Source organism: Chelonoidis abingdonii, chromosome 4 (assembly GCF_003597395.2).
Source record: "Chelonoidis abingdonii isolate Lonesome George chromosome 4, CheloAbing_2.0, whole genome shotgun sequence".
Taxonomy (NCBI): domain Eukaryota; kingdom Metazoa; phylum Chordata; order Testudines; family Testudinidae; genus Chelonoidis; species Chelonoidis abingdonii.
This window is the reverse complement of record NC_133772.1, coordinates 4,656,375-4,716,697: the sequence shown is the minus strand read 5'-3', so window position 1 is coordinate 4,716,697 and position 60,323 is coordinate 4,656,375. Positions and strand designations below refer to the sequence as shown.

Below are 60,323 nucleotides of genomic sequence, written 5' to 3'. Positions count from 1 at the left end.
GGAGCCCTTCCCTCCCCCAGCCTTTCTGAGGCCTTTCCTGGGCCATTGGGACAGACCCAGACCTTCCTCTCCCCTCTGGGGAAGGGTTTGGGGGGATTCGCTTCCTGCCCATCAAGTTTTCTTCTCAGTGACAAATGAGATAATCAAAACATTGGTTTAAAAGTTGGGAAGGATCTCTGTATAAACAGCCCTCATCCCCTGTACCAGAGGCGGTTGCATCTCAGATTCAGGTGCAAGATTCTATAGAAACAGCTCCCACACCCCACTCCGAGGTGACTACATCTTAGCAGCAGGTGTGGGATCCTGTAAAAACAGCCCTCACATTCCACCCCCGAAACAGCTGTATCTCAACACCAGATGAGGGATCTATGCAAAACAATACAAACAGAAACACCATCAAGCAGTGCTTAGACCCTCACAAGCTGAATTAGGGCCCTACCAAATTCCTGGCCATGAAAAACACATCATGGAATGTGAAATCTGTTTTTTTGTGTGTTTTTACCATATACTGTGCAGATTTCACAGGGGAGACCAGCGTTTCTCAAATTGGGGGCTTGACCCGCAGGGCGTTGCAGGAAGGTTGCAAGGTTATTTTTTGCGGGGTGGGATCATGGTATTGCCACCCCTATTTCTGTGCTACCTTCAGAGTTGGGTGGCCGGAGAGCGGCAACTGTTGACCAGCTGCCCAACTCTGAAGGCAGCAGCAGCAGCGCAGAAGTAAGGGTAGCAGTACCACAACCCAGCCCTACAATAACCTTCTGATCCCTCTCCCCCCCCCCCCCACATACACACAACTCCTTTTTGGGCCAGGATCCCTACAACACCATGAAATTTCAGATTTAAATATCTGAAATAATGAAATTTACTATTTTTAAAATCCTTTGACTGTGAAATTGACCAAAACGGAGGTGAATGTGGTAGGGATCTATTCATAATTTCTCCTCTTGTATCTGGATAGCACAGGTGTAAGAACGCTGTTACATACTCTAGGCCCATTTAATGTCTTAACTACAGTGGGTTATTGTGTATATTCATCACCTTTCCTGGATCTCTTTTGTCACTACTTGCATGTCTCACATGGTTGTGTGGTAGTTTTGAGGAGTCCTCTGCCTAGATAGGAATTGAATGAGTGGGTCAGGACTCTTGGGTTTTAACTTCTATCTGCAGGTCTGGGGGGAGAGGAAGTGAGGTCTAGCGGGTTCGCAGTGGGAGTCAAGACTCCTGAGTTCTACCCCTGTCCCTAGCTTTCCGGGGAAGGGAGTGGGGTCCAGTGAGTTAGTGTGGGGGCTGGGAGTCAGGACTCCTGGGTTCTATCCCTAGCTCTGGGGGGAAGGGAGTGGGGTCTAGGGGGATCAGGGATCCTGGGTCCTGGTCCCAGCTAGGACAAAAGCGCGAGCTGACCACTGTAGAAAGGCGCGGGGAGGGGGGAAATCGGAAGTGACTCTAACCAGCGGTGTCTCTGCAAGGCCCGGAGAACAACGGATTAAACCCACCGCCCTCCTGAACCTTCCGCTTCCCAGGGAGCTGCCAGCCGCGGGGCTGGAGCAGCGCAGGGACCTTCCTGTCCAGCCGCCCCGGAGCCGGGGTCCTGGTCCGGGTGTGCGCAGGGTTGAGTCCTCGGCTCGGGAAACAGGGGCAGGAAATCGCTGCCTGGAGGGGACCAGAGCGGAGCCCAGCCCGGTTCTCCCCCGCGATCTCGCTACCCCGCAGGGTCCCCTGCCTGGATCCAGCCTTCCCCTGCCCCAGCGGAGAGCGGGGCCGGCGGGCCAAAGCCTCGGCGCCGGGCCCCGGGGGGAGATTTCGCCCAGCAGGATTCCCCGTCCCGGCCGTGATCCACCGCATGGAGCCCGGGGCAGAGCCGAGGGTCCCGGATCTCCAGGGCTCCCCGGGAAGGGAGATCCCTAGAGGCGTCCACACAGGTGAGGAGCGCGACGGTGGCTGGGAGTGAAGGAAACCGGTGGGATCCCAGCCAAGCCAGCAGGAGCCCCCCAGTTCTGTCTCCACTCGCTCTGTATCGTCCCTAGCTGGTGCCAAGGAGTGTCCCTTCTCCCCAGGGGACAAGGGCACCATCTCTTCATAGCATTTGTCTTCCAGGCCCCAGGGGAGTCCTCTTGGCTTCTGGAGATCTAGCCAGCTGCAGGCTCCTTCATTTAGCCTTGGCCAGGTCATGATCCGGCCACTCGCCACCAATATTGGTCTTCCTCAAGCGCTCGACCTGGCTGTGAAGCAGGGAGGATGCTGGCTAAGCCCCTTGAGCGCTGCTAGTTCACTGACACCTTCCCACCATCCCTAGAAGGCCAGACAGTGTCTTCCACGATGCACTGGGAAAGAATCACAGAGCAAGCTCAGCTGAGTGCAGCACCAAGCATTGTGCCTGTTCTCCAGAGGCCCTGGCATTGCAACCCACTTGCCTGGGGGAAGGCAGCACCAGAGGACGCGGTGACTTGGGCAGGGCTTGGCAGGGGGGGCTGCTCACACCAGAGCAGATGCACCCTCACTCATCCTCCACTTCTCTGCCTCTGTAACTAGACTTGGTGATCTTGGTCTGGATCAGGGCACTGGATAAGCTGGGTCAGGGGAGCATTCGGAAAGGCTTGTGGCAGGTTGATTAGTATCATGGATTGGAAAACCAGAAGGGACCATCCACAGATCCGTAGATGATCGGCCAAAAGTAACCATGATGGTTGTCCAGCCTGCCCTTCCTGCGCAGCCCAGGCTGGAGAGCATCATCATGGGACTCTCACAGAGGAAGGCTCGTTTTCCATTTTACAGATGGAAAAACGGAGGTACAGAGAGGGAAATGGATTTGCCCAAGGCATCCCAGTGGCAAAGCCAGGAATAGAACCCAGGACTCCCGGTGTTCTGTCCAGTAGGCCGCATTGTCTCCCTAAAGAAAGACAACCCCGTTTCCATGTAATGGAAAATCCATCTCATCCCTTGGTAAGGCTGTTCCACTGATTAAATTCCCTCCCTGTTATGAATCAATATCTTATTTCCAGTTTGAATCAGTCCATCTTCAATTCCCAGCTGTTGGGTCTCGTTCACCCTTTGTCCAGTAGATTAAAAAGCTCTCATGTATCAAGGAGAGAGCTGTATCCTGGGAAGGAGTGACTCTGAAAAGGACTAGGGAGGGGCTAATGATAGACAGATCATCTTCACTTGGTTCTCAGATTGATGCTGTAGTGAAGAGGGCTAAAATGGTCCTTGGATGTATGAGCAGGGTAATGGGGAGGTGATATTAGCTCTGTATACAGCACTGGTGATGCCATTACTGTAGATTGTCCAGTTCTGGGGTCCACACTTCAAGAAGGATGTTGATAAATTGGAGAGGGGTCAGAGAAGAGCCACAGGAATGACTGAAGGATTGGACGAGCTGCCTTAGGATGACAGACTCCAGGAGCTCTATCTATTTAGCTTCATAAAGAGAAGTTTAAGGGGTGATTTGAGCACAGTCTGTGACTATATATGTGGGGAACAAAATGTTAGTAGTAGGCTCTTCAGTCTAGCAGACAAAGGTCTAACAGGACCCAAAGGCTAGAATTTGAAGCTAGACAAATTCAGACTGGAAACAAGGTGAAAATTTGTGACGGTGAGGGCAATTTACCATTGTGACAACTGACAAGGATCACAGTGGATTCTCTACCATGGGCAATTTGAAAAATCAAGATTGGATGATTTGTTTGTTTTCAGGGTTTTTTTTTAGAAGATGTGCTCTGGTTCAAACAGGAATTACCAGGAGGGACATTCTCTGGCCTGTGTTGCACAGGAAGTCAGACTAGATGGTCCCTCCTGGCCTTAGAATCGATGATGATATCGTCTTCCAGTGACCGTGATTAAGTCACTTTTCTTTCATAGGCTAAATCAACTGAGTTTTGTGTGCTATAAGGCAGGTTATCCAGAGCGGACACATCGTTCTTGTTGCTCTTCTCTGAGCCCTCTCCAATTTGTTAACACCTTTTCTGAAGTTGTGGACACCAGAACTAGACCCGGGATTTGGATGAATGGATACCATAAACTGCCATGTGAGAAGGGAGGATTCACAGATTAGATTAGGAGGAGTAGACACAACATGGAGAGGTTAGGGTAGACAGATGAGGTGGCTTTCTCTCTTCCCCAGTCCTTCACAACCAGATTAAACTTTTCAGACATATCAATGGGTGAATGACAAACCCCTTTGCTCCCCCCTCTCTCCCTCTCACAGAACTGGACTTTCTCTTTCTCCCAGCAGGTGCCAGGAAGGAGGAGGAGAATCCCCAGCAGGAGCCACACAGGCCATCGCAGAGCCCCGAGCAGGGAGAGGCCAACAGGGTGGGATGGCAGGGAGGAGACCTCCAAGGGATGGAAAATGGCTTTGGGCTTCTCAATAGCATGTCTGTCCCCCAGAGACTGACCATCTGTGGGCAATGTGGGAAGAGCTTTAGCCAGTATTCAGACCTTATTAAGCACCAGCGGATCCACACGGGGGAGAGACCGTACAGCTGCTCTCAGTGTGGGAAGAGCTTCAGCCAGAGCTCTCACCTCGCCAAGCATCAGCGGATCCACACCGGTGAGAGGCCCTACAAATGCCCTGACTGCGGGAAGGGCTTCAACGACAGCTCCTACCTCCTGCAGCACCGCCGCACCCACACGGGAGAGCGGCCTTACGAATGCCCGGACTGTGAGAAAAGCTTCGGAGACAAGTCAGGCCTTACCCGCCACCAGAAGGTGCATCACGGCGAAAGACCCTACAAATGCCCTGACTGCGGGAAGAGCTTCAGCGACAGCTCCTACCTCATCCAGCATCAGCGCATCCACACGGGCGAGCGGCCCTACAAATGCACCGAGTGCGGAAAGAGCTTCAGCCGGAACTCACACCTGGTTCAGCACCAGCGGGTCCACACGGGGGAACGCCCCTACAAATGTGCTGATTGCGGGATAAGCTTCAGCCACAGCTCCACCCTGATTGGGCACCAGAGGACCCACCGCGGCGATAAGCCCTACAAATGCCCCCAGTGCAGGAAGAGCTTCCGGCACAAGTCAACCCTGGTGAAGCATCAGCGGACCCACACTGGGGAGCGGCCCTACAGGTGCGCCAAGTGTGGGAAGAGCTTCAGCTGGGGCTCGGCTTTCATCAAGCACCAGCGCACCCACACGGGGGAGCGGCCCTACCAATGCACCCAGTGTGGGAAGGGCTTTGGGGACAGCTCGGCCCTGATCCAGCACCAGCGCACCCACACCGGGGAGCGGCCCTACAAGTGCTCCGAGTGTGGGAAGGGCTTTGGTGACAGCTCCACCCTGAATCAGCACCAGCGCACCCATTCAGCTGAGAAACCCTACAAATGCCCAGAGTGTGGGAGGAGCTTCATCCTCAGCTCCCACCTTGTCCGGCACCAGAGGGTCCATGTGACCTAGAGTCCCCATGTGAGGACAGTTCTGTTCACATCTCTTTACAGACCTTAGAAACCAGGCCTCCTTAGAGACCATAGACCAGGCCTCTTTAGGGACTAGGCCTCCATAGAGACCAAGGATCTTGGAGACCTGGGACCAGGCCTCTTTAGGGACTAGGCCTCCTTAGAAACCAAGGACCTTAGAGACCAGAGACCAGGCCTCTTTAGGGACCAAGGGCCTTGGAGACCTGGGACCAGGCCCTTTAGAGAGATGGAAGCAAGCTCTTTAGGAAACACATCAACCCAGAGACCTGACATAGTTTTTCCCCTGGGGCAAGGCACAGCCCATTGCGATATGGATGCATATGGATGTATGGACGGAAGTGGGGACAGGAATGACTGAGGGGCCGGTGGGTGGAAATTAGGTGAAGTGGGGAAGGAAGTGAACATGGAGGTCCCTTCTGCCCCAGTCAAGATGGGGCTATTAGAAATGCTTAGAGGCCAATTGACAGGGTTCTCAGCCTGGGATCACTGCCCCACAAAGGGGGTCATGGTGACCATACCCCTTCCTTGTTTCTAAGAGGGCGGGTTCCCGGCTATATGGCAGTGGTATCCTGGTAAGGAAAAGGTGAGAATCCCCATAATAGTGAGAGAGTGATCTCTGAAGGACTTGAGGGCTTTTGTCTGTGCCCGCTCCTGGGTGAGGTGGGGGTGGGGCAACCTGTTCCTTCATTCTCCTGGAACTCCACAGCTCTGGGCCTCACTCTCTGCTGCTTCCCCTCTCCCAGGGGCTGGGGGTGGGGAGGGTTAGGGACCCATGGGGAGGGGTGAATGAGGCTGCTGGAAACTGGAGGGGGCTGCTCCTAGAGGCCAGACTGACATATGCTCCCAGGGCTGGGCGGTGGGTGAGGGAGTGCCTAATCTCCTTCTCCCTGGTGGTGTCTCCAGTGCCTGGCTCCTCTTTTCATGGTGCACAGAGTCCAGTGGCACCTGGAGAACATCCATTCCTGTGCTTGGTGCAGCTGACATCCAGCCAGCCCCACCCGTGGCTCTCGGTTCCCAGCAGGCACCTGGATCCCACCCTCCTGCTGCCTTTGGTGATGATCCAGTCTCCTGTGGTGTTAGTCAATTGTATCTGTAGGAAATAAACTTCCCCACTGGGATCTGCCTCCTCCCGTCTCCGTGGTGAGGGCCCTGTCCCAGGGCTCAACATGGCCCTGGATGTGTTGTTCTCACCTGCAGGGAAGCTCAGAAGCTGCTTGGGCTCCCAGTTATCACGATTTGCCGCTCTGATCCTGACATAAACCCCTGCAGAACGCCGTCTTGCCTTGCTCAGTATCGTCTTCATGGTAGGTGTGGCTCCTAGCTTCCTCCTGTTCTGCCTGATCCTTTGCAGGAGCCCTCGCCTCCCCAGCCTTTCTCTGAGGGCTCAGAGAATCATAGCGATGTAGGGCTGGAAGGGGCCTCGAGAGGTCACCAGGTCCAGCCTCCCGCGCAGAGGTAGGACTGAGTAACGCTAGACCATCCCTGAAAGGTGTTTGTGCAACCTGTTATTAAAAACTTGCAATATTGCAGATTCCACCACCTCCCTAGGAAACCTCTAACCTATCCTACATCTCCCTTGCTGCAGATTAAGCCCATTACTTCTGGTCCTGCCTTCAGTGGACATAGCAAAGAACTGATCACTGTCCTCTTTGTAACAGCCTTGAAGACCATTATCAGGTCCCCCTTCAGCCTTCTTTTCTCAAGACTAAACATGCCTGTTTTAACCTTTCCTCATCAGTTCTCTAAACCTTTCATTATTTTTGTTCCTCTCCTCTGGACTCTCCAGTTTGTCCACATCTTTCCTAAAGAACTGGGCACACTTCTCCAGATGAGGCCTGTGCTGAATGCCATTGGATCCCGGGGGCAGAACCAGCACCTGAGAAATGATCATAGTAGGGAGCCCTTACCCTCTACTCCCACTCAACTCTCATTTCCAACTGCCACAGAACCCTCCTGGCTTCAACCTTCACCTGAACCTTTTTTTCCCCCACGAAAAGTGCAGATTTTTGCAACATTTCACAAATTCATATTGGTTTCACCACATTGTTGATTTAGGACAAAACAATCTGAAAAATTCAAATGTATAGTTTTGATATTTTCTAACTGAAACATTTTGATTTTTTTTGGTTCAAACCAACTTTTGGATTTCCAAATTTCCTTCAATTTCATTAAACTCCAATTCAAAAAGTATTTGCAGCGACACCAAGCAGCGTTTTCAAGGCAGAGCAGGATGTTTTAGCCAACTGGAACACAGTGTTGGAAGTTGTTAGGTTAGCATCTACATATACAAAGCTTCTTAAAAATCCCTGGGCACTATCAGGGCCTTGCATAAGGTCAGCGGGGAAAATTTGGAGTCATTTGGACAAGGGGTTGCTGAGCCAGAGCACCCAGAATAAAGCACCCGTTGGTAACATTTCTGTTATCACATTTTTTTTTCCTTTTGCTACACACCTGTGGCTCAAATTCTTGTTGCGATCACCTCACACTGATCTCACCTGATCAGGTTTGATCTCTGCTAGTTTCTAGCACCCACTCTGCCTTTGGGGGAGCATGGGCTGTGCTTTGGTGTGCCAAAGTGGCATGCGCCTAGGAAGATTTGCTGGTGTACCGTGAGACTGGGATGAAGGAACCTATGAGCGACAGCGCTAACAGAGTTGCTCAATAGCTTAAGGGTGACTCCAAGCACCTCCCGTGTCATGAGTTCAAGTTGAGCTGTTGGCAAATTCCCCAGCATAGATGAATGCTCTCCAGTCGTGGCAAAGGAGCCCTAACCTCAGAGCTTTTTGCTTAAGAACCAATAGTTCAAAGTGCTTGGAAACCTACGTGCCTACTCAGATCATCTTGAAAATTGCTACCCGTCCTCAGTACCGGCAATACAGAAAATGGTACTAGTTTAGGGTCATTTGGGCAAGGGCTTCCTCTGACAGGCCACCTCAATCAGTGTCTGACTCTAACAATCAAAGTGCTCTAAAAGCCACGTGCAATAGAGTCTAGAAGGGGACAATTGTGAGTCATTTGGTTAAGGAGCTCCCCACATACAGCCCCATCAAAAAGAGCTGCTTTGAACATCTGCAGATTTTTATAATGTGTTTGGGCCAGAGCTAAGGCCAGGGCCGGCTATAGGTTTTTTACCACCCCAAGCAAACAAATGTTTGGCTGCCTCCTACCCCAGCCCTGGGCTCCCCTCTCACACTGCTGCTGCCCCAGCCCTGGGCTCTCCCCCTCCACCCACACCCCACTGCTGCCCCAGCTCTGGCATCCCCCACCAAACCCCTGCCACCCCGCCCTGCCCCCCGCCCCGGGCCAACTGCATTCTCCTGCCGCCCCAGCCTGGGTCACTGTACTCGCTCCCAGGGCAGGTTCATCCAGCAGGAATTTTGGATGTTCACAGAAGCACACGACAGGATGGTTCCCATATGGTTAACAGAATTGCAAGTAAAGTGGAACAATTTTCAGTTGTGTGGATGAGATATCTGATGCATATTATAAAGACTGCTCTACATAAATTTGAAGGAAAAGCTGAGGTGCCAGGTTATTATTCTTTTGTTCCACCTTTGTTTTTATGGGGAATTTTGCCAATGCAATATCACTGTCTTCCTTTTAAAGCAAAATAGAAACTTTAAAAACAACAAACAACAAATGGCAATGGCTGTTGAAAACTAGCAATTCCAGTCTAATAACCTACGGCAAGCATTTCTGCTCATTTATTCCTACTTCTCTACAGCAGTTACAGTGGTCAGTAATGTTGATCTGGAAGAAAGAATTAACGGCTGCCCAAATTGGCTGAGCCCTCCTGAATTGAGGGGTTCAGTCGGAAGGCAGGTGAATAGATTTGCCTTTTAATATTAGCTAAATCTGGAAAAGGAAAAGTCAGTTTCTAGCTTCATGCTCAGAAGTGGAATCTCCTGGTGCCTGGTCTCGTATCTAAGCTGCCCAGGTCAAGAGCCCCTCCCTACTTTTTCATTTTAGATTCTGGTGGCGGTCCACAATACCTTCCCTTGTTAGGGCTTCAGGTAGAGAGGGGCACTGTCCATGAGTCCACCCAATTCTTCTTTTGGGGGCTGCAGGTGAGGTCACACGTATCCTATCCAGTTCTGGATGTCTTCTGAAGGGATATCTGGGCAATGCTCTTCTACTCCTTGGGCAACTGTGCTCCCCTCTTTGCACTGCCACACCTCTGAGTCAGCTCTCCATGCACAGTAAGCTGCAGCATGAGTGTTCCAGCTACCTCCCCCCTCCCTTTCTGTTGATCGCTTGCCAGGGGCCAAGGGAATGCTGGGAAAGGTAGTTCTTTCCCTGCTCCAGGGCTGGCTCTATAGGCAGGGAGCTAACCAAGGAACTACAGCTCCCAGGGCCTCCTGTTGGTTCTCAACTCCCATGCTGGATCCCTGCTGCCCCTGCAAATGTGCTGCCCCAAGCACCTGCTTGCTTTGCTGGTGCCTAGAGCTGGCCCTGCTCAGACAACGTATAATGGGTGGGTTGCCAATTTTGGCTGGATGCACACCTGGAGCTTTCATCATGTGACATAATCTTTCATTAAAGATTCACCTTTAATTCCTAAAGACTCCAGAAATAAAGCTTTAAGGCTAGATCCACAAAGGGATTTAGGTGCCTAACTGTGCTTGGGGTGACCAGATGTCCCGATTTTATAGGGAGAGTCCTGATATTTGGGGCTTTGTCTTATATAGGCGCCTATTTACCTGCCCCCCAAACCCATCCTGATTTTTCACCCTTGCTATCTGGTCACCCTAGCTGCACGTTAGGCACCTAATCCAACATTCAGATCCTCAAAATCCCTGTTCAGATGCTGCCTAATCCTGTGAGCACTGAAAGCCTCTAGGTTTGTGAATTTCCATTGATAAAGGCCTTTTAGCACCTAAAGATTTGACAATGGGAAACCACACTGCCACCTAAAGGTCTGCTGCCCAGGGGCCTGTCTCACACCTAAACCCTGTCTAGGTGTTCCGCACCTATTGGGCCTGAGCCAGTCCCTGACCTCAAACATTCTATATGAATCACAATTTCTAAGCTTTAGCCCTGTGGTTAGATCCCAAGATGTAGAAGGCCCAGGTTCAAATCTCCCCTCTGCCTGATGGGAAGTGAACCTACCTCTGCAGTTAGTGCCTGGACGACAAGATGTCTGGGAGCAAGACTTTCTCACTGTCTCCTATTGCATCTGTTCCATGGGGCACAAATAGTTGAGTAGAACCAGCTAACCCTCCTAACAACTGGGCTACAGTGTCATTCTTGCTCTGCGCCTGGCCCAGTGAATATTTGGGTCCTGGCTTAGGCACCCCCTCGGTATTTGCACTCAGGTGGCTTATGCAGCACTCAACATGCTGGCATTTGTGGATCCCATTCCCTGGCACCTCTCTCTGCCCCCATATTGTATAGTGAGCCTGGGCCCTTGACTCAGGGCTGTGGATTGAAAGGTGATGCATGGGGTGGCCACCTGTGAGTCTTTCTCACCCTAGGTACTGGCCACCTTCACTACCACCGAGCTTTATTTTACTGTGTATTGGGACACTAGGTGGGGAGGGCTCTGAGTTACTACAGCAAATTCTTTCCCAGGTCTCTGGCTGGTGGGTTACACCCACATGCTCACGGTCTAACCGATTGCCATATTTGGGGTCAGGAAGGAATTTTCCTTCCGCTCCGATTGGCAGAGATGCTGGCGGGAGGTGGGTGGTGTTCTCCTTCTTCTCCAGCATGGGGCACAGGTCAGTTGCAGGCTTAAACTAGTATAAATGGTGAATTCCCTGTAACTTGGAAGTCTTTAAACTCTGATTCGAGGACTTCAGTCACTCAGACGGCAGTTAGGGGCCTGTTACAACAGTGAGTGGGTGAGGGTCTGTGGCCTGCGACATGCAGGAGGCCACACCAGATGATCCCTTCTGGCCTTAAAGTCTGTGAGGTGCTACTTACATATTTAGCAGTCCCAGACAGCTTCCCCTCTTCCTTCTTGGTGAAAGGGAGCAGTGCTAGCAGCAGCAGACAGCACAACCAACCCACTCACCCATTTTCAGGGCCTCCTTCCTCTCCATCTGTCTGCTCCCAGCTGCTGAAGTTGCTTCTCCCCTTCCCCACCATCTAATTAGCCCGTCAGCTTGTGGCTCCATTTGTTAATTGCTCCTCCATTTAGATCCCAGTTAACCCAGACTGGTGGGGATTTGAGTGACAGGGCACCAAGGCAGCTCCTTTGCTGGAGGTTTTCAAAAGGAGGCTGGAGAGGCCTCCGGCTTGGATAGGTGACACAGCAAATCCTGCAGCTTGGCTGGGGTTACACTAGATGGCGCTTGGATCCCTTCTAGCCCTATGGTTCTATGTTCCTCCGAACCCCTCACAGATACCTTAAGAGCTGGGCCTTGCAATGCTGAGGCTCAGGCCCCTTGGTGGAGGCAGCCGTTTGGACCTCCGCTGTTGTTTCCTCACCTGAGGGATTAAGGCAGCAAGTGCTGCCCCTAAAAGCCAAGGGCAACGAGGCCAAATCTTCCGCGCGGGTGAATCCGTGCCACAGGCGTTCACTCTCACCCTGCCTTTTGCGTCGTGTTTGGGGTTCCTTTTGGAAACACGAGGGGTATGCGCACTGTGGATGGGCATGCTAGGTTCATGGCACATGCATAGAGCACTGAGACTGCAGAACGGGAACGCCTGCTGGGATGGATGGAGCAGGACGCACCTCTCCCAGCTGTTGTTGCAGGCTGTGGTCTTCTCCCTGGGGTGTTCTCATTGCCCTGAGATGAATGGGCCACTTCACACCTCTCCCGTGCTGCAGAGGCACGTGTGTATCTGGGACAGGCATTTGGCATCTCCAGTCTCCTGCCCCCAGCTGAGCCACGCCCTGCACAGCCCCACCAGCTCCCCATGGCCCCTCCAATCTTATCAAGGCATGGGGCAGCACGGAGGAGGGGGTTGAATGGTGAAGTGTGCCCAGGGTTCCCCTTGCACACATAGATGCCCCCAATCCCGCTCCCTCACTGCTAACAGCACTTCCTCAATAACAAACAAGGGAAATCCCAACCGGAAAATTAATGTGTTACCATTGCCTGGGCTGAAATGCAAACTCTGAAAAGCAAGGAATAGCTTTCTGGGCAGCAATCTTTACTGGACGTGCCAGGGGCCCATAGGCCTGGATGCATTTTTAAAAAGTCATTATAAATGACTCGGTTACAGGCCCTTCCCCAACCTGCGTGGCCTACACCAGCCTCAACAAACAGCAAAGTTTCATGGATGTTTGAGGCCATTAGCTCATTTAATCTCACCTCCCGTGGAGCACAGGCCGTTACTATTTAAGTCCAAAGACTTTCGTTAGACCAAAGCATTTCAGCCCTGTTGTGAGCAATAGGCAGAGAACACGAGAAACCAATGAGCTGCCAATGCCTGAGGTCCCTGCATTGGCAGGGAATTAATTAGGTGAGGCCATATTCAGAGTCGTTATCAATGGTTTGCTGTCAAACTGGGAGGGTGCCCCTAGTGGGGTCCTGTAGGAGTCAGTCCTGGGTCCAGTACTAGTCAATATTTTCATTAATGACTTGGATAATGGAGTGGAGAGTATGATAATAAAATGTGCAGATGACACCAAGCTGGGAGGGGTTGCAAGCACTTTGGAGGACAGGCTCAGAATTCAGAATGACCATGGCAAACTGGAGAATTGGGCTGAAATCAAGAAGATGAAATTCAATACAGAGAAGTGCAAAGTTCTTCATTTAGGATGGAAAAATCAAAAGCACAACTAGAAAAGGGGAACAACTGGCTCGGTGGCAGTGCTGCTGAAAAGGATGTGAAGGTCACAGTGGGTCACAAATGAGTATGAGCTGACAACATGATGCCTCTGCAAAAAAGGCTAATATCATTCTGGGGTGTATTTGCAGGAATGTTGTAAGACAGACATGGAAGGTAATTATCCTGCTCTACTCAGCATTGACGAGATCTCAGCTGGAGCATTGTGTCCAGCTCTGGGCACCGCACTTTAGGAAAGATGTGGCCAAATTGGAGAGAGAAAAGGTTTAGAGAACCTGACCTAGGAGGAAAAGTTAAAAAACCTGGCATGTTACTCTTGAGAAAAGAAGACAGAGGGGGCACCTGATAAGAGTCTTCAGATATATTAAGGGCTGTTATAAGGAGGACAGTGATCGACTGTTTTTCATGTCAACTGAAGGTAGGACAAGAAGTGATGTGCTCAATCTGCAGTAAGGGAACTTAGGTTAGTTATAAGGAAAAACTTCCTAACTCTCAGGGTAGCAAAGCTCTGGAACAGGTTTACCCACGGAGGTTGTGGAATCCCCATTACTGGAGGTTTTCAAGAGTAGGTCTTGGTACCGCATCAGCGCAGGGGGCTGGTCTTGATGACCTCTTGAGGTCCCTTTTAGCCCTACAACTCTATAATTCCATGCCCAGATGTTCAACGGCTGGCAACCCACACCCCACACTGCATGGGAAATTGACAACCCCCCTACGGCCCTAGCCAATCTGACCTGGGGGGAAAATTCCTTCCTGACCTCTAATCTGTCATCCCTGAGCATGTGAGCAAGACCCACCAGCCAGCCAGCTAGAAAGAAGATTTTGTGGACCACTCTAGAACATTGGTTCACCCTGTCTGGGGTCCAGTGTTCGGCTGGGGCAGATCTGTGCTGCTTCAGGCTCACGCTGTTCTCTTCCCAAGGGACTGACTGACCCAGGATTTCTCTGGGGCAAGGTATTGTGTACAAACCCTGAAACCCGTCTGGCCCAAGCTCTTAGCCAATAGCCAAAGCCTTGCAAAACTGGTCCTCTTTGGATGACACCTCGCTCAGACAAGGCAGGTCTATTCCTGGTGTGATGGTGTTTATTTACAAAGAATGCCCACAGTACCCTGTTTCCCGATACACCGCAGAAAACAATCAGCAGGCAGGTTCCCTGCAGCACAGTCCCTACCTTTGCCCCCCCCAGTGGGCTCTGTGACCAAGAAGCTCTGTCTCTCTGCTTCCTCTGAGTCATGCTCCCATCTCCTTCTCTTGGCTTGCTGACTCCAACCCACGCTGATCTCCTAATGCTCGGGTTTGCAACCAGCTCAGCTCTGACCCACCACGTCTCCAGGCAGTCACTTCCTGTCTCGGTGGCTCCCTCTACTCCATATGGGAGCCAGTGGCACTAAGGAGGTCTGTGATTGTCATCAGATGGCAGCCGCCAGTGCCTAGCAACATCACACCCCCTACCTGCACAATTTGTGGGTCGGCCAATTGTTATATTGAGCCATAGAATATCGTTCTGCATCTAAGAACAAATAGATACATTTACATACTATTTCAAGGTGCTTGGAAAAATACACACACACTTCAGATAATTTTGAAAACTTCAACATCAAAGGACCAGGGGTAGGTGGAGTCGAGCTGCTGTTCACATTCTAACAGGTATGACTCAGCTCTACATGTGTGTGATCCATCGATCTCATCCTGCGTTCCTTCTCTCTACTGGTATGATCCACCTCTAGCCCCCTAGAACCGATCCCTAGCTCTTTTCCCCAGTACAAGCCAGCCAGCAAACAGCCAGAAAGGCCATGTCTAGAGCCAGGAAGATGCACCACTTTGCCCAGGAGGGTGCCTATGGGCCGAGCTGACTGCACCCCCAGCCCACAGTGTGGCTGGCACGATGCCGCCGCAGGCTGCCGTTGGTGGTGTAGCTGCGCCCACAGTCATGGCATTGGTAGGGCCGCTCCCCAGTGTGGCTTCGGTAGTGCAGGTAGAGCTCCGAGCTGCAGGGGAAGGCGTCCCCGCAGTGGCTGCAGCGGTAGGGCCGCTCTCCGGTGTGAGTGGCCTGGTGGTGGGTGAGGTGGGAGGTCTGCCGGAAGCGGCGCCCACAGTCGGGGCAAGGGTAGGGCCGCTCTCCGGTATGGATCCGCTGGTGCGTCTTGAGCAGGAAGCTGCGGGAGAATCCTTTCCCGCAGTCGGGGCAGTGATGGGGGTTGCCCCCTGCATGGCTGCGCCGGTGATGCAGGAAGAGGGCACGGAGCCGGAAGCCCTCCCCACACTGGGGGCACCGGTAGGGGGGTTCCTCGCCCGGATCCCTGTGGGCCCTCTGGTGAGCAGTGCAGCGGGAGCGGATGGCAAAGCTCTTCCCACAGTCAGGGCATTCATAGGGTCTCTCCCCGGTGTGGGTGCGCTGGTGGGTGACCAGAGCCGAGCGTTGGCTGAACCCCCTTCCACACTGGTTGCAGTTGTAGGGGCGCTCCCCGGTGTGCGTGCGCTGGTGGGTGAGGAGGGAGGTGCTGAGGGCGAAGGCCTTGCCACAGTCGGGGCACCGGTAGGGTCTCTCGCCCGTGTGGGTGTGGCGGTGCCGGATGAGGCTGGAGTGCTGGGAGAAGCCCAGGCCGCACTGGGCGCAGCTGTAGGGCCGCTCCCCGGTGTGGATGCGCCGGTGGGTGACCAGATACGAGTACTGGCGGAAGCTCTTCCCGCAGTCGGGGCAGATGGTCAGTGTGTCGCCCATGGGGGCTCCCTGCACGTGTCCCCCCCCAGGCAGCTCCGCTCTGCAGGCCCTGCTCCCGGGGGGCTCCCCGCCTGCGCCCTGGGAGCTGATGGGGCGCGAAATGCAGCCGGGCCCCTTCCCTGCGCCCGGCCAAGGAAGGGAGACCCCGAGGGGCAGGAGCGAATCCCCAAGCCTGCCCCGCGGGGGAGAGGAGGGACCGGGGCTGCCCCGAAGGCGCAGCGGGCTGGGTGGTGGGATCCCGCCTGGATCAGCTGCACAGACCCCCGGGCTGCCCCGGAGCTGGGGGGCGGAGTCTCTCCGGTCCCAGTTTGGCTCCGATCCCTCCCCCGGCCCTGCGGCCGCTGCCTCCGGGCAGCGATCTGCTGCCTCGGCTGCTGCACTGCCCCACCGGGCTCCCCGCTCCCTGCCAGGCTGGGGCCGCAGCCAGGGCCGGGCCCTGCGCACACGCGGGCCGGGCGCGGCGGGGCTGGGTCAGGAAGGTCCTTGCCCTATTGCAGCCAGGCCCCGGGTGCTCTGGGGTGGGGAAGCCCTGGGCTTAACCCTTCCCTGCCCAGCACGCTCCCTCCTAGCCCGGTCGCCTTCCCTACAGCGTGAGGGGCGTTTGAAACTCCCCGACCCCCCGCGCAAAATACCGGGAGATCCCTGGGGCTTTGGAGTCCCCGCTGGCCGGTGCAATGCTACACACAGCTGCCCTTCCACTTGGCTACAGCCAGCGATGTGCGGTTTGGGGTGTTTTTGGTGCTACCCTGTTTGCTGCCTCCGCCTTTCTCCATTATCTAGTCCGGGGGTAGCCGGGTGTGCCAGGCATGGGTGGGCTTGCCACAATGTTGCTACCTCTCCTCTTTCCCCTTCTCTTGGTCCTGGGGTGGGGGGGAGCCCTTTGTGATAGCTAGAGGTCACACTGTGCGCCCCCCTGTGAAATCTCTGTTTTAAATGGAGACACACGAAAAGAAAGGGATTTGTTTATTTTGCAAAAGCATCCTACAGCGTCCAGCGCTGGGCGATTGCCTCTAAAACCCCTCAGTGAATAGAGGAAGGGGTGGTGATATTTCAGTATCAGTCTCCTCCCTTTGGACATTAGAAAGTTTCTGTAGTAAACAAACATTTAATGTGCACAGAGCGCTGCAACTAGCCTAAAGCATTGGGAACAGTATGTGCCCTACTTATGAATACCTTTTAACCACAAGCGACTAGGCGGAAAATCGACCATTGTCCCTGATCCATTATCCCCTCCCTTGGCACTGCTACACAGAGGGATCCAGTTTTCAAAACAAACTTTGCACTTCTCTGCTTTGGCACAAGCATATGAGGACGTGGCTCCTTGATCTTATTGAAGAGATGTTTGCTCAGGCCTTTTCCTCACTGCTAAAACCGAAGTGTCTTGTCTTCGCTGTGCGGTTAGCTCAGAAAAGCTCCTGAACCATTGTTACCCCCAATGGCAGGTTACTGCATGGGCAAATGGGGCCCATGCCTGGGGGTCCCCAGAAAAATCTCCCTTCCCTCCCACTGCAGCCTCAGGGCTAGAGGAGCTCTCAGTCCCCACCACAACCCCAGGGCTGGCATGGGAGCAGAGCTTCTCCAGTCTTAGTGCCATAGTGGGGGCGGACGCCAGTAAGGAGAGAGCGGGGGCAGGGCTGTGGGGAAGGGCAGAACCAGAGTGGACCCATGGGCAGAACGCAGGCTGGAGAAGGTGCAGAATGGGGTGGGCCTGTGGGCAGGGCCCCAGGCGTGGGGCAGGGCCATGGTTTCAGCGCCAGACCCCCCTCCCTTGCTCCGGCCCAGGGCCCCCGGAGATCTTGATCTGCCTCTGGTTACCCCAAGTTAAAAACACAAGAAAACTATAATCCCCTTTTGTAGCAGTGAGGAGGCCTTAGGGCTAGATTCCCTCAGGGACTTAGGCCCTGAACACTCAGTGTCACCCTGCCTCGCTTTTGGGCACTGAGAAATTCCCAGGGACACCCTGCGTGTCACTGATCCCGAGCGAGGTTCCCCGGGCTCCCTATGCAATGCATGGGGAGAGAGGCGCCTCAGAGCAGGATCCACAAAAGCCAGCATGCTGGCAGGGAGCTGCCTAAACCAGCCAATGGAAGATGCCGAACAGAGGGGCGTGTGCTAAGCCCCATCCACTCACCCAGTTCAGTGCCTAAATCCCCACAGCAGGTAGGCACCATGATCTGCTGGGAAATGGGAACCCCTCTCCTGGGGTCAGGGGGCTTAAGTGCCTCAGCTGTTTCTTGTGAGACTGATCTAAGCACAAACAGCTAGAAGAGGAAGGATTGGTGCCCACTTTGTAACTTTTAGCCCAGGAGTGAGAGCATTCAGCAGGGCTGTGGAAACCCCTGTTCAAATCCTTTCTCCCCTTCTGCCCAAGGGAGAAAATTGAACCTGGGTATTGCCACCATTACTTCTCCACTGCTACTGGCAGCAGTGCTGTCTTCAGGCCTAGGTGCCTGGCCAGCAGCTGCCACTCTCTAGCTGCCCATCTCTGAAGGCAGCGCAGAAACAAGGGTGGCAATTCCACAACCCCCCCACCTGACCCTCTTTTGGATCAGGACCCCTACGGTTACAAGACTGTAAAATTTAAGATTTCAATATCTCAAACCATGAAATTCAAGATGTTTTAAATGCTGTGACCCTGTGAAATTTACCAAAATGAACAGTGAATTTGGTAAGGCCCTAAAGATAAGCATTGACACCCCTCATCTTCCCAGGTTTGTGATTCGCTGTGGGACATTGGCAGCCAGATGCCTAGGATAAGGCAACAATGTCCATGCTCAAGGCAGAAATATAGGCATCTAAGGAACTTTTATCCTGAAAATGTAGCTGCTGAGTTTGTTTAGGTGCCTAAAGTGTTTGGCAGAAGTTTTGGGAATTGCAAATGGAGCCTAAACCTTTGAAAATCTCACCCTAAGTCTCTATAAAGAGGAACAAAGAAGACCCAGGAATTATAGACCAGTCAGCCTCACTTCGATAGCTGGAAAGAGATGGGAACATGTTATTAAACAATGAGTTTGTAAGCACCTGGAGGATAACCGGGTTATAAAGAATAGCCAGCTTGGGTTTGTCAAGAACGAATCACGTAAACCAACTCATTTTCTTTATTTGACAGGGTTACTGGCCTAGTGGTTAGCAGGGAAGGAGTAGATATGATATACCTTAATTTTAGCAAGGCTTTTTAAACAGTCCCACATGACATTCTCATAAACAAACTAAAGAAATGTGATCTAGATGAAATGTGGTTGAAGGACCATACTTAAAGAATAGCTACCAATGGTTCACTGTCAAACTGGGAGGGTGGATCTAGAAGGGTCCCCTCAGAGGTCAGTCCTGGGTCTGGTACTAGTAAATATTTTCATTAATGACTTCTTGGGTAATGGAGTGGAGAGTAGGCTTATAAAATGTGTAGCTGGCACCAAGCAGGGAGGGGTTGCAAGCACGTTGGCGGACAGAATTAGAATTCAAAATGACCTTGACAAGTTGGAGAAGACCCCTAAATGTATGTATTTATTTAAATGTCATGCTTTTCAGGTGTAAAACTCAGGATTTTTGAAAGATTGACACCTCCAATCTATCTCGGGATTGTATACCTATATTCAGTAAAAATTACAGTAGAAATTTGCCTCTGAGAAGGATTTCATATAAGATAGAATAGTGCCCTTAGAACCAGATTTTTAAAAGGTATTTTGGTGACTAGTGGGATTTTCAAAAGCATCTAGGTATTTTCAACCCTTAAAAATCTGGCCTGTGATGACTATTTGGGATTGAAGTTTGACACACACGTGATGTGAAAAAGGATGACAGTGCTGGTTAGAGAAGCAAAGTAACAGTTGCAATGGGCAATCCCCGTTGGTGGATCAAAGGAAACTGAAGAGGTTTTGACATCAAACCAGGAAATTGGTCAACCTAAAAGTCGCATGATCCCAAAGAGTAAACTTGGGTATAAACAACATCAACAACAAAAAAATCAACCGCTCCCCCACCAATTTAGAATTAAAATCTAATGTTGCAGGAGAAACAGGAAGGGCTATACTAGAAACACAGAAATGTAACTGCTGAAACTACTAACAACGATTAATATTTTGAATGATTATTGCTATTAAAATATCAGTCACATAGCACAATCCAGCTACACAGTGTTAATGCAGATCAAGGAACGTGATCATTCCCCTCTATTCGGCATTGGTGAGGCCTCATCTGGAGTACTGTGTCCAGTTTTGGGCCCCACACTACAAGAAGAGTGGAAAAATTGAGAGTCTAGCGGGAGGGTAAAAAAATGATTAGGGGCTGGAGCACATGACTATGAGGAGAGGCTGAGGGACACTGGGATTGTTTTAGCGCAGAAGAGAGAATGAGGGGGATTTGATAGCTGCTTTCAACTACCTGAAAGGGGGTCCCAAAGAGGATGGATCTAGACTGTTCTCAGTGGTACCAGATGACAGAAAAGGAGCCAATGATCTCAAGTTGCAGGGGGGGAGGTTTAGGTTGGATATTAGGAAAAAACTTTTCACTAGGAGGGTGGTGAAGCACTGGAATGGGTTATCTAGGGAGGTGATGGAAACTCCTTCCTTAGAGGTTTTTAAGGTCAGGCTTGACAAAGCCCTGGCTGGGATGATTTAGTTGGTGTTGGTCCTGCTTTGAGCAGGAGGTTGGACTAGATACCTCCTGAGGTCTCTTCCAACCCTGATATTCTACAATTCTATGGAGGTAAACGAAATGCTAAGCGCAATCCAAACAACATTTTAAAAAGTAAATAGTTTCCAGGCATGAAACTTCATTTCCAGTGGATTCCAAGGAAAGGCCAGTTCAGTCCAGGCAATGAGAAGAGCAGCAAACTTGTCTTATGTAGCACCTAAAGGCTCCAACCCCACTGTGCTAAGCCTTGTGCAGAAACAGTGAGAGACCATCCCCAACAGGATGAGCTTATGGTCTACACAGGGGGAGGGGAAACTGACTTTGGCAAGGTCACACAGTGTGTCAATGGCAGAGCCAGGAATACAATCCAGAAGTCCCAAGTTTACCTCCATGGCCTGCACAATCTCAGGGGGGTGTGTGTGTGTGCGGGGGGGAATGATGACTCTCCAGACACAACCGTAATACCCCTAGTAACAAGTCATAGGGATGCGATCTCTGTTGCCATGACGATGCATTCATGAATGAATAGGAAATTGAGCCTTAAACTTACCTCTCATCATGCACACATGGAGGAGCAGCTAGGAGCCAGGACTCTGGGCTAGAGCAGGGGGGCTGGCAGTCAGCTGTGCATGTGTCAGAGCCCCACCAGCTCCTGATCCCCAAGGGGCAGCGGCGCCTCACCCAGCAAGATCAGAGTCTGGTAATTCTCCTGCATGACGTCCCTGTAAAGCTGCCTCTGCCCTTCGTCCAGGAGCCCCCACTCCTCCTGGGAGAAATGAAGGGCCAATCCATGCCCCCCGCAGCACCTGGAACCCCAAGGGACCCTGCAACGTTGCTCCAGTCCCCAGCAGGGACTAACTAGAGTGGGAATGGAGGGGGCTGGGGTCCTGTCCCATAGATGCCAACTTTCCCCCCCGTGCCGTTGAGTGCTCGCGCCTCTCCGCCCCTGGCTCCACCCTCATCCTTTCCCCACCCCCATTCCAACCCCTTCCCCAAAGTCCCTGCCCCAACTCCGCCCCCTCCCTGCCCCTATTGAACCCCTTCCCCAAATCCCCACCCTAGCCCCGCTGCATTTTCCCTCCTCCCCTCTCCCTCCCAGCTGCGCGAATCAGCTGTTTTACAGCACAAGCACTGAGAGGGAGGGGGGAGAAGCAGGACGTGGCGGTGCACCAGGGGAGGAGGCAGAGGTGAAGGTGAACTTACAGTCTGTTCAACAGATACATAGAATCTAGGGCTGGGGCTGGGGCAAGGGATTGGGGCGTGGGCTTACCTCGGGTGGCTCCCGATCAGCGGCACAGTGGGGGTGCTAAGGCAGGCTTCCTGCCTGTCCTGGCATCGCGAACTGTACTGCACCCGGGGAGCAGCCAGCAGCAAGTCCGGCTCCTAGGTGGAGGCGCGCAAGGGGCTCCATGCAGCTCTCACCCACAGGCACCACCCCACACAGCTCTCATTGGCCAGGAACCGGCCAATGGGAATGAAGAGCCAGTGCTCGGGGTGGGGGCAGCACGCGGAGTCCTGTGGCCTCCCTGCCTAGGAGCTGGACCTGCTGCTGGCCGCTTCTAGGGCGCAGTGTGGTGTCGGAACAGGTAGGGACCTTAGCCAGGCAGCACCATCAACAGGACTTTTAACAGCCCAGGTCGCCGGTGCTGACAAGAGCCGCCGCAACCCAGTGCCTGACATTCCGCAACCCAGTACCGGGTTACGACCCACAGTTTGAAAACCACTGATCTAGTCTGACCTCCTGTATGGCACAGGCCAGAGAACTCCCTCAAAATAATTCCTAGAGCAGAGCTCATAGGAAAGCCTCCACTCCTGATTTAAAAATTGCCAGAGATGGAGAATTCACCATGACCCATGGTATACTGTTCCACTGGTTAATTGCTCTGTTAAAAATGTATGCCTTATTGCCACCTTTTATGCTTAAGGGACTCGGTGATCCAACCCCCATTACAATTAATAGAGGGGGCATCTGAACCCTGTGGTTCTCTCTGAACCCCCCCCCAAACTCGGATCAAAAAGGCACTATCAGTCTGGCTGGAAATCAAGGAATTCAGTCTAAGCGGTTGTTGAAATAAATGAGGCCCCTAAAAACGTTGAACTCGCCTTAGCTGTACCTCTGCGCAGGAGGGAACATGTATGGAAGGAGCCACTTGTGTGGGCTTTAAGGGGTGTTTTAGGGGATGAACCTTGGCTAATACACACCCCAGGGCTGGGACACGTATGGGGGGGTGCTCGCGGCTCTGGGACATCCTGGGCAGCTCCGCTCCTGCAGGCTCTTGCCGCTGGGGGATCTCCTCAAAGTTCCCACTTGTCATCCCAGCAGAGAGAGAATCCGGCTGGGGCTCGTTCTCTGTGCTGGGGTGAGAGGGGGCAGCAAAGGGGTTTCTCGCTGAGCAGAAAACCTGATGGGCAGAAAGCGAATCCCCCAAACCCTTTCCCAGAGGGGACAGGAGGGGCCGGGGCTGCCCCAACATCCCAGCTGAGCCCTCAGAGAAAGGCTGGGGGAAGGGAGGGCTCCTGCCAGATGTGGGATCTGGGAGTAACAGCTGCCGTGAGGACAGGGACCTGCTGGGGACGATACTGAGATGAGACAGAACTGGGGGGCTCCCTGCAGCTTTGCTGGGATCCAAACTTTTCCCTTCATTCCTGGATGGTCTCTGAGCCAGTGCTGCTAATCCCCCACCTGTGTGGGCACCTCTCGGGGTCTCCCTTTCCTTGGAGCCCTGGAGATCTGGGACGCTGGGCTCTTCCCCTCGCTTCATGTGGGGGATCATGGGTGGGTCGGGGAATCCCGCTCAGGGGAAGGAAACAGGGGAGATGGGGCTCGGTGAAATTCTCCCCCCCAGGTCTCGATATGGAGAACAGCTTATTGATTTTAACCCCAGCCCTGCTCTCTGCTGGGGGCACAGGGTCCCTGTGCTGCTGGGGCAGCAGGGCTGATCCCCCAGAAATCTAAGCGGGGAAGAGCCCTGAGCCGAAGCTGCCCCGGGTCCATCAAAACCCGTGGAGCTCCTGATCCCTGAGGGGCAGCGGCGCCTCACCCAGCGAGATCAGAGTCTGGTAATTCTCCTGCATGACATCCCTGTAGAGCTGCCTCTGCCCTTCGTTCAGGAGCCCCCACTCCTCCCAGAAGCCCCCACCTCGAGCCCCACTGGCGCCTGGAACCAGAAGGGAAGCGGGCCCGGCTCAGCGCCTGCCTATGTGGCCACATTCCCACCCCTAGGGCTGGGGCAGGAACTACTTTAGGATCGGACTAGGATGGTGGTGGGGTCTTGTGGTGCTTTTAGTGTGGCCCCCTTTGCAAAGGTCTCTGGGAAATGGAGTATCCCTTTGCAGTGCACCAGAGTTGGCTGTATGTTTGGGGTGTGCTGGAGATTTCAGACCCACCCCTCTTGAATATTCATGAAGGGCCGGTGATCTGTTACCTGTGTTCAAGACAGTGTTTTGCTGAAAGATCTGCTCTGGCTCAAGCAGGAATTAATTCTGGGCTGGTCTCTGACCTGTGTTATACGGGAGGTCAGACTAGATGATCCCAGTGGTCCTTTGTGGCTTTAAGATCTACAAATCTCTCCAATAGCCTGGTGGGTGCAGGGAGGCCCAGGGGGCAGGGTTGGGCACCGAGAATGATCAGCAGCCAGGACAGACTGTCAGATGGAGTGAGACTGGAAAGCTAGCGGCTGGTTAGCCTAGAGAGGGGAGGAGTGAGAGGGGACCCAAAAGACGAGAAAGGTAGAGACAGTAGCCTTGGATCTCCTGTGCCACAAGACCATCAGGGCACGGTCAATGGACTTGAAAGGCAACACATTTCAGAGGAAGAACTTTACGACAGCAGTCTTAGCCAAGAGACAGGCCTGCCCAAGGCAGACACAAGGTGGGAGAGGGAAAGAGGCACAAAGAAGGGAATGACTCCCTCAAGGTCCAGGAATAACCAGTCCCATGCTAGTACCTTCTCCACCACAAGATTGCACACATCTGTTTTTCCAGCAGGCCCTACTCACTGCACACATCAGGGGCTCCTTTCCTGCCAGTCCCTCACTGAAGTTCCCTCTGTACCACCCTCTCAGCCTCTCTATTTCAGGGACTGCCTCCTTCTCCTTCATGCCAGGGGCTCTGTGTGTCCCCCATTCCCTCCCATGCCAGCAGTTCCCACACATTTCCAGCATCATGTGCTACAGCAAGACAGGCCTGGCTCTTTACAATAGTTGCGTTCAGGTGTTATTCCAGCAACCTCTCACCACTTTCTGGAGAAACCCAAGCGAGAGAACAGAATTGGTAACTGTTAACAATTGATATCTCTGCCAAACTGGAGCAGACTTTCCAGGACAAAGAAAAGGCAGTTCTCTAGCCCAAGGGCTTTCCCTCTGCGAATTTTAGAACTCTGCTACAAACGAGAGAGGTGTCAAGAGCTTCTCAAAGAAAGGCTGCAAAAGCATTTTATAAATCAAAACATGGACATTTTTGTTATTTTAATGTTTCCAGCCTGGTTACACCCAGAGGGACCAATCAAATGTGGGATCCCATTGTGCTAGGCATTGTACTTATTGAAGAGACAGGCCCTGTTCCAAAGGGCCTGTCTCTTCAATACGTACAATATGTATATATACACACACACCTCTACCCCAATATAACGCTGTCCTCGGGAGCCAAAAAAATCTTACCGCATTATAGGTGAAACATGCTTTGCTCCACCAGCGTACGCAGCCCCATCCCCCTGGAGTGCTGCTTTACCGCGTTATATCCGAATTCGTGTTATATTGGGTCGCATTATATCGGGGTAGAGGTATATATAAAACAAGGTTTGGCAGAATTTTTAAAAAATAATTTCAACAGATAATATCAATATTTATTTTTAAGCATTTATTTTTATCTCTTTACATTTTCACAGTTGCCGGAAATTAAGTGGGGAGGCAGAGATAATTATTTAACGATAGCAGATGTTGAGATTCAAAAAATGTAAGTTTTATAAACCATTAAAACCAAATTGTCAGCATCACGTCAAAATATACAAAAAGTCAATATCCTGATATCACCAAATCCTACCTGTTTTTAGGATTCACTCACCAGTCCATTTGTAACAGGCTTATTTCCAGTCACTGCATTTTGACTCCAAGAAGTTCTAAAGCACCATTTTCCTTACTCTGCCTATCTGTAAATGTTGATTATCACTGGAAATATTTGGACATTGGTTTGTGTGTGCAGGCTGAAATTGACATTTACCGACTAAAAAATCTGTTCCTTCCAAGGCTTTATGTAGATTCATAGATTCTAAAGCCATTGTGGTCATCTAGTCTGACCTCCTGTTTTGCACGGTCCAGAGAGCTTCTCCAAAGTAATTCCTAGAGCAGAACTTTCAGAAAAACATCCCATCTTGATTTAAAAATTGTCAGTGATGGAGAACCTCTGGCCAGTTCTCCAATGGTTAATTACTCTCACCATTAAAAAATGATGCCTTATTTCCAGTCTGAATTTGTCTGGCTTCAACTTCCAGCCACTGGCTAGTGTTAGATCTTTCTCTGCTAGACTGAAGAGCCCATTATTAAATATTTTTCCCTATGGAGTTACTTATAGACTGTGATCAAGTTACCTCAGAATCTTCCCTTTGTTCAGCTAAATAGATTTAAGCTTCTTGAGTCTGCCACCATACGGCTTTCCAATCCTTTAATCATTCTTGTGGCTCTTCTCTGACCACTCTCCAATTTATCAACATCCTTCTTGAATTGTAGGTACCAGAACCGGACACGGGATTCCAGCAGCGGTTGCAAAAGTGCCAAATACAAAGGTAAAATAACTTCTCTACTCCCACTTGAGATTCCCCTGTTTATGCATCCCAGGATTGCATTAGATCTTTTGGCGACAGCATCATAGGGAGAGCTCATGTTCAACTGATTATCCACTATAACTTCCAAATCTTTTCAGAGTCCCTGCTTACTAGGACAGTCCCCCATCCTGTAAGTCTGGCTGACACTTTTTGTTCCCAGATGTATACATTTACATTTAGCCCTATTAAAACTCAGGGTGTAACACAGGATGAACAAGGCACTAGCAGGGTTTGGAAATAAGAGGCTACATGGGGAGCCAAGTGATCAAATAAATAACCCCCCAAAATGTTTAATGCCAACATTCAAAATCTCCCTAACCACATCCCTGAGCAGGAGTAAAGGAACGTGTGTGGATTCTCTGATGGGCAATGAGGTTTGAGCTCCGGCTGAAGCTCTTACCACATTCAGGGCAGTTATAGGGGCGCTCTCCCGTGTGAGTGCGCTGGTGTTTATTAAGATCAGAGCTGCCGACAAAGCTTTTCCCGCAGTTGGGGCATTTATAGGGTCTCTCTCCCGTATGGGTTCTCTGATGAGTGATAAGGTACGAGCTCCGACCAAAGCTCTTCCCACATTCAGGGCAGGTATAGGGTCGCTCCCCGGTGTGGATCCTCTGGTGCTTAATAAGAGCGGAGCTGTCGACAAAGCCGCTCCCGCAGTTGGGGCATTTATAGGGTCTCTCTCCCGTGTGGGTTCTCAGATGCCTATCGAGCCTGGAGCTCAGGCTAAACTTCTTCCCACACTCACTGCAGACGTAGGGTTTATCTTCTGTGTGGACTATCTGGTGCCGGATGAGGTGAGAGCTCAGGGAGAAGCTTCTTCCGCAGACGGAGCATTTATAGGGTCGCTCTCCTGTGTGGGTGACTTGGTGTCTAATAAGGTGCGAGCTCACACGGAAGCATTTTCCACACTGGGGACACTTATAGGGTCTCTCTACTTTATGGATCCCCTGGGGTGGGCTCAGAGAGTGGCTTTCTCCATAGTCAGGGCGTCGGTACGGTCGCTCCCCTGTGTGGATTCTCTGGTGCTGCTTCAGGTTTGACTTCTGGTTGAAGCTCTTCCCACAGTCAGGGCATTTGAAAGGCCGCTCTCCAGTATGCACCATCTGATGCTGGAGCAGGCGGGAGCTCAGAGAGAAGCTCTTCCCACAGTCAGTGCATTTATAGGGTCGCTCCCCCGTGTGGATCCTCTGATGCTGCATGTTATTGGACCTCTGACTAAAACTCTTCCCGCACACAGAGCATGTGTAGGGTTTTTCTCCCGTGTGAGATCTCTCATGGCGGATGAGCATAGAGCTCTGGGTGAAGCTTTTCCCGCATTCGGGGCATTTATAGGGTCTCTCTGCTGTGCAGATGCTTTGCAAGCCAAGGAGCTTCTTAGAACATTCTTCATCAGTGGGTTCTCCCTCTGTCTCTCCCTGCTGCTGTCCTCTCCTTCCCCGGCTTTGGCCAGCATCTCCCTGCTCAGGGCTCTGGGGCATCCCTTGCAGTTCCACCCCAGCAGGCTCTTCTTGCTGGGGATTCCTATTCTTGGTCCTGGAACCTGCTGGGAGAGAGAGAGAATCCAGCTGGGGCTCGTTCCCTGCTGGGGAGAGAAGGGGCAGCAAAGGGGTTTGTCACAGAGCAGAAAACCTGATGGGCAGGAAGTGAAACCCCCAAACCCTTCCCTCACCCTTGCTGGGAAGTCCTGGCTATGCCCAGTGAATCGTCGGAGTTGTTATAGGCCTGGGCATCAGTGGAAGGCATCTACCCTGCTCAGAAGCATAATTTATACCACCTTCCACCAGGGCTGGTGCAAGGATATTTCGCACCCTAGGCGAAACTTCCACCTCGCGCCTTCCACCTTCCTGCGCCCTCCCCCCTGAGCACCCCTCCCCCCACTCCAGCTCACCCCTGCTCCATGCACGAGCACCCCAAGCATGCTGTGGCTGCTTCACTTCTCCCGCCTCCCAGGCTTGCGGTGCCTATGCTGATTGGTGCCGCAAGCCTGGGAGGCGGGAGAAGTGAAGTGGCCACGGCATGCTCGGGGAGGAGGTGGGGCAGAGGTAAGTTGGGGTGGAGAGTTCCCCTGCGTGCCTCCCCCCACTTGCTGCAGGTGGCCCTCCCCATGCTCCCCTGCCCCAGATCCCTCTGCCTAAATGCCGGCGGCGAGCGGGGTGGCTGAAGATCCGGCCACCGCAGTCGCTGCTGAAGAAAATGGCACCGCCCAAATACCAGTGTCCTAGGCGACCTCCTAGGTCGCCTAAATGGTTGCACCGGCCCTGCCCTCCACTCTCCTGCTGCCCCCTCACTGCCTATATAGGAAGTTGTGGCTGCAGGCTCAGAAATCTGGAGGGTTTACGCAAATGAGCCAATCCTCTAATTTCCATACAATTATGCAAGCAAGACAATGAATATAAAATCCCCTCCAAAATAATAATTTTAAAAAGGGATTCTCCCCTCTCTCTGTGGTCCCCTCTCAAGGTTTCCCTGACTTCACTCCCTTTGGCTCCCCACCTTGCACAACGTAATACCTAGCCAGAGGGACATGGCCTAGAATGTAAGTCTCAGTGCAATCCTGTAACCACAGAGATGGGGTCTAGAGAGCACGTCTCTCTAGCCCGCCTGTAACCACAGAAAGGGGCCTAGAATAGGGTGATCAGATGAGATGAAGAAAATATGGGACACATGGCAGGGGGGTCCACCAGCGGAGCAAAAAAACCCACTGCTGCCGGCGGAGCGAAATATCGGGACAAACTGCGTCCAGGACAACCACTCAAATATCAGGACGGTCGTCTCTTTGGCCCACCTGTAACCACAGAGCCAGGGCTTAGAGCGCATATTCCCAAACCTAACCCCAGGAAATAGCGATGGGACTCAGAGCACAAATCTCCCTGCCCTGCCAGTAACCATAGAGACCCAGCTTAGAGTGTGCATCTTCCAGGCTCAACCATAACCATGGAGACTATCTAGAGCAGGCACTTCCCTGGCTCCCCCATATCCAAAGAGATGGGGCCTAGAATGTGCATCTCCCCAGTTCTGCTGTAGCTATAGAGATGGGGCCTAGAGTAGGGTGACCAGATACCCTGATTTTATAGGGACAGTCCCGATATTCAGGGCTTTTTCTTATATGGGCACCTATTACCCCCCACCCCCGTTCTGATTTTTCTCACTTGCTATCTGGTCACCCTAGCCTAGAGTGTGCATCTCCCCAATTCTGCAGTACCCATAGAGACGGGGCCTAGAGTGCCAGGTGACTGGCCCCTTTAAGGGGAAATGGACCCAGCTCCACCTGTGCCATAATTAATGGCATCCCAGCCTGAGGCACTGGGAATAATAGGGTTGGGCCTTAGTATGGTGAACACCTGGGCCTCATAATAGAAAGGCTTAGGAGAACACAGTGAGGGGCTTGATGTAGAGCAGAGGTAAAATGAGCTGAGCCAAGCCAAGCCATGCCATTTCAGTTCAATTCCATTCCTGTGGTGGGGCCCAAGAACAAGGGGCCAGGCTCCAGGAATGCCATCCTGTGGCCAGCAGTCCACCAGAGAAACAGGGAACTGATGAGGAGTCCTGGGTCAATGAGAGGCCCAAGCATGGAGAGGGGTGAGAAATGCTTTGGGAGTGTTTAATTTTGTTTGGAGTTTTGAGTTCTATGGAGGGGGCCCAGGGAGAAGCCCCAGGATCTGCTACGCTGTGAAAGTAGAGTGTGATTTTGCCAGGTTCTGTTTAATTTGGTAGGACTTTGGAGTGTATTAACAGGAGTGTTGTGTGTAAGACAAAGGAGGTAACTGTCCTGCTCTACTCGGCACTGGGGCACACCCCAGCTGGAGAAATGTGGCGCAGTCTGGGGACCACATTCTAGGAAAGATGCTGTCCTTTGGACTCTGAAGACAGTCCAGAGAACAGCAACAAAAACAATCAAAGGTTCAGAAAACCTGACCTATGAGGACAATTTTTAAAAAAACTGGACTTGTTCAGTCTTGAGGAAAGAAGACTGAGAGGGGGACGTGATAAGTCTTAAAATATGTCAAGTGCTGTTATAAAGAGGACAGTGATCAACTGAAGGTAGGACAACGGGCTTAATCTGCAGCAAGGGAGCTTTAGGTTAGATATAACGGAAAACTTGCTAACTCTATGGATGCAACATGTTGTGGAGTCCCCGTCACTGGAGCTTTTTAAGAACAGGCTGGACAAACCCCTGTAAGGGATGGGCTAGGTTTACTTGGTCCCACCTCAGTGCAGGGGAATGGACTTCCATTTTTATGATTTTGCTGTGAGACCAAGGGGAGGTGGGTGAAGGGACTGTGAAGATGCCAGCGTGGGGCCTGACAAGTTACAGCTGGACTTGGATATCCCGGAAGAGCACTGAACTTGAAGTGTGACCTGGCTTGAGGGCTGAGTCATCCAGGACAACACCGTGGCAAAGCCAGATCAGCTGAGAAAAGGAGGTGCTGAAGCTAGATTAATCCTTGTTGTGTCCTGACCCCAGAGAGTGCTTCGATAGTGAGTGCACCCCCATGACACTCCCCGTAGCCACAGAGATGGAGTCTAGCAGCCACCTCTTCCATCCTTCCCTGCACATGCACCCCTGGCCTGTCCCTTGCCCCTCTCGCCATGCACACCCATCCTCTCACCTCGCCACCTGTACACACTTCCTCTCCTCTATGTGTGGATGAAAAGAGAATGTGTGTGTGTGTGTGTGTGTGTGTGTAGGAGGAGGCAATGTTCAGGGAGATTAGGGTGACCAGATGTCCCGATTTTATAGAGACAGTCCTGATTTTTGGGTCTTTTTCTTATACAGGCTCCTATTACTCTCCCACTTCCATCCCGATTTTTCACACTTGCTGTCTCATCACCCTAAGACAGATGCTGCTGCTCAGGGAGAACAGGGGATTGTGGAGGATTTAGGGTTCACTTGGAGACAGGGGGGTCTCCAGCTGTTGCTGGTGGGGACAAGCTCAGCACTTGGGGGTGTGGGAGGGGCAGCTGGCCCCATCACCTCTATCCTATGGGGTGCTGGGTTTCCAGGGGCGATTCCCTCAGGAACCCAAGGGGATGGGGAGGAATCTTGAACCGAAGCCTCCCCCTGGGGCACTTCCGAGCCACGAGGGGCAGCCGCTGCTCACCCAGCGAGATCAAGGTCTTGTCATTCTCCTGCATGATGTCCCTGCAGAGCGGCCTCGGCGTCTCCTCCAGAAGCCCCCCAGGGGGAACCACCAGGGAGCTGCCTGCTGCCCCAGCCCCAGTCCCCAGGGCTGCTGGGGCAGGAACGGGCTGGGGCTCGGAGCCGGTCCCACGTTCAGTGCAGTCCCCATTGCGGGGGACTCTGGGAAATGGAGTCTCCCGTGCAATGCACCATGGGCAGGGTCGGCCATCTACTGGGGCGTGCGGGAGATTTCCGAGCCACCTTCTGCATATTCATGAGCAGGGTGGGAGCTGTGTCCTTCGCTGTAGGGGCTGGGCTGGCAGGGGATGGGAATGATCAGCAGCGGGCAGGTGTCGTGTGGTTGGAAAGGTAGGGAGGGGACTGGTTAGTATGTAGGGCACTGATCTCCAACCTTTTTATGCCCAAGATCACTTTTTGAATTTAAGGGCAACCCAGAATCTATTCCCACTCCTTCCCCAAAGCCTCACCCCACTCACTCCCCCCAACCCTCGCTCACTTTCACCCAGCTGGGGCAGGGGGTTAATGGTGCGGGATTGGTTGTGGGCTCTGGGCTGGGGCTGAGGGGTTCACAGTGTGGGAGGAGGCTTTGGGCTGAGCCTGGGGCCAGGGGTTGGGGTGCAGGAGGGGGTGAGGGTGCAAGCTCTGGGAGAGAGTTTGGGTGCAGCCGGGGGCTCTGGTCTGGGGCAGAATATTGGGGTGCAGGAAGGGGTACAGCATGTTGGCTCTGGGAGTGGGATCAGGGCTGGGGCAGAGTGTTGGGTGCATGAGGGACTGGGTGTGCTGGCTCTGAGAGGGGGATCAGGACTGGGGTTGGGTTGCAGGAGGAGGTATAGGGTGCTGGCCCCAGGAGGGGGCTCACGGCTGGTTTGGGAAAGCTGGCTCTGGGAGGGCGCTGAGGGGTGGGGCTTGGGGTGCAGGAGGGGGTTTGGGGTGCTGGCTCCAGGAAGGGCTCAGGGCTGGGGTGCAGCCTCCCACCAGGCAGCATTTACCTCCGGTAGCTCCCATTTGGCAATGCAGTGTGGTTGTAGCTAAGGCAGGCTCCCTGCCTACTCTGGCCTCACGCCACTCCCCCACTCCCAAGAGGGGCCAAAATGCCCCTGCAGCCCCTGTGGGTTGGGGAGTAAGGGTTAAGGAGCTGGGGTCTCCTATCTTTCCGGTCAAGGGTAGGGGTCTAGGCAGGGACAGATGCATCCTAGAGGTGAATGCCTGGCTTGGAAGATAGTGTTGCCAGGAGGGCTTCAGCTTCCTTGACCACAGATGCTGTTCCAGGAAGAAGGGCTGCTAAGCAGAGATGGGGTTCATCTATCGAGGAAGGGGAAGAGCATATTTGGCTAGAGACTGGCTAACCAAGTGAGGAGGGTTTTAAACTAGGTTCGAAGGTGTCAGGTGACCAAAGCCCACAGATAAATCAAAAACATGGAGACCTGCGAGAAGGTTTAGGATTTGGGGGGAGCATGGGCTCTTATAGGAGGGATAAGGGAGAGACAAGACAGAACTAGGGTGGGGGAAATCAAATCAGTATCTTAGATGTCTGTACATGAATGCAAGAAGTATGGGGAATAAGCAGGAAGAACTCAAAATGCTAGTAAATAAACACAACTATGACATAGTTCGAATCACAGAGTCTTGGTGGGATAATACACATGAGTGGAATATTGGTATAGAAGGGTACAGCTTGCTCAGGAAGGACAGGTGGGGAAAAATGGGAGGAGGTGTTGCCTTATGTATTAAAATTGTATACGCTTGGACTGCAGTTGAGATAGAAATAAGAGACAGACGATGAAATTCTCTGGATAAGGATAAAAGGGGTTAAAAACAAGGGTGAGGTCATGGTAGGGGTCTACTACAGACCTCCTAACCAGGAAGAAGAGGTGGATGAGGCTTTTTTTAAACAGCTAACAAAATCATTCAGAGCACAGGACTTGATGGTGATGAGGGACTTCAACTATCCAGACATCTTTTGGGAAAATAACACAGCAGAGCACAGATTATCCAATAAGTTCTTGGAATGTATCGGAAGCAATTTTTTATTTCAGAACGTGGAGACAGCTACCAGGGGAGAGGCTGTTCTACGTTTGATTTTGACAAATAGAGAGGAACTGGTTGAGAATTTGAAAGTGGAAAGCAGCTTGGGTGAAAGTGATCATGAAATGGTAGAGTTCATGATTCTAAGGAACGGTAGGAGGGAGAACAGCACAATAAAGACAATGGATTTCAAGAAGGCAGCCTTTAGAAAAATCAGGGAGTTGGTAGGTAAGATCCCATTGGAAGCAAATCTAAGGGGAAAAACAATAGAAGACAGCTGGCAGTTTTTCAAAGAGACATTATTAAGGGCATGAGAACATAAGAACGGCCATACTGGGTCAGATCAAAGGTCCATCTAGCCCAGTATCCTGTCTGCCGACAGTGGCCAATGGCAGGTGCCCCAGAGGGAGTGAACCTAACAGGTAATGATCAAGTGATCTGTCTCCCACCATCCATCTCTACCCTCTGACAAACAGAGTCTAGGACACCATTCCTTACCCATCCTGGCTAATAGCACAATGGGCACAAGAGCAAACTATCCCACTGCGTAGGAAAGATGGGAAGGAGGGCAAGAGACCACCCTGGCTTAACCAAGAGATCTTCAATGATCTAAAAATCAAGAGTCGTACAGAAAGTGGAAACTTGGTCAAATTACAAAGAATGAAGATAAACAAATAACACAAGTCTGTAGGGACAAAATTAGAGAAAGCCAAGGCACAAAAGGAGATCAAACTAGCTAGGGACATAAAAGGTAACAAGAAAACATTCCACAAATATGTTAGAAGCAAGAGGAAGACCAAGGACAGGGTAGGTCCGTTACTCAATGAGAGGGAGAAATATTAGCAGAAAATGTGGAAATGCCAGAGGTGCTTAATGACTTCTTTGTTTTGGTTTTCACCAAAGAGGTTGGTGGCGATTGGATGTCTAACGTAGTGAATGCCAGTGAAAATGAGGTAGGATCAGAAGAGGCTAAAATAGGGAAGGAACAAGTTAAAAATTACTCGGACAAATGAAGTGGCTTCAGGTCACCAGGGCCTGATGAAATACACTTGAGAATACTCAAGGAGCTGACTGAGGAGATATCTGAGCCATTAGCAATTATCTTTGAATAGGCAACGAAGACAGGAGAGATTCCAAAAGACTGGAAAAGGGCAAATATAGTGCCCATCTTTAAAAAGGGAAATAAGGACAGCCTGGGGAAATACAGACCAGCCAGCTTAACTTCTCTTCCCGGAAAGATAATGGGACAAATAATTAAGCAATCAATTTACAAACATCTAGAAGATAAGGTGATAAATAACGGTCAGTATGGCTTTGTCAAAAACAAATCGGATGAGGGGAAGGGCCTTCAGATGTCGTCTTCTCCCAGAATTCAATAGGCAGAACATGACACTGGGTGTCTGGTTTTAAAAAAAGATACTGGAGACCCAAATACCTTTTGGGATCTGGCCATGAGGCTTTGCCAAAGTCCACACAGGCAATTTGCAGTGGAGCAGGGAATGGGAATCAGTCAGTGGGCCATCCTTCTTCTCTTAGAAAATAGAACCCAGGAGTCCTGGGGCTTACTGATGCTTCCTCAATATGATTCCCCCCACATCCTGTGTTGGTGCAGCACCTGCATAATGGGGTATTGGCTCATGACTGGGCTGGGGTTCATAGATGCTACCATAATACATCTGTGACACTGCGCCCCATATTCTTAGAGATATTGTTATAGGAATATGGCATAACTAAGATATGTTTTGTGCAAGATGGACCATGTGAGGTATCATTGGGAAAGGTTATGATGTACTGAGTATGATTATCCTGTTTGTATGCATGTATCATTTCTGTATCTGAAGTTATGAATGTTGACTATGTAACAATTACAACTGTGTTTACACCTGGGGAACGCTCACCAGACAGTAGGAAATCAGCCTGGATGCGCCGTTAGGGAGAACAACAGGACTGTGAAGATGCTAATCTCCTACCTTCCTGAGAAGCTTCCTGGGATGCTGCTTTGACACTGCAGGGTCATGTGATCATTGTCACCTGGAGTAGGTCATCTTGGCCTACTAGTATTTTTCCACTAATAGGGGCTAGGGACCAAACTGGGAAACAAAGGATTCCCGCCATATGTAAATATATATTCCCATCATATGTAAAGGGAAGTGAGTTAATCTTGGTTGGTTCTTCACTGATTCCCGGCCCAGGATGACTGCTGAAAACACCTACATGTGAGTGAGGGAAGAAAGTACAGGACCCAGGCTAGAAGGTGTCTGGCCTGTGAATGGAATATGTGGAGTTCTAAGCTGCAAGAAAGAGAAGTTCTGAAAGTTCAAGAAACTCTGCAACCTGCTTAAAACAACATTATGGGTGAGAAATTACTGCTTGTAGCCAGTTTCTTTAGTGTATTAAGCTTAGTTTGCGTGTTTGTTTTATTTGCTCAGTAATCTTATAGACTTTAAGGTCAGAAGGGACCATTATGATCTTCTCCTCCTGCACAACACAGGCCACAGAATCTCACCCACCCACTCCTGTAACAAACCCTGACCTATGTCTGAGCTATTGAAATCCTCAGCTTGTGGTTTAAAGACTTCAAAGTGCAGAGAATCCTCCAGCAAGTGACCCGTGCTTTGATCTGTTTGCTATCCCTTTTAATCGCTTACAATCTATCCTTCGTAGTTAATAAACTTGTGTTTGTCTTCTCCAGTTTGTGCATTTCATAACTGGGGGGCAAAAAGCTGTGATCTTCCTCCCCATTGAGGGAGGGGGCGATTTTCATGAGCTTACGCTGTACAGTTGTCTGTGCAGCACAAGACAAGACAATTTTGGGTTTACACTCCAGAGGGGGTGTGCTCTTGAATGCTGGGCAATCCCGAGCTGAGCTGTCCCATGCAGAGCTGAACTCAGCATCTGTGTCTTTCTGCAGCTGGGTGTGGCCCTACTTGGGTGTGTGCTGGAGGAGGCTTGAGGGCCTGGTTTAGCAGGACAGGATGAGGGAGCCTAGGCTGGCAGAACAGGTAGGCTCAGTGATACCTGAGTAAAATCAGGTGTTACCCTGGAAGGGGGAGGGAGCAACCCGTCACAATACCTAATAACATACAGCACTAAGCCCAGTGTGGTCCTGGTGCCTGACCAATGCTCCTGATCAAAGTCTCCTCTTCTGTAGTTCTGCTGGAGACCTCCTGGGAGGCCCCAGGGATGTGGAGTGGGAGTGAAGGGCTCTGACATATCGCTCATTTCAGCTCCTGAAGTGACCTACATTCTATGCTAGGGGGTCCCACACTTTGTTTCGTCTGTTCGCCGAGTTCATTGCACCCACCAGGGGCTCCTCATAGATGCCAAGGCCAGAAGGGACCATTGTGATCATCTCTTCTGACCTCCTGGATAACAAAGGCCAGAGACCTGCTCCAAAATAATTCTTAGAGCAGAACTTTTAGAAATTCAACCAATCTCCACTTCAAAATGGTCAGTGATGGAGAATCTACCACGACCCTTGGTAAATTGTTCCAGTGGTTAATTACTCTCACTGTTAAAAATTTACACCTTGTTTCCAGTCTGAATTTGTTTAGTTTCAACTTCCAGCCATTGGATCTCTGCTAGAGTGAAGAGCCCATTATTAAATATTTGTTCTTCGTGTAGGTACTTACAGACTGGGATCAAGTCACCCCCTAACCTTCTCTTTGGAAAGTTAAATAGGTTGAGCTCCTTGAGTCTGTCACTAATAAGGCAGGTCTTCTAATCCTTTAATCATTCTTGTGGCTCTTCTCTGACCCTCTCCAATGTATCAACATCCTTCTGGAATTGTGGGTTCCAGCACTGGCCACAGGATTCCTGAAGTGGTAGCACCACTGCCAAATGCAGAGATAAAATAACCTCTTTACTCCTCTACATCCCCCATGAACTCCCTGTGTACCATCCTCCCAGCCCCCTCTACTTCAGGGACTACCTGAACCTCAGCCCTATCCCAGGACCTCTGTGTCCCCAATTGCCCCTGTCATAAATAATGTTTCTTTAAAGGGTTAACAAAGTGAACCAAACACCTGACCAGAGGACCAATCAGGAAACCGGATTTTTCAAAGCTCAGGGGAGGGAATGTTTGGGTCTGTTTCTTTGTCTGGCTCTCAGCTATGAGAGGGGATCTTTTTCTATCTGTAAGCTTCTAATCTTCAGTTTCAAAGTTGTAAGTACAAAGGTAGAAAAAACAATAGGCTGTTATTGGTTTTTTTTTTGTATTTTACATGTGTGAGTTGCTGGAATGTTTAAATTGTCTCTCTTTTGAATAAGGCTGTTTATTTTCATATTTTTCTTTTAAGAACTAGCCCTGTGTATTGTCACCTTAATGCAGAGATCATATTTTTATGTCTTTTCCTTTCTTTTTAATAAAGTTTCTTTTAAGACTTGTTTGAGTTTTTCTCTCTGGGTAGGCTAAGGAACGAAAGGGGAGGGAAATTCTCTTTGTGTTAGATCTACGGAGGGTAAATCTCTGCAGCACCAGGAAATGGTGGAGGGGGAAGGAGAGATAGAATCATCTGTTTCCTTGTATTTGGTTGTCTCTTTGTGGAAAGAGAAAAGACATTCTTCTTGGTATTGTGATGTAAAGAGGTTGCATCAGTAACTCCAGGTTAGTCCAGGAGGAAATTCTGGGTGGGAGAGAGAGGGGGGAAGGGAGTGGGTTATTTCCCTTTGTGGTAAGACTCAGGCTTCTGAGTCTTGGGGTTCCCCACAGGGGAGGGTTTGGGGAGACCAGAGGGAGCCAAAACCCTGGAATTTTTGGCTGGTGGCAGTGAGATCAAATCTAAGCTGGTAATTAAGCTTAGAGGGGTTCATGCAGGCACCCAGATTTCTGGACGCTAAGGTCCAGATTTGGAAATGCTTATGATAGCCCCCTCTTCCCCATGCCAGGGGCTCTGTGTGTCCCCCCATCACACCCAAGTCGGGGCTCTATGTGTCCCCCCCAGCTCCCTCTTTTCCCCATGCCAAGAGCTCTGTATCCCGCATTTACCCCCTACCGGTTGTCTGATTGACAAACACAAATGCCGTGGAGTTCAGGGTAAGATCTCATTTTGCTCGGCAATCAGGCTTGGGTTGTGGGACGTCACTTACAGCAGGGATAAAGCAGCACAAGGAGGAGGTGACAGAGTCATCTGTAAATGACGCTAAAGCTTCCTAATTCGTTAGTTATTTCTATTACAGCCACACCCACAGGCCCACCCCAGATCAGGGCCCCATTGTGCCGAGTGCAACACACACCCAGAGCAAGGATAGTCCCTGTCCCAAAGGGCTCACAAGGGAAAACAGAAAGGGCAGGAGGGTAAACTGAGGCACAGATGGGAAAGGGACTTGTCCAAGGACACACAGCCAGTCAGTAGCCGAGGCAGGAATACGACCCAGATCTGCTGACTTTGAGGATCACGTGGCCTCTTAGTCTTAGTTCTTCCTGCTTTGACACGTTTATGTTAATCCTTCATTTTGTGTCTCTATCACACTCTGCTTCCCACAGCTGGGCAGACGGGGGTGAGGGATTTGTAGAGTTTATAGCCAGAACGGACTATTCTGACCATGTGGCCTGACCTCCTGCATAACCCTGGCCAAAGGACCTCACCGAGTGATTCCTGCAGCCAGCCCAGAACTTTTGGTGGTGCTAGAGCAGAGCTTTTACAGTCATCCAGGCTTGGTGTAAAGACTCCAAGTGAATTAACCACATCCCTAGGTGAGTTGTTCCAGTGGTTAGTTTCTGCCAGTGCTAGAAATTCACACATTCTTTCCAGTCTGAATTTGTCTCCCTTCAGCTTCCTGCCATTGGATCTCATTTAGCCTTTGGCTTCTACTCTGAAGAACCTTCTGATATCAGAATTCTCCACCCCATGTAGGTACTGGGATCCAGTCATCGACTCATCTTTTCTTGGATAAGCTAAATAGATCAAACCTCTTTAGTGGCTCACTACAAAGAAGGTTTCCCAGACCTCACATTGTTCTTGTGGCTCTTTTCTGAACCCTTTCTAATTTGTCAACACCCTTTCTGAAGGGTGCATTCCAGAACTGGATGCAGTCTCCTACAATGGTCTCCCCAATGCCGCATACAGAGGTGATACCCCCTCTCCGTTGCTACTCAATATTCCTCAGTTTATAGATCGAAGAATCACGTTACCCTCTTAGCTACAGCATGACACTGGGAGCTGATAGTCAACTGGTTATCCACCAGGACCCGTAAGTCCTATTCAGAGTCACTGTGTCCCAGGATACAGTCCTTCACCCAGTAAATGCAAAATACATTCCTGAATGTACAGCATTGCATTTGGCTGTCTTAAAACACATCTTGTTGAGACAATCCCAATTATCTAAGTGGTCCTGGTTGGTCTGTAGAACTGCTACAGAGAGTCATCAATCACTGCCCCCTACCTAGTGTGAACTCTCTGGTGTCTCTTCAGCTGGGAGCTCCGTAGGAAGCTCTTCCAGCACTGGGAGCACCTGTAGGGTCGCTCCCCTGTGTGGATCCGCTGGTGCCGGATCAGGAGGGAGCTCTGGTTGAAGCACTTTCCACACTCAGGGCATTTGTATGGTCGTTCTCCCGTATGGCTGATCTGGTGGCGGCTGAGGCTTGAGCTCTGGCTGAAGCTCCTCCCACATTCAGGGCATTTATAAGGTTTCTCATCCCAGTGGATCCTGCGATGGGTGAAGAGGTTGGAGCTAAGGTTGAAGCTCTTCCCACAAACCAGACACTTGTAAGGCCTCTCACCTGTGTGGATCCGCTGGTGTCGGATCAGAGCTGAGCTCACCCCAAAAGCCTTCCCGCACTCCCCACACTTGTAGGGTCTCTCGTCCATGTGCATGTGCATGCGCTGGTGCTGGGCCAGGAGGGAGCTGTGGCCAAAGCTCTTCTCACAGTTGGTACAGCTGTAGGGTCGCTCCACCCAATGGATGCGCTGGTGCTGGAGAAGGTTGGAGCTCACACCGAAGCTCTTCCCGCAGTCGGAGCACTTGTAGGGTCGCTCCCCAGTGTGGCTGATCTGGTGCTGGACAAGCTGGGAGTTGAAGTGGAAGCTCTTCCCACACTGGGCGCATTTGTGGGATCTCTCTCCCGTGTGGCTCCTGCGATGGCGGCTCAAGTTCGAGCTCAGGCTGTAGCTTTTGTTGCACTCATGGCATTTGTAGGGTTTCTCTGCTGGGATGGAGGCCAGCTGGGCAACATCATTAGGTCTCTGCCCTGGGGGGGCTCCCTGCTGTTGTTCTACCCCACAAGCATCATCTCCCTGCTTGGGACAGTGAGACATCTCATGCAGCTTTGCTCCCACAGGGCCTTCCTGCTTGGAGTTGTCCTCCTCTGTCCTGGCACCTGCTGGGAGAGAGAGAGAATCCAGCCAGGGGTCGGGCTGAGAAGGGATAACAAAGGGGTTTGTCACTGAGCAGGAAACATGAGGGTAAGAAGCAACCCCCAAAAATCCTTCCCTGAGGGGAGAGGAGGGGCTGCGGTTGCCCCAACATCCCAGCTGAGCCTTCAGAGAAAGGCTGGGGGAGGGGAGGGCTCCTGCCGGGGGTGGGATCCGGGAGTGACACCTCCCATGAGGACAGGGACCTGCTGGGGATGATACAGAGCGAGTGGAGGCTGAACTGGGGGGCTCCCGCTGGCTTGGCTGGAATCCCACCTGTTCCCTTCACTCCCAGCCGATGTCGCTCATTCCTCACCTGTGTGGACGCCTCTGGGGATCTCCCTTCCCGGGGAGCCCTGGAGATCCGGGACCCTCGGCTCTGCCCCAGGCTCCATGTGGGGGATCGCGGCCGGGGCGGGGAATCCTGCTGCCGGGGAAGGAAACAGGCGAGACGGGGCTCGGTGAGATGATTTCCCCCGAGGGCTAAGAGCGGACAACGCGCTCGGGCTTTAATACCACGCCCAGGTACCCCTCGCCCCCGTCCCTGCTGCCCTCGAGCGGGCTGGGCTGGGGCTCCATGCGGGGCGCAGCTGCACAGACCCCCCCGCAGGCTGGGGGGGGTCTCCCCGCTTCCCTCCAGGTAGCGATTTCCTGCTTCTGTTGCTGTTTCTCTCCGTCCCCTGCCCCCCGCTCACACGCGATCCCCCCCCCGCGTGGGGCTGCAGACGGGGCCTCCCCCTGCGTACACTCGGGCCGGGAGCGGGGCTCGGGACCCAGGTATCCGGGACGCTGCTGGGACAGGAAGGTCCCGCTCCCGAGTCCCTACTTTGGGCGCACTGCGCATGCCCAGTAATGTTCGCTGACGCCGCTGCCCTCTCTCTGCCCTCTCTTCTACTTAACGCTTTGGTGCCTGCTCTTTGGAGGGGTTTAAAAGGATCAAGGGGGGCAGATCGCAGCGGGGGTGGGAGCTGCCAAGGTCTGAGCGGGGGGCAGAAATTTACTGGCCAGGGGGGATCAAGCTGCTGTAAGTAGCGGCAGAAGAGGGGCTGAATGGGGAAAATCGGGGGTGGGGGGTCGTAGCCGGTGTTAAGCCAGGGGGAGGGGAGACGCTGCCAGACCCTGTGCGGGGACAAACCCCCATTTGGGGGGGGAAGAGAGGGGAACAGTGACCCCGTGGGAAGAGCCATCTGCCGTGCTCGCTAATCTAGGAGAGGAGTGGGGTGCAGAGGCTGTTTTCCTTCTGCTCGCAGGACGCTGCATGTCAGTCCCCGAGCACGGGGTGGGTTCCTGGGGCTGGGGTCTTAAACGCACAGGCAGCCCAATTCTTAGACCGTCAAAGCTTAGACACGGCAGCTCCTTTCTATCGTATACAAGTGTTGCAGGGCTACCTTACTGCTCCAGCCAGGAGATCCAATGCGGTGAAATATTGTACAGACACCCCCTCCCTCCCTCCAACTCTGCCTCTCACATTTTGACTATGTAAAAGTGTCTTCTTTTAGTTTCTCTGTCTGTATGAAATCACTGCTGCTCCTTTCTCTCATACAACGTGCTGAGTTGCTAACTCCCTCACAGAGCCCACATGTCTGCACTCATACAACGTGCTGAGTTGCTAACTCCCTCACAGAGCCCACATGTCTGCACCCCCTCCTGTACCCCAATCCCCTGCCCCAGGTCAGAGCCTGCACCCCTCACTCAAACTCCTCATAGCCTGCAACCCTCCTGCACCCCAACTCCGTGGTTAGGTTGCGTGGCGGAAACTGCACCTAGTTGCAAAACGGGAGGGTTGCTCATCCCGACTCCGCTCTAGTCCTGGGCACTTCTGATCTCTATGTTTTTAACCCAGAGATTTGCCGATACACAAGTAGTAGGCAAAGGCGCCTAACATGGAGAGACTGGGCTGGCCCAGATATGGGAGCCCTGGGGAAGACACTACAGACTAGACCAGCGTGGGAGTAATGAGTGCCCTCGTCCTACGGGATGTGCCCAGGGAGGGGGACCAGGCCGTGAATTCCCGAGGGGGCTGGTCCAGTCTTTCTCTCCCTCGAGATTGGAGAGGGAAACGGATGGAATCCGCATTACCAGCTCCCTGAGGTTCAGGGATCTCGTGTCTCTGTTAAAGTGTCTTGTCCCACCGCAGGGTGAAACCACAGCTGGAGCGAAACACCTTCTCTGGCTCCACGCTTGCTTACGCCCCCCAGAGTAAACCCTGCAGGAGGAAATCAACTGCTTTTAGGAGACTGTCCATTTCCGATGGGGTCTAGCCGTTCCATGGGGGTGGGGGTGGGGGGCAGGATGGCAACTGGCGGTTCTGTGGCATTCCGGTGGGGGGGTGCTGGGTCTGAGATTCTGTGGCACCTGAGTGGAATGTTGGGCCTGGAGGTTCTGTGGCAGCAGAGCGCAGTGTTGGTGTTTAGAGGTTCCATGGTAGTCGGGTGGAATGTTGGATCTGGAGGTTCTGTGGCAGTTGATGGAGTGCTGGGCTTGGAGGTTCTGTGGCACCTGAGGGAATGTTGGGATCTGGAGGTTCTGTGGCAGTCGAGGGGGATGTTGGATCTAAGAATCATAGAATACATAGAATTGTTCCAGTTCTGGGCACCGCATTCAAGAAAGAATTGGAAGAAATTGAGAGGGTCAGAGAAAGCAACAAGAATAATAATAAGGTCTTGAGACATGACCTATAAAGGAGGCTTGAAAGAAACTGCTGTTGTTTAGTTTGGAAAAGAGAAGACTGAGATGGGACATTGATAGCAGTTTTCAAGGTATCTAAAAGGGTGTCATCAGTGAGGAGGAGAAACTTGTTCACCTTAGCCTCTAAAGGATGAACAAGGAAGCAATGCTAAACTGCAGCAAGGGAGATTTTAGGTCTGCACATTAGGAAAAAGTTTCTTACTGTAGAGGGTAGTTAAACACTTGGAATTAAAATCTGTTCCTACGGGAGGTTGTGGAATCTCCATCTCTGCGAAGTATTTAAAGCAGGGGTTAGATCTAAATGTCTATCAGGGATGGTTCTAGACAGTATTGTCTGCCATGAGGGCAGGGGACTGGACTCGAGATCTCTCAAGTCTCTTCCGTCCTTTCATGTACACATGAAACAGGGTTCGAAAGGACGCGTCAGTGCAGGTATCATCCAACCCCCTGCTTCACATGCAGACCACCCACAACCGAAATCTCCACCCAGGGCTTTTGTCAAAGCTCTGACCCTTGAAAAACGTCTGAGGAAGGGATTCACACCTCCTAGGTTACACCCACCGTGTTGTTACACTCAGTGAAATAGTGTTCCCTAATATCAACCTAAACCTCCCCCACTGCAACTTGAGGCGAATCTACTCCTTTGTTCTAGTCTATCAGTACCACTGAGAACATCTGGATCTAATCCTCTGGAACCCCCTTAGTAGTTTGAAAGCAGCTGTCAAATTCCCCCTCATTCTTCTCTTCTCATACTAAAACAATACCCAGTTCCCTCAGCCTCTCCTCATAAGTCATGTGCTGCCAGCCCACCCTACATCATTTTTTTTGCCTCTCGCTGGACTCTTTTCCAATTTCTTCCACATCTTTCTTGAGTGTAGGGCCAAAAACTGGACGCAGTAAGCTCCAATGAGGCCGCACACGCTGAATAGAGGGAATGATCACGTTCCCTCGAATCTGCTGGCAATTTCCCCTACTTATAACAGCCCAAATGGTGTTAGCCTTCTGGCAAACAAGTGCACACTGTTGTGAATTCTTCACTTCCTTGTCCATGTGACCCCCTAGTCCTTTTCTGCAGAACTGTGCTTAGCTATCTGTCCCTAGTCTGTAACAGTGAAGGGTTCTTACCGTCCTAAGTGCAGAGACTCTGCAACTTGTCCTTGTTGAACCTCTCATCAGGTTTCTTTTGGCCCACATCCTCTAATTTGTCTAGGTTCCTCTGTATCTTATCCCTACCCTCCAGCATATCTACCACTCCTCTCAGTTTAGTGTCATCTGCAAACTTGCTGAGGATGCAGTCCACACCATCAGCCACATAATTAATGAAGATATTGAACAAAACTGGAGGGTTTGTTTTCTGGAGGTTCCGTGGCACTTGGGTGGAATGTTGGGCTCTGGAGGTTCCATGGCACACACTGAAGTCCTGGTCTGTATTCCATTTCCTGCCCCCGAGTCAGCCAGTCCCACTGCCCTGGGGCCGGACTGGAGCTGGCTCCCCTAGAGGGGGAAGGCCCCGTATCCCATTGCCCACCCACTCCCCTGCCTTGAGGCTGCTCGGAGCCCCTGGAAGGGAAAGGCTGCATGTCCCATTCCCGGACCTGAGAACAGAGGGGATAGTTCCTGTCTATATAATCCAGGAGAGGCTCTTTTGGCTCATCTCTGGGTCCCTCAATCCTGGAGAGATATAGACAGACGTGGGGAGCCAAGGGCAGAGCAACAGACATGACCAGAGGCTGCAGGGACCACTTTACAAGGGGAGATGAAAGGAAACAACTCAGTGGGGGATCTGTGAAAGAGGGTGGTGCTGGGATCTGTGGGTTTGAATCCCAGTCTGGGGGCCTTTGCCTCCACCTCCCTTAATTCAGGAAGAGAGGGAATTCCCAGCTCCCTGGTCATGACAGCTGCAGAGAGAGCTCCAAGCCCTGACACTTCTGTTGTTAAAGGATGAGCTAAAAATCCACCCCCCATCAAGCATGGATAAAAAACAGATCAGAACCTTGGTGTGTTATCCAGCAATTGAACATGGCTCTTAACGGAACAAACAAACCAGAATTTTGTTAATAAGACTCATTAGAATCCAGCCCTGGCTCTATTGACATCATTGGGGTCACTCTGGATTTACACCAGAGACACTAAGATCAGAATCCACCCCTTAACTCCACTGACATCAGAGGGGTTGCATGGGATTTACATGGGTGTCATGAGATCAGAATCTGCCCTGAATGCTGATGCAGTCAGGGGTTACAGACATTGATCTAAAGATTCCACATCTTTTTATTTCATTTCCTTTTAATATTTTCCAGGACCCACGGCACCACCCAACAAGATAGACAGAACACTCCAGCATATCCCCTTCTTTCCCCCCAGGGCTGTATCCCAGGGTAGCTGGTCCCTGTGGATAGACTAAGTCCAGCCCCCCCCGGACAAGAGCAGGTGAGCTCAATCCAGCTAATTAAAGATGGTTGAGCTACATCTGGGCCCATAAAGGGCTGCTAGTAAGTGGCCAGAGGGAGGAAAGATTGAGACAGGCTGATCCCTGGAGTGGGAAAGCCACACTGGAGTGGAGCTACTTCCTGTGATGGGTCCCTGGAGCAAGGGGGGGCTCAGGGAAGAAGCCCTGCCACTGTGTAAAGCCATCGTATGCCCACACCTTGAATACTGCATGTCATTCTGATTGCCCCATCTCAAAAAGATATGTTAAAAATGGAAAAGGTATAGAGAAGGGTCACAAAAAAGATTAGGGGTATGGAACAGCTTCCACATGAGGAAAGATTAAAAAGACTGGGAGTGTTCAACTTGGAAAAGAGATGACTAAGGGGGTGGGGAGGTAATACCTATCTCATAGAGCTGGAAGGGACCTTTAAAGATCATTGAGTTTGATCCCCTGCCTTCACAGCAGGATCAAGTATCATTCCCCTCCCCCATTTTTTTTGCCCCAGATCCCTAAATGGCCCCCTCAGGAATTGAATTTACAACCCTTTGTTTAGCAGGCTGAAACTCAAACCACTGAGCTATCCCTCACTAGTCCTAGGATATAAGTCTATAAAACCGTGGTGTTGAGAAAGTGAATAAGGCCATGTTATTTACTCCTTCACATAACCTAGGAACCAGGGGATCACCCAATGAAAGGAATAGGCAGCAAGTTTAAAACAAACAGAAGGAAATACTTCTTCACACAACTCACAGTCAACCAGTGGAACTCATTGCCAGGGGATGTTGTGAAGACCAAAAATATAACCAGGTTCAAAATAGAATTAGCTAAGTTTAGGGAGCATCGGTCCATCAATGGCTATTAGCCAAGATGGTCACAGATGCAATCCCATGCTCTGGGTGCCCCTAAGCCTCTGACTGTCAGATGCTGGGACTGGACGACTGGGGATGGATCACTTGATAATTGCTCTGTTCTGTTCATTCCTTTTGAAGCACCTGGCATTGGCCCCTGTCAGAAGACAGGATACTGGGCTAGATGGACCATGGGCTGACCTAGTATGGCCATTCTTATGTAGAGGTGGCGGAACCTGGGAAACTGCCAGGAACAGGGGTGCCCAGGACCCCAGGGTGGGGTGGCCCTGAAGCCTGGGGCCAAGATTGAGTTAAGGCTGTTTCCTGTTCTGTGTGCTAATCTCTGTGAAAGAAATAGACCTTCTTGAAAAGACTGGGTGTGGCAGGGCATGCTTTAGAGTTGGAGACAACGTCAGCACGCTGGCAAACCTTGAGCAAGGAAGCCTTCTGCAAAGTGTCTGTTAAGCTGTGATGAACATGAGAATGTTGGTAAATACTTCAATGATTGATATGCATGCATGCCTCAGTTTCCTAGCCTATGATATACTGCCAGAGAGTCCCCTTGCAGTCACGTCAATTTCCCCCCCTCTAGAGTCTCCTCCCCGCAGCTGAGATACATCTGCTTGGTGTGGGTCCGCTGGTGTTTCATGAGGGCAGAGCTGTCTCTGAACCCCTTCCCGCAGTCGGTGCATTTGTAGGGCCGCTCACCGGTGTGGGTGCGCCGGTGCTTGTTGAGCTTGGAGCTGTCGATGAAGTGCTTCCCGCACTCGGTGCACTCGTAAGGCCGCTCGCTGCGGTGGATCTGCCAGTGCTGCTTGAGCGACGAGCTCTGGTTGAAGGTCTTGCCACACTCAGGGCAGCTGTAGGGTCTCTCTCCGGTGTGGATGCGCCGGTGCTTGATGAGGTTGGAGCTCTGGCTGAAGCTTTTCCCGCAGTAGCCACAGCTATAGGGTTTCTCTCCAGTGTGGATGCGCCGGTGCTGGCTCAAGTTGGAACTGCTGCTGAAACTCTCGCCGCACTCGGCACAGCTGTAGGGCTTTTCACCCGTGTGGGTGCGGATGTGCTGCGCGAAGGAGCCAAGGCTGAAGCTCTTCCCACACTCGCTGCAGATGAAGGGCTGCTCCCCAACGTGGGTGTGGTAATGCTTCACCAGGGTGTAATTGCGGTTGAAACTCTTCCCACACTTGGTGCACTGGTAGGGTCGCTCACCCGTGTGGATGCGCTGGTGCTGGAAGAGGTGGGAACTCCGGATGAAGCCCTTTCCACACTGGCTGCACTTGTAGGGGCGCTCCCCGGTGTGGATGCGCTGGTGATCGATGAGGTTGTAGCTGAGGACAAAGCACTTCCCGCACTCAGTGCACTTGTAGGGCTTCTGGCCCGTGTGGGTGCGCTGGTGCTGGACCAGGTGGGAGCTCTGGCTGAAGCTCTTCCCGCAGTCTGAGCAGCTGTAGGGGCGCACCTCAGCCTGGGCGTGGTTGTGCTCTGTCACCACCCTGATGTCCGTCTCATCCGGAGATATCACCTCTGTCTCCTGCTGCCATCCAGCCCTGCTGGCCTCTCCCTGCTCAGCGTTCTGGGACATCCCGCGAGGCTCCCTTCCTGCAGGCCCTTCCTGCTTGGGATTATCCTCCTCCATCCCAGCACCTAATGGGAGAGAGGGAGAATCCAGGCTGGGCTCATCCCCTATGCCAGGGAGACAGGGCACAAAAGGGAGCAGAAAATCTGAAGGACAGGAAATGAATCCCCGGAAAACCTTCCCCACAGGAGAGCGGAGGGGCTGGTTCTGCCCCAATGGCCCAGCTGAGTCCCCAGGGAATGGCTGGGCTCCTCCAAGGGGTCAGGCAGGGTGGGTGGGAGCTGGGAATGATGCCTGCTGTGAGGACAGGGACCTGCTAGAGATGACACTGAGTGAGACCAGACAGAACTGTGGAGGGCTCCAGGCAGCTTTGCTGGGATCCCTTCACTCCTGTAAATTGCCAAACTATCCTAAATTATCTGATGCCAATTTTGCCACTTCAAGGCTCCTCCAGCTCTGTGGCTCACGGACACCAGCCCTATGGGTTTGAGGTGCTGTTCTCTGGCCTGGTTTTGGCAGGGCATCAGACGAGCTGACCAGAGCAGCCCCTTCTGGCCTTCCCAGGGGCGGCTCCAGGCACTAGTGCTCCAAGCGCGTGTCTGGGGCAGCAAGCCGCGGGGGGGCACTCTGCCGGTTGCCGCTAGGGCAGCAGGCAGGGTGCCTTTGGCAGCTTGCCTGTGGAGGGTCCGCTGGTCCCACGGCTTTGGCAGAAGAAGCCGCAGGACCAGCGGACCCTCCGTGCTTGGGGCGGCAAAATGTCTAGAGCCACCCCTGGGCCTTCCCCATCTATGGCTCTAGCATGGCATCCCGGGGTGCTGGCTGTTAGTTCATGGAGAATCCCAGAGCCCAGGCCACTCCTTTGTCACCTGTGCAAGTGACGGTCAGGGTCCCCCTTTCTTCTGCGCCTGGAGATCCTGGACACACGGCTGGTCCCTGTGCTCCATCCGGGAGTCAGGGACCAGGAATCCTGCCTGCAGGGGAGCAAAGAGGGGAAGTTTTGGTTTGATAAATGACCATTAAACCCTTCAAAACTTCCCGAGGAGCTGGCTGCGTTGGGGGGACTCTGCTGGGCTCAGCTCCACAGACCTCCCCCCCGCTGCCCGAGAGTGTCTCTGGTGCCAGATGCAGTTCGGGGAACCCGGAATCCCCCGATCCCCTCCTCCCTGCAGCCCCTTCCTCCAGACAGCGATTTCCTGCCCTCTGCTGCCGTTTTTCTCCCTCTCCCTGAGCGTCCGGCTCACCGCCCGGCCAGGCCACCCCCTTGGCCCTCAGCAGGGACTCACCGCTGGCAGGCACGGGGACAGGGGAAGCTGGCTTGGGCGGGACCCAGGTGTCCAGAGGCTGGGACAGGAAGGTCCCTGCGCTATTACAGCCTACGCCAGCACTGTCTCCGCTCTGGAAAGCTGGGGTTGAATTTCTCTATTATATTAACACTAAACTCTCCAGTCTGCAGGAAATTATTTTTCTCAAGTTCCTGTTATCCCTGTTTCCTCAAGGAGCCAGAGAACAATTCAGTTACTTGCCTGAGGCATCTGGGCCATTGAACCCAGGAGTCCTGACGCCAGCCCCGCCCCCGCTGTAATTAACTAGCCTGCACTCTTCTCCCACAGGGTGGGCTGCAACCCAGGAGCCCTGGCGCCCAACCCCCTGCTCTGTCCACTAGATGCCACTCAGCTCCCAGAAATGAGATCAGAACCCAGCAGTGCTGAGCTTTAGCCAATGTCATGTGGGCGCCCCACTTTCTCTTCACATTAGGTGGAAACGCCCCCTTTGAAGTGAAGCCTGTTAAATGAGAGGCTCCCAGAACATGAGTTATTCATGGGTCACCCGGATAGCGCCAGGAGTGTCGCAGGCACAGGAGCAAGGCAGGTACATACAGGGGAGAAGATAGCAGGGGCTGCGGGTCGGGAGTGAGGGGCACCGGCAGGGGGAGCCCAGGGCTGGCAAGGTCGGGAGTGAGGTGCAGGGCGCTTTCATTCCCGGCTCTAACAGGATTGGCTTCGGATTACACGTGACGCCTGCAGAGGGGAAATGATCTCAGGCAAGATGGATCCCCCGAGCTCCTTGCAGGAGCCTGGTTCCCAGCCGGGGGGCGGAGGCAGCCGGGTCCCCCGGGGCTCCCCGGACCTACCGCTGCCGGATCCCCGCGAGCGGCAGGACTTGGGTACGGCGGGTCAGGGTCAGCGGCAGCGGCAGCAGGACTGAAATCTGGAGTTGCTGGGGCTACAGAGCTGGGCTCTGTGTGTGTGGCTGGACCAGACTCCGCGAGTGTTTGTGTCTCGTGCCCCACGCGAGCCCCCGAGGCTGCCAGCGGGGTTCACACGCCCCAGATCCTGGGGGAGCAGTAGAGAGATGGCTCCGTGGGGCTGGGAGCTGTGCCCAGGGGGCTGGCGAGCCCAGCAGCTGCCCATGTGCCCCAGGATTAGCATGACCCCACCAGGGCCCTCTGGGGGCCGTACACACATCCCCGTGGGGCTGTGCCCTGGCCTCTGACCTCTCTGCCTCCCCCCCACCCACAGATCGGCCTGCCCTGGGCGAGGAGGGGAGCGGCCCGACACAGGAGCTAGTGGTCGCTGCGGCAGGCTACCAGGTGAGATGCGCAGCGGGATGTGCTATCGGAGAGTGATCACTGCACCTGCCCCCTGGATCTCGCTGCACACACTCCCCCTTTGGGCTCTCCCAGGGGTGCCCCTCGCTGCCCTCTCTCTGATCCAGCGCTGGGGGCCGTGGCTGGAGCAGCAGGTGCTGAGTGGGGTCCCTTCTGGTTCCAGGTGCCGGTGGGGTTCGAGGAGGTGGCTGTGTATTTCTCCAGGGAGGAGTGGGGGCTCCTGGACGAAGGGCAGAGGCAGCTCTACAGGGACGTCATGCAGGAGAATTACCAGACTCTGATCTCGCTGGGTGAGGTGCCGCTGCCCCTTGGGGATCAGGAGCTGATGTAGCAGGGAGCCCTGGACAGCTTTGGCTCAGGGCTCTTCCCTGGCCCTGTAGATTCCTGTGGGATTGTCCCCTGCCCCAAACCCCACAGGAGAGACTATCACCTCCACAGCCCCTCACTGGAAGGAGATTCACAAGGGGTGGTTTAATCCCCTCCCCCAGGGGTCTCCAGGGCACAGGTGGCTGCATTTCCTTGCTCTGGTTCACACACGCACTGAATCCCTCTATCCCCCGACCCCAAGGCAGCTCCACACTTAGCAGGGGTTCTGCTCTCTCTGCAGGGCTAGGAACGGCCCAGCGACTCCCTGAGCCAGTCACCCCCTCACTCTGTGTTGAGATCCCTGACTCCCTTACAAGGAGCACATCCCATTCCCCCAGGCGTCACCCTGCCCCAAGGGTCCCTGTGAACATATCCCCCCAGCAGAGAACAGGATTGGGGTTAAAACTAGGGCAAGTTCTCTACACCGAGCCCTCCAGGGAGACTTCACCAAGTGCCACCTCTCCTGCTTCCTTCCCCCAAGCAGGATTCCTCGTCCCTGTCCTGGCTGTGATCCCCTGGATGGAGCGAGGGGAAGAGCCGAGGGTCCTGGATATCCAGGGCTCCCAGGAAAGGGAGAACCTGATGGTCATTTGTACAGGTAAGAAAGGAGTGATAGTGGCCCAGAAATCCTGCACCTGAACTAACAGCCAGCACCCCGGGGTGCCATGCTAGAGCCATAGATGGGGAAGGCCAGAAGGGGCTGCTCTAATCAGCTAATCTGACGTCCTGCCAAACAGGCTGGAGAACTGCAGCCCAAACCCATAGGGCTGGTGTCCGTGAGCCACAAAGCTGGGGGAGCCTTGAAATGGCAAACTTGGCATCAAATACTGTAGGTTAGTTTGGCAATTTACAGGAGTTAAGTGGTCCCAGCAGAGGTACCTGGAGCCCTCCACAGTCTGGACTTGCTCAATGTCATCTCCAGCAGGTTCCTGTCCTCGTGTCAAATGTCACTCCTAGCTCTCACCCACCCTTCCTGACCCCCTGGGTAGAACCCTGCCCTCCCCCAGCCATTCTCTGAGGGCTCAGCTGGGCCACTGGGGCAGAACTAGCTTCTCTGCTCTCCTCTGGGGAAGGGTTTGAGGGGGATTCGTTTCCTGCTCTTCAGATTTTCTGCTCCCTTTTGTGCCCCCTCTCTCCCTGGCACAGGGGATGAGCCCTGCCTGGATTCTCCCTCTCTCCCCAGTAGGTGCTGGGATGGAGAAGGATAATCCCAAGCAGGAGGGGCCTGCAGGAAGGGAGCCTCATGTGATGTCCCGTAGTGCTGAGCAGGGAGAGGCCAGCAGGGCTGGATGGCAGCAGGAGACAGAGGTGATATCTCCGGATGAGACGGACATCAGGGTGGTGACAGCGCACAGTGACGCCCAGGCTGAGGTGCGGCCTTACAGCTGCTCGGACTGCGGGAAGAGCTTCAGCCAGAGCTCCCACCTGGTCCAGCACCAGCGCACTCACACGGGCCAGAAGCCCTACAAGTGCACTGAATGCGGGAAGAGTTTTGTCCTCAGATACAACCTCATCGATCACCAGCGCATCCATACCGGAGAGCGCCCCTACAAGTGCAGCCAGTGTGGAAAGGGCTTCATCCGGAGTTCCCACCTCTTCCAGCACCAGCGCATCCACACGGGTGAGCGACCCTACCAGTGCACCAAGTGTGGGAAAAGTTTCAAATGCAGCTACACCCTGGTGAAGCATTACCACACTCACGTTGGGGAGCAGCCTTGCTTCTGCAGCGAGTGCGGGAAGAGCTTCAGCCTGGGATCCTTTGCCAAGCATGTCCGCACCCATACAGGCGAAAAGCCCTACAGCTGTGCCGAGTGTGGCGAGAGCTTCATAAGCAGTTCCAACTTGATCCAACATCGGCGCATCCACACTGGGGAGAAACCCTACAGCTGTGGCCACTGTGGGAAAAGCTTCAGCCAAAGCGCCAACCTCATCAAGCACCGGCGCATCCACACCGGAGAGAGACCCTACAGCTGCCCCGAGTGCAGCAAGACCTTCAGTCAGAGCTCATCACTCATGCGGCACAGGCGGATCCACCGCAGAGACCAGCCTTACGAGTGCATCGAGTGTGGGAAGCGCTTTCGCTGCAATTCATCTCTGATGAACCACCAGCGCATCCACACCGGGGAGCGGCCCTACAAGTGCCCCGAGTGTGGGAAGGGTTTCATCAATAGGTCCAGACTCACCAACCACCGGCGCACCCACACTGGAGAGCGGCCCTACAAATGCACCGACTGCGGGAAAGGCTTTGGAGACAGCTCCGCGCTCATGAAGCACCAGAGGACACACACCAAGTAGACACCCGGCAGATGGAGAATGGGGCACTGGTGGCTCTCAAGAGGGTGAAATTGACATGTCCTGGGGAACAGGGGCCACTACAGAGGAGAACATTGATATGCCTTCTGGGGGAGCTGGGAGGGACAAGGGCACCTTTAGAGAGAGTAAATTGGCTTCCTCTCTTCCCACCCCCTTTGCTCAGCAAGATGTACTAATTCATCTCGGAAGCCTTGGCTCCTATCCCCAATGCATGCCAGTGCCCTAGAAACCTCCCCCTTCCCCTCTTTCCAGTGGATCAAGGTTCTGATGGCCTCTGCAAAGATCCCAAAATGGCAGGAAAAGCTAAGGTAACTTGTCTAGCATTGATTTGTAGAGAGGAAGTAAGCAAACATAGTGTGATATGGTGATTAGGGCTGGGAGTTAGGACTCCTGGGTTCAATCCTTAGAGAGGGGAATGGGGTCTAGGGCTGGTATCAGAGGGGGCTGGGAGAATCAGGGCTCCTGGGTTCCAGCCCCAGCTCTGTCACTTAGCGTCTCTGTGCCTCTCTTTGTACAATGGGAATAATGATACCAGGCTTTTTTCGACTGTGTTTTGAGATTCCTAGATGAAAAGTGCTTATTATTCTTTGTGGTGAGTAATTCTCTAAGCCAGAAGTGGCTCTTTCTTGACCTGCTTTCTTCACGCTCTGGGTTAGCTGTAGAGCTTAGATCTCTAGGTCTTTTCTTAGGCCCCATCTACACGATGCGTGAAATTCGATTTTAGATACGCAATTTCAGCTACGGGAATAGCGTAGCTGAAATGGAATATCTAAAATCGAGTTACTCACCCGTCTTCACCGCGCCGAATCGATGTGCGCGGCTCGCAAAGTCGAATCCGGAACTCCGTTTGTTTTGGTGGAGTTCCGGAATCGATGTAAGCGCGCTCTGGGTTCGATATATCCCCGTCTAGACGAGACGCGATATATCGAACCCAGAGCTTTCGATTTTAACGCGCCGAAATGGCGCGTCGTATAGACGTGGCTTTAGTCTGGTTTGCAGTAATTAAGCTCCACGGTTGATGTCTCATTTCTCTCAACCAATCAGGAGAAGAAATTTAAGGAGATTCTGGAAAGGGAAATAAAACTGGGGATTGTGCCCTTCAATTTTGCTACTTTATGATGCACAAAAGAAACCCTGGGGAAGGGGTGGAGGGAATCAACTTGCTTGGGACTTGTACGTTAGACATTTGGGAGTTGTATCACTTGGAAGTCTCTTGGGAAGACTGGAGAATTGGGTCTGATCAGTTAAACCTGATTGAACGTGGAGAATGGCTTTACAACATAAATTAAGGCTAGGAGTTTTCAGTAGCAATCTTGGAGGGAGTCCATTGTGTGGGATATCTTGGAGGCCTAATTTTCAGGTGGAAGTGCTCAGCATTGTCTCAAAATTGGGCCCCCTTAACCATTAACAGTTGGGCACTGACCGTCACCATTGAAAGTTTTGACACAAATTTTAACAATGAGGATTTTTCTCCAATATGCTCCTTGGATAACTGAATTAGATACGTGTCAACAAAGTTAGCCTATCAGATTCTTTGCCTGTGGTAATATTTATATAACTCAAATGCCTATATCATGGCGTCATGGAATGCTCTGCTCACCATTGGGGCACCTGCCTGTGGCCGCAGTTGGGGAATAGCTCAGCCAGTCTCTCACCCCTTCCTGAATGTGCTCACTCCATCTCTCTTTTCGGGACTCAGTGGCTCCCTCTTTGTGGCTTAGCCCTTTGGCCAGGTCACTGTAGTTTTCCCCTTCCGGGGGGGTTTGTGTACCCTCCTCTCTCTGTACTAGTCACCCCAGGCAGTCTTCCAGTTCGCTGCCCATCAATGGAGCCATTTCCCCAGTGGCTGGTAGGAGAATCCAGGCCTGGCCTCTTCCAGCCCAGGGACCCTACATCCAGTGGCTAAGGCCTGCTGTGTCCCACACATCACTGCTGTTTCCCTGGTCTGCTTCCTACGTTGTCTCTGTCCAGCTTCCTCTCCATCCTCCTCCAGGTTTGCCTTTCCCTCTGGGCCAAGCTCCCTGCTCTCCCAAGCCCCACAGAGTGACTACAGACCTCCCTGCAGCCCCTTTCTGCCCTCAGCTACCTGGCTTTCTACAAGCCCTTCCTACTCCTGTCCAGGTGAGTGTCATCCTTTAATTAGTCCTCTCTGCTCCCTGGCTCCCCTCAGGGTACAGCCTTGGTGATTAATTGGTCCAACTAGCCATGTCAAGCCCTTCAGAGGTGGTGTGGGGTGAATGCGCCCATCAGATGTGGGTTTACAGGGTCTGTGCTACATCCCGGCCTTTAAACAGTCTCCTGGAAGTAACCTTTTTAGTGTGGCAGACCCTCAGGCGGACACACAGTTCTACCAGGGGAGGCCATGCAGCCTCTCCAACTCCAGGATTGGGTCTTCAGGCTTCAGCACCCCTGTTTGCCACTGGGAGCTCCTACAGCGAGTCCGACTGAGATCAGACTTCTGCGGAGACATTCTCGTCTCAGGGAGCGATGCAGCCCATTGCGTATTAGCAGTGATGCTGAGCTCTTTCCTCCCTGCAGAGTGTTGGAGGAAGTTGCCTGCTCTTTCCAGGCCTGGCAGTAAGCGTTCTTGTTCAGTCACTGGGGCTCCCATTATGTCTTCTGGATCTTTCATTCAGGTGCGTTGATTCTTTTCTGCTCCTAAAGACACTTTGGTACCATCTCAGACAGTCCACCTGCCATTCTGCCAGCCCTCATTCTCCATTCTACTCAGTGTATAGCCATACAAAGTGCACGGGGAAACTGAGACAGACATATGGACCGTAAAAGTATTACCAACATTCCCATGTTTATCACAGCATAACAGACACTCTGGAGAAAAATCTTCTTTGTTAAAAGTTCACCAACCCTTTGCCTTGGGAGTTCTGTTAAGCTCTCGAGGCTCTTCACCTGATGGTTCATAAGGAAATAAAATAAGACCACCCATTCCTAATGGTTCTAAGGTTTAAAGAATAAACCCCAGAGCTTCCCCCTAGCCCTGTTGTATTGCTACAGGCAAAGCTGTCGTTGGAGTTTGGTGGAGTTATGCCCACAAGACAGAATTCTTTATAAAAAAATTCAACAGCCCGGTGGAACTATCAATATGTAAGTAAAGGCAGAAAAGGTGATTCGTCTGGTCTTGGAGCTGTGTAGGTTAGAGACGGGATTCAAGAAGTCAGGACTTCTGGGTTTTCTTCCCACCTCTGGTAGGGGAAAAGTGTAGAGTGGATTAGAGCAGGGGAGGCTGGGAGTTAGGATGCCTGGGCTGTATCCATGGCTCTTGGAGGGAAGTGGGTCTATTGGTTGCAGCTGAGGTGGCCATGGAAATCTAGATATCTGTGTCCTGTTCTTTGCAAAATAATGGCACTCTCTGGCCCTGTGCCAAGTGCCCTCAACAACCAAAGACTTGCCAGGCACAGATTGTGCACAGCAACTAGAAGCAGATGCTTAGGTGGGGGCAGTTTTTCAGTCTGCGGCAGGGCTGCATGGAGAATTGACTTAACACTAGGACTTTTTAGAACAAGCTTGCAGCAAGATGTGGCATGGAAAAGCTGTGATTGAAGAAAGGGGTGAGAGGGGGGAGGAGGAGAGAAAGAAAATGGCTAAGATTTTTTCCAAACTGGCTAGTTATTTTGGGGGTGCTCAGTCTGAAACTGACTTTTTTCAGAGGGTGAGCACTCAGTGCGTTCTGGGGAATCACTTTCCTTGTAAGGGGGTCTCCCCCAGTTTGAGTCCCCTAAAAACTGAGACACTGAATCACTTGCTGCTTTTGACAGTGGTGCCACTGAATCTTCAAAGTAACCAGCTAGAATCTCTGCTCTCTGCTTAGCCAGCAGGGCTGGCTCCAGGCACCAGCAAAGGAAGCAGGTGCCTGGAGCGGCCAATAGAAAGAGGCACCACATCTGTCTGTTGTTGGGGCAGTATGTCCGGTGCTGCAGTGGCGGCACTTCAGCAGCAACTCAATTGTTCCGCTTCAGTCTTCAGCAGCAATTTGGTGGCGGGCCCTTCACTCCCTATCTTCCTCTTCGGCGGCAGCTTGATTGGGTTTTCCTCCCCCCCCCCTTTTTTTTTCCCCTACCACATGGGGCAACAAAAAAGGTGGAGCCGGTTCTTTTAGCCAGGTCTTCCACCCATCCTCCATCCTCTCTTAAGTGTTTGCTCTTTTGATTCACATGGGGAAGTGTTTTCTAAAACCAAAGGAAACCCAGATTATTTTAGAGAAGTGACCACTGTTAAAATGCCCCTTTAAAGTGACTTTTTTTTTTAGCCTTGACTTTTTGTTCTGTTTTGTTTTTTCTTTTTGAGAGGAGGGTGTGCATATTTTAATTTGGGAATCTCTATAAACATGGTGGGGGGGAAGTAGAGGGATTGGCATAATTTACTCTTTGCAGGAAAGAGAGATCTTTTTCCTGCAACTTCACAGGACGTTATAATCCTGAGAGATTTCTCCCGCAGTTTCATCAGATTTTATAACACAGAGATCTTGCTCCAGTTATTTCAGTCAATGTTATGATGAGAGAGACTTAATGAAGGAAATCTACTCATGGAGGGATTGGGGTCCTTTCACTATGTAGCTTTTAAGGGAGATCTGTTTAGATTAATTCAAATATTTTTCTGTAGAGCTGATTTTAATACTTTATCCATTTTTTAAACTAGTGATACTTTTCTATCCATGTAGTGAGCTTCCTGTAGTTACATCTAAGAAGTGAAAATAAATATTTGGATCTAAAAGATGGGGTTTGTGTGTGTGTTTTTTCTTTGTGGTCTATGGAATCCAGACAATCACAGTTGTGTGGAAATAAGTCTGTGGAGGTAGGGATTCTGTGCGGGTGAACTGAGCTAAGACGGGTCACAAGAAGTGGAGGGTGGGAGTTCAGAGGCCTGTGTGAAGGATTTGAATCCCAGTGCCTGGATTGCTGCAGGGTAAGAGATGATGTGATACTGAAGAGATTCTCCAGGCTCCATTTGGTGTCCCTAGCTTGCATTTTGAATATGCGGAGGTCATTCCACCGTTAGAAGTTGCAGGTCACATGATACATCGTTGCTGAAAATAGGCCAAAAAGTCAAAAGTTCAACTGAAGGAAAAAAAAGGTAGGCTACAAGGTCGAAAGCTTGAGTTCAGCTGGGGAAAAAGCAACAACAGAAAACCACAGAAGTGGCAGAAACAGATGCAGCATAACTCTGTGGCAAACAACTCACGATCAGCATGTGTAGTAAAGATCTGCTTGCTGACAGGACAGTATAAAAGGCAGCTAGAATGGTTGGGAGAGGAATTAGGAGACCAGCCGCTAGGAAAAGGGGGTCATTGAGGTAGCCAGAATGGGGAAATTAATAGGAATCCTCGCAAAGAACAGCAGAAATTCTGGAGACACTTAATGTGGAAGCGGCTGTTACAATATGAAAGCAGAGACCAAACGGATAGGTTACCTGCTGCAAAGCTGCTTTGAAGGTTACTAAAGTATGAGGAAACTGTACCTACAGCTCCCCCCAGCAGATAGAACAGGGAGGCTGGGCACCTCTGGTTTCTCCAGTGTCAGCATATGATCCTGCGGGCTTAGTGCTTTATTTAGATCAGGATACCTGGGGAAGACCCACAATCTAAATTCCCTCTAACCTGGGGGGCCTTGCAGCCGACTGTTAAGTCCAGCGCAGGGGCTCAGGGGTACAGCGGGGAGAGACGTCGCTCCCTGCAGGCCCCAGCATGGACCTGCCATGGCAGGGAGAGACCCCCCTCCCCACAGTGGCGGTAGCGTGGACCTGCCCTGGACATGCTGCGGCTGGGGGAGAGGAGCCCCTCCCTCAGCCTGGCCCAGCCCCACTGGAGCTGCTGTGGCTGGGGAGAGGTGCCTTGCCCCAAGCTGTTGCAGCAAGAGAGGGCGACCGCAGCCCTGGGGAAGCCTGAACCCCAAACCTCTCATCCCTGGTCCCAAGCCCTGCACCCCAGTGCTCTGCCCCAGCCCTGAGCCCCCTCCCACACTCCGAACCCCTTGGCCCTATCCCCACCACATGAATGTTATGTGAGCCAATGTAAGGTGATGTGTCACACGTTACTTCCATATTGGTGCACATAACAACATTCATTCCACACACGGACATAACAAATTAGATAGGTTATTCAAGAGGTTCCCCAAAACCAGTTTTTCAGGGTCATAGGTGGAGCATTCTGTATCTCTCAGTCATGCTGGGTGCTGCTCTGGTTCCTGGAAAAGAGTAAAGGGAAACAAAGGAAATGATGGAGAGTCTTTAATATAGCTCAGTTTCTGTAACCCCTGATTGCATCAGCAGTAGAGGCAGAGTCTAGTCTTCATGACTCTGGTGGAAATCCGGAGCGGCACCCTGACATCTCAGGAGTCAGGGCTGCATTCTGGCTGTTCTTATTAGCAAATAGGCTTGAGTGTTCTCGTCGCTGTTTGTTCCTTTAAGATTTAGAGCCATGTTCAGATTGTGGATAACACACAAAGGTTTAGAACTGTATTTTTAATCCAGACTACTGCTGAGTTACTCTCAATCCTGTAACAGTGGGTTTCTCACATATAAACACAGGAATTCAAAGGACCCAATTCTGATTTCATACTAGAATAAATGTGGCGTGACCCCAGTAAACCCAAAAGGATTACTGTGGCTATAAACCACTATGCCTGAGAGCAGAAT

General features: G+C 52.1%; 4 protein-coding genes across 9 annotated transcripts; 2 read left to right on the top strand and 2 right to left on the bottom strand.

The window, feature by feature from the left end:
- The first annotated feature begins 1,799 nt into the window (after positions 1 to 1,799).
- Positions 1,800 to 5,572, top strand: LOC116815098 (uncharacterized). Of its 4 annotated transcripts, none has more exons than XM_075065933.1 (3): positions 1,850 to 1,919; positions 2,294 to 2,439; positions 4,229 to 5,572. In XM_075065933.1, exon 3 carries the CDS (start codon positions 4,339 to 4,341, stop codon positions 5,389 to 5,391), a length of 1,053 nt encoding a protein of 350 aa, XP_074922034.1. In that variant the 5' UTR covers positions 1,850 to 1,919; positions 2,294 to 2,439; positions 4,229 to 4,338; the 3' UTR covers positions 5,392 to 5,572. The 4 variants fall into 4 exon arrangements, with proteins under 4 accessions (XP_032619064.1, XP_032619063.1, XP_074922034.1 ...); XM_032763174.2 differs by having other exon boundaries at positions 4,226 to 5,572; XM_032763173.2 differs by lacking the exon at positions 2,294 to 2,439 and having other exon boundaries at positions 1,800 to 1,919.
- An 8,641-nt stretch (positions 5,573 to 14,213) lies between these two features.
- ZNF768 (zinc finger protein 768) lies at positions 14,214 to 16,301 on the bottom strand. The gene has a single exon (XM_032763182.2). The coding sequence runs from the start codon at positions 15,873 to 15,875 to the stop codon at positions 14,991 to 14,993; it is 885 nt and encodes a 294-aa protein (XP_032619073.1). The 5' UTR covers positions 15,876 to 16,301; the 3' UTR covers positions 14,214 to 14,990.
- Positions 16,302 to 25,349: 9,048 nt separating this feature from the next.
- On the bottom strand, positions 25,350 to 48,456 carry LOC116815072 (uncharacterized). Its single transcript, XM_075064696.1, has 5 exons — positions 47,484 to 48,456; positions 39,876 to 40,603; positions 38,488 to 38,494; positions 31,428 to 31,627; positions 25,350 to 27,907 (listed from the first exon to the last, which is right to left on the bottom strand). The coding sequence occupies exons 1-5, from the start codon at positions 48,446 to 48,448 to the stop codon at positions 26,640 to 26,642; spliced, it is 3,168 nt and encodes a 1,055-aa protein (XP_074920797.1). The 5' UTR covers positions 48,449 to 48,456; the 3' UTR covers positions 25,350 to 26,639.
- A 1,963-nt stretch (positions 48,457 to 50,419) lies between these two features.
- On the top strand, positions 50,420 to 58,403 carry LOC116815093 (uncharacterized). 3 transcript variants are annotated; one of them, XM_032763158.2, is made up of 6 exons: positions 50,420 to 50,552; positions 50,908 to 50,978; positions 51,160 to 51,286; positions 51,847 to 51,960; positions 52,546 to 54,364; positions 54,663 to 58,403. In XM_032763158.2, exons 1-5 carry the CDS (start codon positions 50,420 to 50,422, stop codon positions 53,655 to 53,657), a joined length of 1,557 nt encoding a protein of 518 aa, XP_032619049.2. In that variant the 3' UTR covers positions 53,658 to 54,364; positions 54,663 to 58,403. The 3 variants fall into 3 exon arrangements, with proteins under 3 accessions (XP_032619049.2, XP_032619050.1, XP_032619048.1); XM_032763159.2 differs by having other exon boundaries at positions 50,430 to 50,552; positions 51,844 to 51,960; positions 52,549 to 54,364; XM_032763157.2 differs by having other exon boundaries at positions 50,430 to 50,552; positions 51,844 to 51,960.
- The last annotated feature ends 1,920 nt before the right edge of the window (positions 58,404 to 60,323 follow it).

Bases quoted from the DNA above. Each gene is read 5' to 3' on its own strand.
- LOC116815098 (XM_032763172.2), top strand. From the start codon at position 1,841: ATGGAGCCCGGGGCAGAGCCGAGGGTCCCGGATCTCCAGGGCTCCCCG. The intron at 1,920-4,225 runs GTGAGGAGCGCG...TCTTTCTCCCAG, and splicing joins CCCTAGAGGCGTCCACACAG to CAGGTGCCAGGAAGGAGGAG.
- ZNF768 (XM_032763182.2), bottom strand. From the start codon at position 15,875: ATGGGCGACACACTGACCATCTGCCCCGACTGCGGGAAGAGCTTCCGC.
- LOC116815072 (XM_075064696.1), bottom strand. From the start codon at position 48,448: ATGGAGGAGGATAATCCCAAGCAGGAAGGGCCTGCAGGAAGGGAGCCT. The intron at 40,604-47,483 runs GTTCAGAGACAG...GTGCAACAAAAG, and splicing joins TGCACCGACTGCGGGAAGGG to CTACAGCCTGAGCTCGAACT. The intron at 27,908-31,427 runs GTGAGCAGCGGC...TTCTCTCCCCAG, and splicing joins CAAGACCTTGATCTCGCTGG to CAGGGAACGAGCCCCAGCTG.
- LOC116815093 (XM_032763158.2), top strand. From the start codon at position 50,420: ATGATCTCAGGCAAGATGGATCCCCCGAGCTCCTTGCAGGAGCCTGGT. The intron at 50,979-51,159 runs GTGAGATGCGCA...TTCTGGTTCCAG, and splicing joins TCGCTGCGGCAGGCTACCAG to GTGCCGGTGGGGTTCGAGGA. The intron at 51,287-51,846 runs GTGAGGTGCCGC...TCCCCCAAGCAG, and splicing joins CCAGACTCTGATCTCGCTGG to GATTCCTCGTCCCTGTCCTG.